At 34.9% G+C, this 72,089-nt stretch overlaps 3 protein-coding genes across 10 annotated transcripts in view; all 3 read left to right on the forward strand.

Moving 5' to 3' along the window:
• Positions 1-27,358: 27,358 nt before the first annotated feature.
• LOC101266328 (uncharacterized) lies at positions 27,359-39,660 on the forward strand. Of its 5 annotated transcripts, XR_011220721.1 has the most exons (8): positions 27,359-27,853; positions 27,984-28,034; positions 29,613-29,746; positions 37,512-37,612; positions 37,708-37,863; positions 38,030-38,151; positions 38,551-38,578; positions 38,667-38,777. XR_011220721.1 is itself a non-coding variant. In XM_004237445.4 (6 exons), the coding sequence occupies exons 1-6, from the start codon at positions 27,482-27,484 to the stop codon at positions 38,038-38,040; spliced, it is 825 nt and encodes a 274-aa protein (XP_004237493.1). In that variant the 5' UTR covers positions 27,359-27,481; the 3' UTR covers positions 38,041-38,352. The 5 variants fall into 5 exon arrangements, 2 of the variants coding, with proteins under 2 accessions (XP_004237493.1, XP_004237492.1); XR_011220722.1 differs by lacking the exons at positions 38,551-38,578; positions 38,667-38,777 and adding an exon at positions 39,079-39,660; XR_003246545.2 differs by having other exon boundaries at positions 38,551-38,777.
• A 15,704-nt stretch (positions 39,661-55,364) lies between these two features.
• On the forward strand, positions 55,365-70,792 carry LOC101266021 (sterol 3-beta-glucosyltransferase UGT80A2). Of its 3 annotated transcripts, none has more exons than XR_003246546.2 (14): positions 55,365-55,725; positions 56,448-56,626; positions 57,495-57,737; positions 57,989-58,100; positions 61,480-61,650; positions 62,715-62,778; positions 62,914-62,971; positions 63,111-63,288; positions 68,352-68,482; positions 69,024-69,126; positions 69,234-69,337; positions 70,068-70,115; positions 70,194-70,343; positions 70,450-70,792. XR_003246546.2 is itself a non-coding variant. In XM_004237443.5 (14 exons), the coding sequence occupies exons 1-14, from the start codon at positions 55,587-55,589 to the stop codon at positions 70,621-70,623; spliced, it is 1,827 nt and encodes a 608-aa protein (XP_004237491.1). In that variant the 5' UTR covers positions 55,365-55,586; the 3' UTR covers positions 70,624-70,792. The 3 variants fall into 3 exon arrangements, 2 of the variants coding, with proteins under 2 accessions (XP_004237491.1, XP_069153262.1); XM_004237443.5 differs by having other exon boundaries at positions 69,234-69,310; XM_069297161.1 differs by having other exon boundaries at positions 57,512-57,737; positions 69,234-69,310.
• A 1,016-nt stretch (positions 70,793-71,808) lies between these two features.
• The window catches only part of LOC104645322 (protein ALP1-like), a 4,287-nt gene continuing 4,006 nt past the window's right edge, over positions 71,809-72,089 (forward strand). For both annotated transcript variants that reach the window (XM_069297163.1, XM_069297164.1), the window contains exon 1: positions 71,809-72,089. This exon is cut by the window's right edge and continues 558 nt beyond it. The gene's annotated coding sequence lies outside the window, so the exon portion shown is untranslated.

The following is a 72,089-nucleotide window of genomic DNA, read 5'->3' on the forward strand; positions in this document are numbered from 1 at the left end:
AGTTCAGTTTATACCCCTAAGTAATTATCAAATATGAATTAAAATAATAGTTTAAGGAAAAGACTAAACTACCCTTCAGAAATATGGTTTTGACTTTTCTAACTAGACAGTCAAACTTCAAATAGACATATTTCACTTATACGGACATGGAATTGAGAAACCTCAGCGGTGTTGGAAAGATAATTCCACGATCTTTCTTACTGTGTCTAGAAACACCTACCTTGTAACACCCCGTATCCAAAACAAAACAGAAATCAACATTTTAGAAATTGCAGGTGCAATCTACATTCACCATCTATGGGCCGTAGTTTGATCTACGACCCGTACTGTAGGTCTATGGTTCACCATTGTAGCCCCTTCCAAAACTCAGCTTAGAAAATCCACTATGTCTCGACCCACGGACATACCTACGGTCATAAGTCAGACCACAATCCATGGATCGAGACTCCCGTTACCCAGTCTCTAACATGAACTACGAACGACCAACACAGACCGGCGTTAGATCTATGGTCCGTAGGTCTGACTGTAGGTGAAGTTTAGCTGTTAGTTAGGGGGAAATTACTGATTGGATCAACTTTAAATGGTACTAACTGTAACACACCCTAATTTTTTTAACTAAGACTCAAACCGTTCATCGTAGTGAGTGAGATTTTACCAAGGAATTAAAATTTTCTTAAGTATAAAGGTCATTTCACTATACTTAGCACCAAGAGTTCCAAAAAAAACTAAACTGGAATTAGCAAAAATCTAAAATTTGGAGAGTTAAGTTAAGTATGAGTTTTAGGTCAACTTCAAACGACCATAACTCCTAGCACATGATGAGTTATGTGTGATACAACATATCATAGGAAAGATATTTGAATTGTCTTTCCAAAGTTGAGTTTTCTAAGTTTGGAGTTCGGATGAGTGAGATATGACCTTTTGAAGTTTGGTTGTCCAGTTAAGGAAGTTAGCCGAAAATATGAGAGGTATTTTGGTCATTTCCTTATCCAATCAGATTTAATTCATTTTTAGTAATATTTTAGGGGTCTAATCCTTTTAAGTTCAGTTTTATAATCCTTATATACACCTAGTGTTTTAGTTGAGAGTTCAAGAAGAGGCAAGAAGAGAAAAGATGAAAGGATGAAGGCGTTCATCGACGTTCTAGAGTTTAGTTGCGGATTTTCGCTGTGGGTTTAATCCCTAAGAGTTATGTAAGCATCCATAGTGTTGGTTTAGTCGACCAACATTCCAATCATGTTATTTTTCTAAGAAATTTCATTCTTAAAGTTTAAAGATTAGAGTTCTTGATAGGTTTCCTTGAGGTTCATTCTAAATCTTGTTATGATGGATTTTTGATGAATTCATGATATTTAATTGAGTAATTTTAGTGTTCTTTTAAGTTTATTAGAGTGTAATTAAGTTAAATAATTGAATCAAAGTAATTGGGGAAGAAATAACTCAATTTTAGGCGAGTTAGGGTGAGAAAATGAGCAAGGATGTTTGATAGATTTTTTGGGTTGGGTCCTGGTGTGACGCGCCTTCCAGAGAGCCCCACACCCTTCTCTGTACTTCAGGTTTGGCGCCTTGTGCCACCCATATCCCCAAGGTCACCTTCCCACTCCAGTTTTCCCCATGTCGCTCTATTTGAGCTCATTTAAAGTGTGTCTTCACTCCTTTTGATTCTAAACACTTTAAAATACTTCTAAACACTTACAAATCATTCATAATATGAATCATAACCTTGAGAAAACAATTCAAATTCAAGGTAAATTCAAGATTAAGTTTTGAGAGTTCTTCCGAACCTTTTGAGAGAGTCCCTTCGAGTTATTTTGAGGAGTCTTATAGAACTTCTAGTGACTTGTTTCAAGACTCAAGTAAGTGAGCATAAAGTGAGGAGAATGTATTCATGAGTTTACAATATCACCTATATCCTTCATATCATGAACCATAACTCTTGAATTCATAATTCACATTCAAGAGAGAGTTCAGAGTAGAGTTCAAGAAAGCTTTCGAGCTCAGTTATCAATCTTTTGAGATCAACTAATTATTTGAGCTAATATTGGAGGAAGTATGTAAGAGAATGAGAAAAGTTGTACTCATTAGTTCAATGGGAGACATTCGAGTTGAGTAGTTCATGCTCATAATTCTGCATGAACCCTCCAAGTTGAAAATTATGAAATCATCCATAAATATGAGATCATAAACCTTAAATCTATACTTCAATTCAAGGAAAGTTAAGAGTCAATTCTAGAAGTTAAGAGCAAGTCAAAGTAAAGTTTATAAAGTTTTCCAAAGTCTTTCACAAACATTTTCACTTTGTTTAAAAGGCTTAAAGTTCAAGTCAAGTAAAGAATAAAGAGTTGAAAATCTTTATTCAAGTAATATAAGGGAACTAAGTATTCCCCAAGAGTTACGTTTCAAGTTAAGCAAAGATTACGAGTTGAGTTCATTTCTCAAAATTTATAAGGGAACTACATATTCCCTAAGAGTTTATAAATATTTTCACATTTAAGTGAAGGGGAAAGTAATATTTCCAAAAAGAGTTTTGAACAAAAAAAGGGAACATTGATTCCAAAAGAGCTTTTTAAAGCTAAAGTTTTGATCAAATTATCTCAACCCAAAGAAAAGATGTTTTTTCAAAAGCATGAGCTAAAGTATATTTTGGGAATATTATTGAGCACCGATGTTGGGATGGAAATTCATATTAACTCATGTCTTTATGTAACCATGTATCCATCATGGGTATTAATGGATCATACATTTTAGAAGATCACGTACATTAAGCTAGTGGATCCACTAAGTTAAGTAAGGTCCTATACCAATGGAAAGGTATAGGATGATCTTTGTTAGGGTGAGGTAAAACGTTGCATCATCACTTAGGCTCACAATGATGGTTTTCGATTAGTGAAACTCTCACAGAAGTTATTGTATTTTATATACATTAGTTAATTGTATTTTCATACACATTTAAGAGTCGTGTTGTATCCTTGATATATACACAAAGTTGACATAATGTTTTTAAACAACTTTTCTTTATATTGCATTTGTTTTAAAATACTTTATATCGAAATGAGTTCACTTAAGTATCAAGATTGAGTATTTCGAGTTAAATACTTTAGTTGAGTATCTTGAATTGATTTGTGTTTCATTGAGTCGAGTATCATATCTTTGAAGTTGAGTATCTAATCTTTGAGTTGAATACATAATCTTTGAGTTGAGTATCATATTGTTGATTTGAGTTGATTTGAAAAGATTTAGGTATGTATCCTTTTGATTAAGTACAAGCTTATGTTTTATGCTTTAGAATCCTCTTACATGCTCGTACATTCCACATACTGAGTGATTTGGCCTGCATCTTTTGATGATGCACACACAAGTATTCAGGATCATCAACAGGAGCTTCGTTGATACATTCGAGAGTTTAAGTTAGCTATGGTGTGCCTCCTATACTTCCGGAGGATTTCATTTACTTTTCAGTTTAGTCAGGAGGTCGTGGGTCTATTTCGACATCCATCTTTATCAGTTAGAGGCTTCATAGATAGTCACTTTAGTTAAGAAGTCTGTATTATTTATTTAATTTATTTAAATCATTTAAATATTAAGTTTCCTATTTTGTGGCGAGTTGAATAAATTATTTTCAGTCAAAGTTTTCATTTGAGATAAAAGCATTACAATTGAGTTTCATGATTTAAATCTCTTTTAAGCTTTTGTATGTTTAAGTTAGTCTTCCGCTTGTAGTCAGCCATGATGAGGGTTCACTTGGGCACCAAAATGGTCTTCGAGAGCCGCCACGTCCAGCGTGTAGGCTCGGTCATGACAATAACTCTTCGCACAAAATGAATTAAGTGTCATATGATCTATGATATGGTAGAAAATTGAATCCTCTTTGTAACACCGACGAGTTTGTTAAAATTCAAAATCCGAGTAAAAAGTTATGCCTATTTAGGAAGGCTTGTCGAGCAGAATCAAACGACGGACCATCGATTAAACGATGGACAGTCAGTCCAATCCATTGATTTCTCCACCAGAAATTATTTCAGGGGTCTTTTGGTCTTTTCCTAGTTCGTTTAACCCCAAAGATACGTCATTTAAACCCTAAATCATGAGATTTAGTCAGTTTTAGCATAGAAACATAACTAAAACTTACCTAAGTCAAAATCATTAATCAAAACATAGAAAATTAGAATTAAGAGAGGAGAAAAAGGTTAAGAACCCTATTCAAGAATGCAACAAGGTTCAATCAGTTCCACCCGTAATCTAAAGATTTCTCCATGGAATTCGTTACCAGGTATGTGGTATTTCACTAGTGCGTTCCTTTCACCCATTAGGTCCCTAGATTTCAATCAGTTTCTTGATTTCCATATCAGGACTAGAATTAGGATTTCTTGAATGTTAGAATTATTGGGTTTTTAGCTATCAGAATTATCCAAATCAGATTACCATGTAATTACTCAGTTTATTGCATGAATTTCAGAACCCTAGCTATGTATTTTTTTAGTTCTTGAATTACACATGTTAGTCTAGATATTTCAGTTACTTCATATATACATGCCTCAGTTACTAATGCATCATTATCATATTAATTATTGCATTCTCAGTTTGCATGTTCAGTTTGAGCTATTCAGTATTTACAGAAACTTAGTCATAGTTAGTTAATCACTTAATTCATTGGGATTAGCATAATACCGAGTTATACTAAGGTTTAGTGTACCCAAATAGTTCTAGAACTACTAGCCAATTATCCCCTCTGTGGGCATCAGTTTAGTGATCACGCCAACATGAATTTATACATTTGGCAGGTTATATAGGGTCCTCTCGATGGGGTGTATACATTTGACTCCACATTTAGCTTATGTGGTTTAATTATCATTTATTAGTAGCTCCCACAATTTAGTTAAACTCTATTGCATTCACCATACTTACAGTTCAGTTAGTATTCAGTCAGTATGTTATAAATTTGGTAATTACATCCAGTTAGCTGAGCATTCAGTATATCATCTTCATACTATTAAACTTACTTTTATGCTTATTCAGTTACGTATTATTTCAGTTTTACTCTATCCTACATGCTCAGTACCTTTCAAGTGCTGATGCATACGTGTGCAACATATACTCGTGATATAGGTTCGGGTTCTTAGGATCCAAATTACACTTAGACCAGTTCGCGGTCTCCAGTTCAGAAGAATTAGTGGTGAGTCCTCATTCGCCATGGACAATAATCATGAGTTTCTTTTCAGTGTTTTAGTAATTTAATTTCAGTTTTTCTAGACTTAGCTAGGTCCTATCCCGACAATTCTAGTCAGTTAGAGGTTATTTTCAAACATAGTTAGATTCATCTTGGTATTGAGTTAATATCACCTTTTGTATTAAATTCATCCGTTTTCATATATTTTTGTTATAGTATGTACGTATTCCCTATCTTTTCATTTTACTTATGATTTAGCTTCCGCATCAGTTTATTATCTTTAGTATGCTCATGATGATGCTAGTAGGTTAGCTTGGGATCACTGTGGTCCTAGGTCCCGTGTACGCGTCTCGTGGGTAGCATGGAATGTGACAAACTTGGTATTAGAGCATTAGGTTTAAGTGACCTAAGATGTCTAAAAGCCACAGTAAGTAGAGTACTTTTCATGGGTATGAAGTGCACCTTATCTGATGAGAGGGAAGCTATGAAGTGTTTTGAGAAAAACTTCACTTTCTTGTTACTCTTATCATGGGTAAGGTATGATCTAATTCCATTCTAACTCGACGTTCTATGTTTCATATCATGCCTCCTCGTAGAACTAATGCTAGGAATATGAATGCCAAGAATGCAAATACACCTCCACCAATCCTAGATCAGGAAGTCTCCAATGTTGAGTTCAGGAACGCCATTCAGTTGTTGGCTAAGAGTGTGGCCAACAAGAACAATCAGCAGGTTCAAGATCATGTGATTTCAAACGGTGGATCAACACCAACTAAGATTTGTGACTTTGTTAAGCTGAATTCGTCAGTTCTTAGAATCGCAGATTGGGATCTTCAAAATTTCTTAGATGGGATCAAGAAGATCTTTGAGGTGATGCAGGTCACAAAGAATGATCGAGTTGAGTTGGCATCATACCAGCTGAAATATGTTGCTCATATCTTATACGCATGGAAGGAAAATAGGGGTACATATGTAACTCCTATTACTTGGGATTGCTTTAGTGAGACATTTTTGGACAGGTTTTTCCCAATATATTTTAGAGAAGAAAAGGCCCAAGAACTCATGAAGTTAAGTCAAGTACATGACTATCCAATAGTATGGACTTAAGTTTGACCAGCTCTCCATGTATGTTTCTCACATGGTTGCTGACTCTAGGGCTCAGATAAATAAGTTCTTGTATAGACTGTCAGATTTAGCTAAAAAAATAGTGCAGAAATGCTATATTAGTGGGATACATGAACATCTCTAGGATTATCAATCATACTCAACAGGTTGAGGGTGATAACCTTAGGGATAATAAGAAGGCTAGGACTGGGAACTATGACTACTCTCAGCAGAAGTCGAGTGGTGGAAATCGCTGGCAATTTCAGTAAAAGTCATTAACCCCAGCCCCTCCGTCAGCTAGTGTTTCATCCTCTAAGAACAAGTATGATCAGAAGGTTAGGGCACCAGTCTCTAAGTCTCAGGGAAGTGCTTCAGGCACTAAGACTTACCCCACTTACCCTAAGTATTATAAGAACCATCCAGGTGAGTGCCTCGCAAGAAAGGAAGGATGTTTTGGATGCAGTCAGTCTGGTCATAGGTTGAGGGATTGTCCTTCTAGACAGGGTCAAGGAGGTAGTTATGGTAGAGCTCATTCTACAACTTCAGCAACACCATTAAGTTGCCTGACTCGGCAGGTTAAATCATTTTGTAAAGGTGGCGGTTAACGCCAAAATAGGTTGTATGCTCTTCATTCTCGCCACAATTAGGAAGTCTCTCCTGATATAGTCACTGGCACGTTACAAGTCTTTCACCTTGATGTTTATGCATTGTTAGATCCAGGGTCTACTCTCTCCTTTGTAACTTCTTACATAGTATTCTAGTTTAGTGTTAGCCCACAAACTCTACTCATACCCTTTCTGATTATCTATTCAAGTTGGTGACCCAGATATAAGTAGACGGGTATACAAAAAATTGCCCTGTCACAGTCTCTGAGAAAGTCACCTCAGCATATCTTATAGATTTAGAAATGGTAGACTTCGATGTCATTCTAGACATTAATTGGTTACATTCATATTATGCCTCAGTTGATTGTATAACTAGGATTGTTCATTTTTAGTTTCCAAATTAACCAATCTTTGAGTGGAAGGGTAGTAGTTTAGCGCTTATGGGATGATTCACTTCTTACCTTAACTCCAGATAGATAATCTCTAAGCATTATATTCATCATCTAGTTTGGGTTAAGGATTCTATCTCTGAAACCTCAACTCTTGAGTTAGTTCCAGTATTCACTGGGTTTCCAGAAGGTCATCCTAGAGTTCCTCCTGAAAGGGAAATTCACTTTGGAATTGATCTCCTTCTATATACCCAACCTATTTCTATTCCTCCTTACAGAATGACTCCAGAGAGCTTAAGAAATTTAAAGATCAGTTGAAGAACTTCTAGATAAGGGTTTCATCAAACCTAGTATTTCGTCATTGAGTGCACCAGTGTTGTTCGTAAAGAAAAAATATGGTTCTCTCAGAATTTGCATTGAATATAGATGGTTGAACAAGGTCATAATCAAGAATAAGTATCCTATCCCTAGGATTGATGACTTATTTGACCAACTTCAGGGTGCTAGTCATTTCTCAAAGATAGACCTCAAATTGATTTATCATCAAGTCAGAGTCAGAGATAGTGACATTCCAAAAACAGACTTCAACTTGGTATGGTCATTATGAATTTGTAGTTATGTCGTTTAGACTAACTAATGCTTTTTTGACTTTCATGGATTTGATGAATAGAGTGTCCAAACAATACTTGGACTTGTTCGTTATCGTCTTTATTGATGATATCCTTATTTCATATAGGAATAAGGAAGAGCGTGCGAGTCATTTGAGAGTTGTTTAGTTGACTCTCAAATATCAAAAGTAATTTTCTAAGTTTAGCAAATGTGAGTTTTGGTTGCAATCCGTTGCTTTTCTTGGTCACATTGTACCTAGTGAGGGGATCCTATATGGATTCGTAAAAGATAAAAGCATTGAAACAATGGCCCAGACCTACCTCTGCTACATATATCAGAAGTTTCTTGGGTCTAGTGGGTTATTACAAAAGGTTCATGGAAGGATTTTCATCCATAGTCTCACCATTGACTAGGTTGACTCAAAAGATGGTTAAGTTTCAATGGTCAGATAATTGTGAGAAAAGCTATGCAGAATTTAAAACTACATTGACTACAGCTCCTGTCTTGTCTTTACCAGAGGGTTCTGATGTTTATGTGATCTATTTTGCGATGCATCCATAGTTGGCCTAGGTTGTGTGTTCATGCAGCAAGATAAGGTTATATCTTATTCTCAACTTAAGGTGCATGAGAACAACTATCCAACTCATGACCTCGACCTTGCAGCAGTATTGTTTGCACTCTGATCTAGAGAAACTACATGTATGGTGTTATATAGATGTGTTCACTGACCATAAGAGCCTTCGGTGTGTGTTCACCCAGAAAGAGTTGAATTTTTGCCAGAGGAGATGGCTTGAGTTCCTTAAAGATTATAATATGAGTGTCCATTACCATCCTGGTAAGGCGAATATAGTAGCAGATGCTCTTAGCACATTATCTATGGGTAGTGTAGCCCATGTTGAGGAAGAAAGTTTGGAACTAGTGAAGGATGTTCATTGGCTTGCTCGCTTGGGAGTTCGCCTTATGAGCATATCAGACAGTGGTGTAACAGTTCCATTTTGGGCAGAATCTTCTTTGGTAGTGGAGGTTAAGGAAAAGCAAGACAGTGATCCAATATTACTTGAACTAAAAGGTGCAGTCCATAATCAGAGAGTGGAGGTTTTCTCCCAAGGGGGAGATGGTGTTCTTCGCTACCAAGGTAGATTGTGTGTTCTCGATGTGGGTGAGTTGACACAACATATTCTTGCAGAAGCCCACAATTCCAAATATTCTATACAGCCAGGTGCCACTAAGATGTACCGCAATCTATGGAAAGTATATTGGTGGAATGGTATGAAGAAGAATACAACCCATTTTTTAAGTAAGTGTCCCAACTGCCAGCAAGTCAAGGTAGAACATCAGAAACTAGGGGGTATGACTCAAGAAATAGACATTCCTACTTGGAAGTGAAGTGATCAATATGGATATCATCACAGGGTTGCCGCGTACTCGCAGACAACATGACTTTATTTCGGGGATAGTTGATATGATGACTAAGTCTTCTCGCTTTTAGGCAGTCGAGACTACAGATTTGGCGGAGGACTATTCCAAACTTTACATTAATGAAATTGTGAGATTGCATGGGGTTTCTTTTTCTATCATCTAAGATATAGGTCCTTAGTTTACCTCTTATTTCTCGAAGTCATTTCAAAAGGGTCTTGGTACTCAAGTCAACCTTAGCACAACATTTCATCTGCAGACGGATAGACAGGCACACCTTTCCATTCAGAACCTAGAGTATATATGTAGAGAGCTTGTGTGATTGATTTCAAGGGTAGTTGAGATGATCACCTTCCTCTGATTGAGTGCGCTAACAACTATAGCTACCATTCCAGCATTTAGATGGCCCCTTATAAGGCACTGTATGTGCGTAGATGTAGATTTCTTATTGGTTGATTTGAAGTTGGTGAAGCAGCTTTAATAGGACCAGATTCAATCCTTTTCTATGGAGAAAGTGCAACTCATTATAGATAGGCTTAAGACAGCCCAGAATCATCGGAAATATTATGCAGATGTAAGGAGAAGAGAACTAGAGTTCCAAGTTGATGATTGGGTTTACTTGAAAGTATCACCTATAGAAGGAGGTGATGAAATTTGGCAAGAAAAAGAAGCTCAGTCCTAGATATGTAGGCCCTTACAATATCTTGAAAGAGGTCGGAAAAGTGGAATATAAGTTAGAGTTGCCAGCAGAATTAGCAGCAATGCATCCAGTTTTTCACATATCATTGTTGAAGAAGTATGTGGGCAATCCAGCATCCTTAATGTCATTAGAAAGTGTAGTTGTGAAAGTTAGCCTTTTTTATAAGGTATGTACCATTTTAGAATATTGATCATCAAGTTAGAAGGTTGAGAAACTAAGAAGTCACTTCAGCCAAGGTTTTGTGGAGGAGTTAGTCCGTTAAAGAAGCTACTTAGGAAGCAGAAGCAACCATGAAATTCAGGTATCCTCATCTCTTTCCTTCCGATTTCAGTCCAGCTTGAGGTAATAGTTCCTCTACAGATTTTCAGTCATTCATGCGTGAATTCAGCCTTAAAATCATGTTCTCTTAGTTTATACTTGCATTTTCAGTGTAATTTCATGTTCTTGGAACTCAATTCAGTTAGAAACTCAGTTATCAACGTTTAGTGGTAAGGATTGCAGCTTTTTCCCTCTATTTAAAAAGTTTAGCCATCATTCAAGTACGAATGTTCCCAAGGGGAGATAATGTAAAACCCCGTATGAAAAAAGACCAAAAATCAACATTTTTGAAATTTCATGTGCAATCTACGATCACCATCTATGCATCATAGTCTAATCTACGGTCCGTACACTGGGTTTGTGGTTCACCACTGTAGCCCCTTCTAAAACTCATCTCAGAAAATTGACCAAGTCTCGACCCACGGACAGACCTATGATCTGTAAATCAGACCATCGTTTGTGGTTTGTGTCCGTGAATCGAGACACCTGTTACCCAGCCTTTTACATGAACTACGGATGACCAGCACGAACCATTGTTATATCTACAGTCTGTAGGTCTGATCGTAGGTGAATATAGTTATTAGTTAGGGGTAATTACAGATTGGGTAAACTTTGAATGGTCATAACTCTTAGCGCAAAATAATTAGGTGTAATATGACCTAAAATATGATAGATAGTTGAATACTCTTTCCAATGCTGCCGAGTTTGCTAAAATCCAACCTCTGAGTATGAAGTTATGCCCATTTTAGTGAAGGTCTATCGAGCAGACACAAATCACGAACCCAAACGACGGACCGTCGATTTAAAAACGGCCCATCAGTCCAAACCGTTGATTTCTCTTACAACAATTATTTTAGGGGTCTTTTGGTCTTTCCTAGTTCTATTAACCCTTAAGATACGTCGTTTAAACCCTGAATAATGAGATTTAGTCAGTTTAAGCTTAGAAACATAACTAAAACTTACATATGTCAAATTATTAATCAAAACTTAAAAATTAGAAGCAAGAGAGGAGAAAAAGGTCAAACCCTAGTTTAAGAATGCAATAAGGTTCCATCAGTTCCAGCTTTGTAATCAAAATATTTCTCCGTGGAATTCATTATCAACTATATGGGATTTCACTAGTTGGTTCCTTTCACCCATTAGGTTCCTTGTTTTCAGTCAGTTTCTTGATTCACATATCATAACTAGACTTAGGATTTCTTTTGAATGTTAGAATTATTGGGTTTTTATCTATTAGAATTATCCAAATTAGATTATCATGTTTTTACTCAGTTTATTGCATGAATTTAAGAATTATAGCTATGTATTTCTTTATTTCTTGAATTACACATTCTAGATCAGATATTTCAGTTATTTCATATATACATGCCTCAGTTATTAATTCATCATTATCAGATCAATTGTTGCATTCTCAATTTTCATGTTCAGTTTGAGCTATCCAGTATTTATAAAAACTTAGTCATAATTAGTTAATCACTTAATTCATTGAGAGTAGCGTAATACCAAGTTGTACTAGGGTTTAGTGTACCCAAATAGTTCTAGAACTAACATCCAAATAGGTTTTAAGTCCCCTCTGTGGAAATCATTTTAGTGATCACGTCAGCATGCCTTTATACCTTTGGCATGGTATATTGGGTCCTCTCGCTTAGGCGTATACATCGGACCCACAGTTAGCTCATATAGTTTTATTATTAGTTATTAGTAGCTCCCACAGTTCAGTCAGACTCTATTGCATTGACCAGATTTACAGTTCAATTGGTATTCAGTCTCAGGATGTTATAAATTTGGTCATTGCATCTAGTTAGTTGAGCATTCAGTATATCATGTTCATAATATTATACTTGCTTTTGTACTTGTTCAATTTTGTATTATTTCACTTACTCTATCAAACATGCTCAGTACCTTTCAAGTATCGACGCATACGTGCACTACAGCTTCTCATGATGTAGGTTCAGTTTCTCAGCATCCAGATTACGCTTAGATCGGTTCTCTATCTCTTGTTTAGCAGAATTAGTGGTGAGTCCTCATTCTATAAGGACAATAGTCATGAGTTTCTTTTAAGTGTTTTAAGTCCTTTAGTTTCATTTTACTAGACTTAGTTGGGGCCTATCCCAATAATTCTAGTCAGTTAGAGGCTATTTTCAAATATAGTTAGATTCAGCTTGGTATTGAGTTAACATCTCCTTTGTATTAAACTCATAAATTTTCATATATCTCAGTTACAATATATGGGTATTCCCCATCTTTTCATTTTTATTTGTGATTTAGCTTCTGCATTAGTTTATTATTTTAGTATGCTCATGATCATGTTAGTAGGTTTATTTTGGGATCACTTATGGTCCTAGATCCTGTGTATGCATCTCGGGGTAAGCTCGGGGCGTGACATAACTCATTTTGAGCTATGAGTTATGGTCATTTCAAGTTGACCCAAAACTCAAATTTTAAAAAAAATTAGCTAATTTTCTAGATTTTTCATTCTCTGCTAAAACGATTTCTTTCAAATTCTAACTCTTCCTAGTTCTTTCAAATAGACAGGTGTTACAATATCTCACCTTTGGGAATATTCTTCCTCAAATGAGATTACTCTTAATACGTTAAAGGTGTATTATCAATCATTTAGATCAATACCCAACAAGCAAATCTAACATATCAAGTATATAAATTATAGAGTACTAAAACGAGAAATAGTACCTTAATTTGGAACTTCTACGGATTCAAAGAGATGTGGATAACTCTTCTTCATATCTTCCTCAATTTCTCAAGTAGCTTCCTCAACAATTGGTTCCTCCAAAGAACTTTAATTGATGCTACCTCTTTTGTTCTACACTTGCAAACTTGGTGATCTACAATCTGAATAGGAATCTCCTCATAAGATAAGTTAACCTTAATCTCAATCAGTGTTTTGAATGGCGGGGACGTGAGGAAAGGCGTTTCATGCATTGTAGGGCGAGCCATAAGCCTCGAGACACTAGGTGTAAGTCCCACGGATCTACGGGGCATGTATATTCAATTTTATATATTTATTACTAATAAAATAAGTAAAAGTAAACCTTTCAATGAGTTATGATTTTAATTTGAGATAAATATTAATAATCAATAATGAAGAAAAAAGTATTATGATTATAATTTGAGAAATATAACTACACAATAATAAAAATATGATTCAAAGAAAAAAAATTAAAATGCCCAGGCGTACGTTTTTAGGCCCGGGACTTACGTTTTTATGTTCAGGACTTATGCCTCAAATTTTAGGACTTATGCCTTATGGATCAACGTTTTTAATTTACACCCAGAGTGTTTTTGGTACGCCCCGTCCCAAGAATCTCCTTCGGACTTTCCCTTAAAATGTTTTTGAAAATACTGATCTCAATATCTTCAGTTTGTATGATTAATTAAGGATGTCTCATGCACTTCTTTAACATTGAAATGTGAAATACCGGATGTATCGCCGCTAACTCTTGTTGGTAGCTCTAACTCATAACTACATTACCAATCCTTTTGGATATTCTATAACGACCAATATATCAGTGAATAAGCTCCCCCTTTTTACCAAATCTCATAACACCTCATGGTTGAAACTTTTAAGTATACCCAATCATCTACTTCGAATTCTAGGTCCCTTCTCCTAACATCAGCTTAAGAATTATGATGGCTTTGCACAGTTTTCAACCTTTCTTGAATAATTTTCACCTTCTCCAATATCTTTATGAACTAAATCTGGTACTAGAAACCCAGGTTCACCAATTTCAAACCATCCAATAGGAGAGCTACATCTATTTTCATAAAGAACCATTTGTCATTCACATTAATTTACAACCCAAACCAATTCTAGATGCATTACAGTATACAACAAATCTTTGTGTGCCTTCTGGTAAGGTCAATACTTGAGCAATAGCCAACCTCTTTTCAATTCCTTCTCACAAGAATCAAACCATTAAAACTTCACTCTTTTCTAAGTTAAATTGGTCAAAGGGGGCGAAATAGATGAGAACCCCTCTACGAATCTTCTATAATAGCCATCCAAAACCAAGAAACTCCTAATGTTAGTTGGAGATGTGGGTCTAGGTTAATTCTGCACTGTTTTTATTTTTTGAGTGTCAGATTTAGTTCCCTTTACAGACACAATGTGTCCTAACAATGCCACAGACTCAAGAGAAAACTCACACTTAGAGAACTTAGCATAGAACTTTTTATCCTTTAAATTTTGGAGAACTATTTTGAGATGGCTAGCATAATTTTCCTAAGTCCTCAAATAGGTTAGTATGTCATAAAAGACTATGATAACAAATATATCTAAATAAGGCATGGATACTCTATTCATAAGATCCAGGAATGCTGCAGGCGCACTCGTCAAACCAAAGAACATAACTATGAACTCATAATGACCATTACAGGTCCTAAATGTTGTCTTTGGAATGGCAAATTTCTTTACCCTCAACTGATGGTAGCCTAATTTGAGATCTATCTTAAAGAAAAACGTAGCACCCTGGAGGTGCTCAAAGAGATCAATTCTTGGAAGAGGATACTTATTCTTGATGGTAACCTTGTTCAACTGACGATAATTTATACATATCGTAAGAGAACCATCCTTCTTCCTCACAAATAAGACTAGAGTGCCCCAAGGTTAGACATTTGGTCGAATAAAACCCTTAACAAGGAGATGTTTGAAGTGCTTCTTCAACTCTTTTAACTCTATTGGTGCCATTATATATGGCGGAAGATATAAGACGAGTATCTGGAAAATTGTCTATATCGAAATTTATTTCTTTCTCAGTAGGGATTCAAGGAAGATCATCTGGAAAGACTTCTGGAAACTCTTTTACTACTGAAACTGACTGAATACGAGGTATCTCAACACTAGATTCATTAACCTGGACTAAGTGATAGGAACACCCCTTGAAAACTAACTTTCTTGCTTGGTACGAATTAAAACGACCCTTAGATAATGCTGAACTAATTTTCCACTCTAAGACTGCTCATTTGGAAGCTGAAGCTTGACAACTCTCATTCTATAATCAACTAAGACATAACAGACATAAAGTCAGTCCATACCAAGATAAACATCAAAATCTACCATGTCTAACTCAACTAAATTGACCACGAAACTCTTGTGATTGACGAAAATAGGACAATCACAATTAGGCTCTCTCTATTAATATAGAACTCACCAACAGGTGTAGAAACACTGAAGGGATCAGTAAGTTGCTTTGGAAGAACATTAAAATTCATCTCAACATATATAGACACAAAGGATAAAATCGTTCTTGGATCTAGCAAAGCATAAACATTAAAGTTAAAGACTTGGATCATACAGTGATAACATCTGGCGAATCCTCTTGCTCTTGGCGACTAGTGATAGCATATAGGTGATTTGATCCTCTGTCTTCCCCTGAAGTAACTCCTCTAGATGCAACTCTATCTAGTGGAGCAACTGAAGAAGACTAGGCTTTATTGTTCCCATTACCATTACACTACTTGTTCTTTGGACACTCTCATATGAAATAACCGTTCTGGACACACTTGAAGCAACCAGTGGAGACATCAGGACCCGTCCCTGAGTGATTTATACCACACTTAGCACATGCATAAGGCTTACTACCCTCTTGTGTCATACTACCCAAAAATAAAAAGGTTTGTCTCTAAAATTTCGACTATTGTACTCACTTTTGCTCTTTCGTCTAGGTGCACTAGCAGATGATCCAGCAGGTCTCTTCTATTTTTATTGGAAAAATGACCGGTTGGCACTCTTCTTCTGCCCAGACTCATTCCCTATCTTAGCTCTCTAATTATTAAACTCCATCTACTCCTCATGTCAGCAACCATCTCTGGAGCATAGCGGAACAGTTTGGTGAACCTCATACTATACTCATGAACGCTCAAAGAATCCTTCTTATGTGTGAGGAACTCTCATACCTTAGCTTTCTCGCTTCTAGGGAAAAAAGAAACTCCCCAAGAAGGCCTCATCAAAACAAGTCCAATTTGCAGGTGGTGCTCTCTCAACTCAATTGTTCTTCCATTGGTCGAACAATATCCTAGAGACACCCTTCATTTGGTATGCAAATAGTTCTACCCTCTCAGTATCAACAACATGCATAATTTTGAAAACTTTCTTAAGCTCTTCAACAAAATTCTTAGGATCCTCAATAAAACTAGAACTTGTGAAGTTTGGAAGATTCATCCCTTAAGAACTCGCGGATCCTCAAAGTATCATCCACTTCCTATCGATTTCCTCTCAATTCTCCAGTTTGGTTGGTCAAGACTAGGCTCAACATTTGGATAGCCTTTTGGAACTCAGCATTGGTGAACTCTACTTAGGGTTGCACTTCTGGTGCATTAGGTACCCCTTGTTTCTGTAGTTCAACATTACTTCTAGTCGGACGACCTCATACAGATCTTCATGGAGGCATGATCTAAAAGACACACGTAAGCACAAGTTAGAACAAATCTTTTAGAGGTAAAACTCTAACGCATGAAATGAGTACGAAAGAAGAGAATGATTTTCTTGAATGTTACAGCCTCCTAATTATATATATAAAGCGCTTCACACCGATAGCTAGGACTCTACGAACACAACTTCATAGACTCCCCAGGACTCTTGAACTATGTGCTCTGCTACCAAGTTTATCACGCCTCGAGTCAACACCCTTGGAAGGACTAGCACTCGAGAACCATTATTGGCCTTAAGCGAACCCTTGGTCTGGGGGTTACTTACTAAGTGGAAGACATAACTCATGAAGAAAAATACATTTAAAAGTAAACTGAAACTCAATAAATACTTAGAATGTATCAAGATAACATTTTTTGGCTTATAGTGGCAATTCAAGTCTCAACCATTAAAACATGAATTCGAAAACTAAAGAACTAACATCTGATTGTCTATGAAACTTCTAAAATAACTGAGATGGACATCGGGACAAGACTCATGACACCACAATGAACTAACTAATATTGAAACTGATAAAAGAAATCCTCCAGAAAGCAAGGATGCTCACCATAATACTCTGAATGCTCCACTAGATTAACGAAGCACTGGATGTTGATCTTGGTTAATTACTAGTATCTGCATCATTAAAATATGCAGGTCAAATGACATTAGTACATTGAATGTATGAGTATGCGAGGGGAATTCTAAAAAAAGACATAAGCTTGAAAGAATTGAAAGAAATTACCTGCTCAACTTAACTGAACTCATTTCAATATTAAGAAATAATGTAAATGCAATATGAAGAAAAGCTTTTTAAACAAGGATGTCAACTCTTTGCGAATGCAAAGGTAACACTATAAAATCTCAATTGTATATAAAATACAAATAAACTATGTATATAGGAATACAAATACTTCTATTGGAGTTTCTCCAACCGACAACAATCATGTAACAACTATTGTGATGATATAATATTTTGCCTCACATTTTCAGGGTCTTCATATACCTTGCCGAGAGTATAGAACCTGACTAGTAAGTGGATTCACTAGTCTATGCCAAAAATCACTAAGGAATCATCTAAAAAGTATGACCCTTCTCTACCCATAGTGGCTACATGATTTATAAGGGTTTGTGAGTTGTCTGAACTCTTTCCCATACGATACTCAATACTACTCCCAAAATATGATATTATCTCTTATGTTTAAGAACGTACTTCTTTATGTGATTTAAAATAATTGCTCAAAACTTAGCTCAAAGGCTATCTTAGAAATCAATGTTTTATCTCTTGTTTAATTGTGAAAGGACTTTCTCTTACTTGTTTAAATGTAAAAATATTTTAGACTCTTTGGGAATAGACAGGCCCCATATACTCTTGAAGAAATGAACTTCAATCTTTACTCAACTTGAAGTTTAAGTCATAAAACAAAGTTAAAACATTTGAACAAGAATTTTTTGGAAACTCTAAGAACTCCTCTTGACTTGACTCTTACTTCTCTTTACTTTGATCTTAACTTCCCTTGAATTGAATTATAGATTCAAAGCTCATGATCTCATGTTATGGATGATTTTATGTTGTTTAAACGTACTTTAGAGTGTATAATCAACTAGGAAATATAGGTTTGTTTCAAAGGAACTAGTACGGAAGGAAGGGGGGAAAAGTAGAAGACTTGGCATCCTTGGCGCTCTAAGTGGCACGGGGCGGCAGACCCAAAACTTATGAGCTGAAGTTGGTGTGCGTTGGTTGGCGAGGCGCTCAAGGTTAAAATATCAGAGCCAAAAGTGGGGGGCTGGATAGCGCGGCACCCCATGCCCCTTCCTAGAAACTCCAATTTTTCTTACTCTTTTTTCAGCTCTAAAATCTTTACTTTCGATTGGTTCTTTCCAAAAATACTTAAATTCAACTACATAACCAAATATGCAACAATCTACTCTTAACGACACCTAATTTCATGAATTAAAATCACTAACTCCTCAAAAACTTCAATAATTAAGAACCTAATAGAAAACTCAATTTCACTGCTTTCATGAACATAATAAATCATGATTGGAGTGTGGGTGAACTAATTCAACGCTATGTGATCTCACACACCTCGTAGGGATCACCCTCGACAAAATCCACGATCTTTGTTTCAAGAACATAACGATTTTCTTGCTTCTTTTTCTCTTTTCTCCTCTTTTTTTGCTTTTTCGAAAACCCTAACTCAATTTTCAAAAGCGTGAACTGATCAGGTTAATTTTAGACCCCTAAGTAATTACCAAAAAATGATTTAAAATAATAGGATAAGGAGAAGACCAAACTACCCTTCAAAATTCCAGTTTTAACTTTCCTTAGCTAGACAACTCAACTTCAAATGGACATATCTCACTCATACAAACTCAAAATGGAGCAAACTCTGCGGAGTTGGAAAGATAATTCCAAGATCATTCCTATAGTATCTGGAAGCACACCTATATTATCATGATCTAAGAGTTATAGTCGTTTGAAGTTGACCTAAAACTCAAACTTAACACAACTTAGCTAATTTTCTAGATTTTTCATTCTTTCCTAAAATTTTCTTTCCAATTCTAATTCTTCCTCATTCTTTCAAATAGCGAGGTGTTACAGATTTGGAATCAAAATTCACCTAACACGCCAGCGAGGAATAGGCGACCAATAGGAACGAAGAGGCATTTCTCTGGCTCAACACCGGCCAAAAGGGAAGAAACTCTCTGAAGCACATGCACTTTATTTATGCTTCAACATTCGTGTAAGTGAATGTTCAACTAAAAGTGTTGCCAAAAGCAGCGCTATATACTTCTGCATATGTGTTCTAATGGTGCAATACAAGGGAGATACACACGTACAGGGGTAACTTTGCACTTAATATTAAAAATATTTCCTTTAGAAGATTTCAAGAACATCTTGCTTGTTGAAGCAGAAAACTCAAACTTGTACTTCTCCAAACATGGGTCCGAAATTGGTTGTTAGTGATGAATGAAATAGAGAATTCCTTTATTGGTATATCCTCTATTTCTCTAATTGTTAGTACCTAAATATTTAGTTAGTGTGCATGATGTAGGTGTAGACTAGAGTAACAATTTCAGCCCATATAAGTGAAATAGAACCATTTTTTCCATATTAAATTATATGAATCACTCATATTTTCTTAAATGGATAAATATGGACCTCAAGTTATTTAAGTTCATACAAATATAGACAAAATGAGTAAACATGAAAATTCATATATACCCATATATCACTCTCTTATCATAAAAATCCCTAATAGCACTATTTATTTTTGAAAATAAATTATAAAAAATTGTGGTGGGGGCAAAAAAAAATTTGAAAATCTTTATATAACTTTTTTGGGTGTGGGTGGAAGGTGTCCTAGGGTGCGGGTGGGGGTTCACATAAAAAATTAAGATTTTTATTTTTTTTCCAAAAAAAGAAGGTTCTTAAAATATTTATTTGGTGGTAGGGTTGTTGAGGGTGGCGGAGTGGGAGGTAGGGGTTGGCAAATTTTTTTTTCATAAAAAAAAAGTCTTTTTAATTTTTTTTTTGGGGGGTGGGGGGATGAGTGCGTACAAGGGTAGGGGGTTAGGGTTGGCCAAAAATTTTTTAAAAATTTTTTTAAAAAAAGAAAAATCTTATTCCGATAAAAATGTTTTTAAAAAAAAAAATTGGGGTGGGGCATGTGGGGATGGAGGGGTCGTCAATTTTTTTTTTCAAAAAAAAAAAAGTCCTTTTAATTTTATTTTTTTTTTTTTGGGGGGGGGGGGGGGTACAAGGGTGGGTTGGTAGGGGGAGGGTGGGATGGTAGGGGTTGCGGTATTAATAATATAACTTCGATTTAATCTTTTCTGTTTTTAAGAGATTGATGTGGGTTACAACCATTTTATCCAAATCATATTTGACTAAATTCATATCTACCCATATTTTATATGAATGGATTTTAACTCAATCCATTTTCAGTTCATCGGCAGTCCTAAGCGTAGATCTCAATGTGTAGTAATTAAATAGTTCTAGATTTTTTAATGTAAAATTCGATCGTTGCAAACATCGGTTGACTTGTATAAAACTATTTTTCCTTGAGAAAGAAAAATAAAGTTCGGTAAGACTTCATTGGTGAGGACATAAGAAATTTTCTTTGGATTAGAGATAGTCTAATCTGATTAATTTCTCATTTAACGGTAGAGCAAGAGATAGTCTAACCCACTCGAGAAATGTTTGGTGTGTTTTTTTGATTGAATATTGAATATAGTATTAGTACATATAAAATGTTATTCATGTATTGACTGATTAATCAAGGCCTATTGGATTGCAACACCCATAGTCATTCCAACCTGGTGAAACTCATTTGTGTTGATCTTGTGATAGTGAAACTCATTAAATAAAATCTCATTTTCCCAAATCCTCGCCTTTATATATTCGGATTACATGTGCTAGTTAGCTTTGGCTTAAAAATCCAATAGAGCATAATCTTTTCTGACAATCCTTCTGGTTTGACCCCGAGTTGGAAATTATTTTTGCACATGACCAACTGTACCTTATTTGTGAGGTGTCGTTGAGTGGTGTCAATTCATTAGCATTGTCGCATTGTGCGCAAGATGTGTTAATTCTAAAAGATACAAAGAATCAAGTAAGATGCAGAACATAGTTTAAGAATACATAGAGTTAACCTTGGACGCAAGTACTTGGTGCATGTAGTTAAATCAAGCTTCACTTTTCGATACTATTTTTTGAATTTCTTATTATTGTCTAGTTGTTTTTTTCTGCTTCTCCAAATAATCAGTTCCGATGGGAAGTGTGACTATAATCACATTGTCATTATTAATGCTCCTCCTTTCTATAATTGCATACACTCGCTCACTTTTTAATCTCTTAATTAGGTCTCATTACTATTGACTCTCAAATGTTGAACAATAGTAGAGAAGAGCATCATTTATAGTCAAAGGAGGAAGCCTTTTACTTAAATTTTAGAAAATTTTGAGTATTTTCCATGACCTTAGAGCATGGGTATCTACTCTTATCCCTTGAAATTTTGCTCTATCTCATACCACATATAATGATGCATGTGAAGTAGGATTTGTAAGAATTTTTATCAATTAGTTATCCTTTCCATACATTGCATTTTTGAAAATCAAAACCGTTGATTGGAAAAAGCAAGACTACCAAGTAAAACATATAACAAACTTTTAGGATACTTTCGATCTGGTTGCACATATAAAAAAGTACCAATTCACATTCAACCCCTTCTATAGTAGAGATTATCTCCCGAAAAATGATTGTCATGCACCTGCTTCGCACTGCAACCTAAACAATTTTGACACCACCTTTGCTGGAATAAATGAAAGTGGCATTTCTGACCATTGTAATAAATAAATTATGTAGGTATAGGTTAAAAGATTTTACTAACATATGGTTATGTTTTAACAATTTCTAAGAGAGAATTATATTTAACTAGAAAGGTTTAAGACTATAAAAGTTGATTGTAAGGAATCCACCAAGTCTTCCAGCACAAGTTAAAGTACATAAGCCCCTCAGCTACAAGTTTCTAAATAATAGTAATAGTACAAAATGCAATGGATCTAAACTCTTTGGCATAAGTAGGATTGGCAACTTTGGGCACTTATGTCACTGTTTTACAATTAATCCCCGATAAAAAACTTCATTAAATTTCTATTATATATATAGATAGTGGACTTGTTAACATGTATCCAAGCTCACTACTGATTTGTACATTATGAAATTCGTAATGTATCTATAGTGAATCTGTTAACATGTCTCCAAGTTCACTACTAAATATCCCAGTTTCTAGAATACCTTTGGAAGACTCCAAAAATTATTACTGTATCTTTAGTGGATCTGTTAACATGTCTCTAAGCTCACTACTGATGTTGAATACCTTATTTTTTTGCTTGACTTGAAAGAATTTGGTATTAGATCTCCACAGGTAATCCAAGTGAGTTGAATCTTTGAGATTTTTTTCAATTTTCATATGGTTCGGAAATATGATATACCTAAGATGTTCTTTTTCTATTATATTTCATCTTTTAATACATTTATTTTATTATTACATGTCAAGCAACTTTTTATTAGAAAATTTTGCTAATTAAATATTTTTATATGACGAACAATTGTGGAAATTATTTCAAGACATTATTTTGTTGGATTTTTATACAATGGTATTAGTTATTTCGTTCAAATAATATAAGTTTATTTTTAAATTATGATACGATAGTTGTTTGGACTAATACTTCCTTTTGTTTGTTTAAATTTAATGAGATATATTATGCTTTATGCATTAATAACACATATTTTTTAGCATTAGACAAACTTGTTGCCTCAACAGACTCTCATTTAATAACAATTTTTTTAGATTTACTAGTTATAGACTTATCTCTAGAATTGCAAAGTAGAAAATTTTATCAATGGGTGTGGTTATTATTAATTAAGCAATTGATGGTAAAGGCTTGTGACTTTTAGCGTCAAATTAAGTGCATTTACTCGCCAAAAAAAAATAGACGCTAAATGGGAAAAATAAGATGTTTTAACAAGGATATTATGGCATTTATAATTTTCACAAAACTATTATCATTAGAGATAGAAATTTTTAGTGGTAATCTTTTTTGATTAGTAGTTTCAGATTTGATTTAACAACTATTTTAATTGCCGCTAAAATTAATACATTTTAGCAAAAAATTTAACTGAATTTACCGACTATAAAAATGTACGCTATGAACATAACTAAATGTTTTAGATTGGATTTAACAATCATCTTAATTGCGCAACCAACTTTTGCTAAAGTTAATTAATTTTAGCAGCAATATAGTTGGATTTACCATATACAAAAATGATGTTATATGAGCAAGACTAACCGCTTTGGACCAAATTTTAAAGTCATCTTAATTACTGTTAAATCAAATGAGATTTAGCAGTATAAAGCCTAACTTTACTAACACTTGTCCGGAAGCTCGTAAAAGTCTTTTCCAACCCTCGATTCAGTGACCAAAAGTCCATTGGTTGGTAGAGGATATAACAACCATTGTTATGACCGCTAATACTATTTTTAATTTCTGCTAAATTCCCTTTTTTTATAGTGTATGTTCCCATCAATGTCCCTATGTTCCAAGACCGAACTCACACCCTAGCAATCCCTTGACTCCCGCCCCCGTCCCAAATGAGGACATGAGCATAATCAACCATCATTCACCTAAGTCATTAAAACAAGTGTATTTTAGTCTAAGGTTTACTAAAACAAGCGAAGAGTCTAAGATTTATAGACAAACACCAAAACCACTGCAAGGTTTTACCCTTCACAATGTTATAAACACCACCAAAACAAAACAATGAAAAATCACAAGAAATACTCTAAAGCAAGAGTATATTCGGTGCACAAACACAAGAGAATAAGGTATATAACTAAAACAAAAAACAAAGGTAAAAAATCACAAGTTCATTAGTTCAAATATTTTTATTTGAAGATCAAGGCAAGAAAAACACGGCATGATGTGTAAAATATAAAGGTAAACAAAATAATAAATCTGCAGTCAAACCGTAATCGATTAAATTCAATGAAAATTTCAAAGGAATGAAACCAAAATGAAAGGAAGACAATAGAGAGACCTAAAGACAAGATGGAAAGAAAAAAAATGAATAGAGGGAAACAAGTGAGAACCACAAACAACAATGCAATTTTTTCAAGCCTTAAATATCTTGCGTGAGATGTAATAGTAAGAAAGAGAAAGAAAAGAGAAAATCTGGGAGTGCAGACTACTATTGTAGAAATTGAAGATACAACCCAAGTTTATTTATTTTTCGCATTGGCGTTGGAGTTGTATGGTTTCTATTGTCGCTGACACATGCAAAAGGTGCATTTAACAGAACTAATTAAAAGAACCATAGAGTCATTGACTCATGTAGCCTAGGAGAGAGAAAAGGCAAGTGAGAGGAGGGGAAAGATAAGAAGTCGAGAGGACATTGGTAAGATCAGCCGTTCAAGAAGAGTAGTAATGATACGATAAATAAATAAATAAATATATATATATATATATATATATATATATATATATATATAAGAGAATTCTAAGCTCGTTTTTGTGGTGCCACCATAAATTTTCATTCCCGTTTAAATTTATTCATTTTCAAAACTAGTCTTCCCTTGTCATGAAAAGTTGTGACTTTTATGAAAGGTTGTACCTTTTTGAAGGGTTGTAACTTTTCCAAAAAGTTGTGCCCTTTCTAATAAGGCACAATAAACACTTGTCCACACTACCCTATATTGTCTATAAATAGAGATTTTTTGTGCAACTATAATTTGTAAGTTTTTTCCCGCTATAGGGTAGTCAAATTCAAATACATTAATTAAGTTTTTATGACGTTTGTTTCATTCTTGAAAGTTTTCGTGGAGCTTAATCTTTACTATAAGTTATAATAATTCATGTAACTATGACAATTTCTTTTTCCTATTTTGATGACCTTTTTTTGTTAGGTTGTGGAGCCTGATTAATATTTGATGTACTGTTATATATTAATGTTCACGCGGTTTAGCCTCCGCGGTGAGGTTGCCAGGGGGTTATGGGGGGCGGGAGCCCCCCATCCGAAGGGGAGGGGGGGTTAGGTGCATCGCCTCGACCTAAGTTTTAGGCTGTACTATTTATTCTTTGTAACAAAAAATACTCTGATTTATTAATATATATACTCTACCGCCGTGGAAGTTTACTTACGTGGTGTTACCACGAAATATTAGTTTCTCTCTTTCTCTCTCTAGATCTCTCATCTCTTTCTCTTGAAAGTTCTTCATCAAGTGTGTGTGTGAATTCCATCCTAACATTTTTAACTTTGTTAAAGTTGCAACAAAATGATTGAAAATTTGATCTTCTCTTTTGTCCCTTTCTAAAGGTTTCTACATATAAACAAAGAAAATTGATTTCAATTGCAATGTGATACGTTGCTGAAATTGTTAATGGTTGAATTCATTACATGTGGTTCTTTATTAAGCAAAATTTATATTATCTTCTTTTTGAATTCAAATACATTAATGAAGCTTCTTGTAAAGAGTGTCTCATTTCTCAAAATTTTCTTCCTCTTTTTTCATGAAGTATAGTTTTTTACTGTAAATCATAGTGATTCATGTATCAATGACAATTATTTTTTTTTGTAATTTTGGTGACTTTTTCAAATTATGTTTAAAATTTTAGGGAGGATGATTGAAAATATATCTTCTCTTTTATTCCTTTCTACTTTTCTTAATATACTTTTTTGGAAAAATTGTTTGTGGGTTATGCTATATTTGATAGCACACAACAACAAATATTTGATAACTAATATCGAACCAATGATAAAGTTTGTTAAAAGAACCAAAATGATTGCTCTCTTGCTTGTCATAATTAGTATATTATATTGGTTGTGTTTTCTTGGTACAAACATTTTGTATGTCATTGCACTATTTCTAGAATATTTGTATAGAGACAATTAGTTCACATCTTTTATCGCAAGTTAATTAATTTTCATATACTTCTTCTTTTCTTTTTGGGCATATAAGAGATCAAGTTTTCGTGAAACTAACAAATGCCCAAAATACACTATAACAAAAATATTTTTTATCGACAATAAATATGCACATTCACTAAGAGTACTACAGTCTTTAACGGCATTGATAAATTGTCATTGGATTCAACGTTTCTATAGACTTTAGAGACATTTATACAGAGTATCAACTGCCGCTAAAATACACATTTAGTGATAATTAAGCTATTAATTATTGTTAAAGATCATTTTTGTAGAGAAAAATAATTTTCTTAAGAGACATTGTGTATTTAGTGGACTCAATTTCTTCTTTTCTATTTTTTTCACTCATTAATTTATACTTGTGATATTAATTGTTATTTTTGAATACATGTTTTAAGCTCAACTATTTATGTTTCTACAAAATTATTGTCTCCTGTTATATTGAACATATACACATAGTAAATATATTCGTTGTGTAGAAAATAATTATTATACTCACTTCCAAGAATTCATGTTTTGATATTGTATATGAAATTTTATAACTTAAAGGTACTAAAATATAAACTTATATATTGACTATTTTACATAAATATGAAGTTCCTCACTTATCATTGAAAAAAATCATTATGCAAGTTCAAAAGTTATAATTACTTTAACGATCAAGCATAATATTTTTTTTTTGAATCTGTTAACAAAGTTTTGAATTTTTTTCCGAGACATGTATCACAATTGTATAATTTATGCAACTTAAATGTGTTCTTTTTCTTACGAAATGTCTTAATATATATTATTATTATTATTATTTTCCTATTTATTTTCTTTAAAATGATGATTAAAGAAACAATGATTTATTATTTCCTAAATAGTTCATTCATTCGAGGTTATATAATAGGCTATTCAGTTATGTGATAATGACATATAATCAAAATTCATATTGTAATATTGTTAATATTTTTTTAAAAATCTATATTTCCCATTATTTTAGTGCATGAATATTAACAAATAATTATTTGCAAGTTCAATGCAATTTTTATTTATTTTGCATGGATAAATTACATAGTAATAATTATAAAACCATTGTATTTATTTGACAAAATTGCATATAAAATTCAAAAAAAATATTAATTTCACAGTGGAGAAAAGCTTAATCGTCACTTTGTTTCCTAATTGTGATGAATTATTTTAGAGTACTATTGTATATACAGAGTACTATTAAGAGTAGATTTCACCGTTAGTCCCAAAGCTTTGGAAAACAGGCCATGAAGCTCGGTCTCATTACTGCATATTCCCGTTCTTCTCCGACCACCGTGACACTGATCTCCGGCAATCCCCATGCTAAAACGGCGACGTTGGGCGTGAAATTTCCCTCTTCCTTCAGACTGAACTCCGGGTATAAAATCTCTAGCTTCTCCCTGACAATTTGTTCGTCCAAATCATCATCTTCAGTTGATTCTGCTGGTGCCGGAACGGAAACCTATAATCAAACTGTAGATGGAGAAATTTCGTCGCCTCAGGTTACGGAATCGCTCAATATTGAAGTCGGAAGCCCTAAAATTCTACCGAATTATTTCCCTCCCAAATTAAGCTTAAGTGACCAAGCTTTCTTTCTCTTGACCTTCATTGCTTGCACGGTACTTTTAATTAAATTCTCTATGTCTAGTTTCTTACCTTGAGTGCATTTTTTGGTTGAAAATTTGTCAGTCTTCGAGATTGCATTTTTAAAGGGTAAAGAAGTTTTATGAGATTTTCTTTGTTATGCAGACATCCGTGGCTTTCACAAGTCTGGTAGTTGCAACTGTGCCAACACTGTTTGTGAGTTCTCTTGATCACTTGGTTGGCAATTTCTTAGTACTTCGGTTTAAGCATTCTTAATTTTCTTCCCTTTTATTGAGATCATATATTTGGAAGAGTGTTTGCAACTGTTTTTGTGTATGGCGTTTGTATGTTTAAACTTTTGAGTGAAACTTCATGTGCCAGGTATCTATGTTAATAATTAGAAGCTAAGTGTGTGCTTTGCTGTAGAAAGCCAGGTTTTTGTGCAACTGGGTATATGATTGAGGGATTCTGTTTGAGTGTATGGTGAAAATGTCTTTCCATGATATATTGTATAAATGTTATAATTGGATGCAATCTAAAAAGTTATGTGCAACCTTCCCTATGTTTACTTCAGAAGGTCTTAGTTTTGTATCCTTTTGACTGGAGCAAACAAATAATTTTCTGAGATGACTCTCATTGAAGCTTGACAAGTTCGTTTAGTAGTTAGTTTATGCTGAGAGTCTTGGCTCCATTGAATAGAGATACAAAGCATGAGGTGAATTGTTATATTTTAAACTAAAAAGGGGTCAAAATGCTTCTAGTGTATTGAAAATGGTTTATACTTTTTGTCCTTCGACCTAGTGAACTATAATTCCCTTAACATTAAATTTCAGGTTAGAAATGACCCTCCTTCTACCTATTAGATCCCGTTGTCCCTTAATGTTAAATTTGGCGCTAATGCCCCTACTTTTATGGAGTTATGAGATGTCATATGCGGGGCTTTAATAAATTAGTATAACCTATTTAATTGAAGTCCTACATATGTCATCTCATAATTTCATTAGAGGGAATGGCGCTTTAAACCGTTAAGGGAAATTGGGATAGAGTGGAAGGGGGGGGGGGGAGGGGGGAGGGAGGGAGGTATTTTTAACTCGAAATTAACATTAACGGCAATTATGGTCCAATAGGGGGAAGGAGTACAAATATTTAAACCAATTTTAATGTGTAAGGAACATTTTTGATCTATGTTAGAAGCCTTTCCCATCCCCGTACACATTAAAACAAAGAAATAGTTGAGCTTTGATCTTCTTTCACTTGCATACGCGTTTAGGTTGAGATTAGTCTTTAGAAGGTTCAGAGACCTTGAGAGATAACAGTGTGCAATAGAAGCTCCAAAAGTGTCATCATAAGATCCTACAGTTATTTAATTTGTTGGATTATACTATTTACGGATGTGTACACATATGATGTGGTCTACATCAATTAATTATGAGTAGTCCTGTTCTTGCACCAAGGCAAAATAAGAAAGTTTCTTCATAACAATCTAAAGGACGTGACCTAGTGAGATGGAAGACATTCTTTTCGTGGTGCTTGTGGTGCATTTGTGCTTGCTACAAAAATAATTGTCTTAAAGATCTGCTCTTCTTATTCGAAGGATAAGTGGAGTACTCATAGAACTTGGTCTCATTTTCTACACATGCCTTTTACGGAAATGGATTCTTGAAATGTAACACAAATAATTGCCATAACGGCCTATAAGTTATATATTGTGAGAAAAATGCTGATTACTTTGTCCAATGTGGAGCCAATAGTTTCGAAACACCTCAGTTCAACTCATTTGATCTTTTTCTGTAGGCGATGCGTAGAGCAGCAATATCTTTGTCAAAGTTGGCAGATACTGCTCGAGAGGAGCTTCCTAGTACAATGGCTGCTATCAGGCTGTCTGGGATGGAAATCAGTGACCTTACACTGGAATTGAGTGATTTAAGGTAACATATTTTTCTCACTCGAAAGGGACTGACCAGTTTCTCTTAGGATAAGCTCACTGAAGTTCTTTGAGGATATGAAAATCTTGGAAGCAAGATAGTGTTGGTACTTTGAAGGGAATAATGATTCCTAGTCAAGGACTAAGTTACTTAAACTTAATCATATACTTACCATGGTTAATGATATAAAGCTTATCCTTCACGTATTTTTTGAGACCCTTAATGTTTGTGATGACTCAAGAAATGTAATTCGTTGAACAAATCTCAAAGACAGACTCTCAATGTGATGGTTATTAGCATGCAAAATCAAAAGAAATATTTGGTTAGTTTGTTGTTTAGATGTCATGTTGCTGGTTTTGCAATATAATCTGGTGTACCATATTTTTAAGAGCTTCAAGAATAATAACATGGTATTCTGCAATACATGTTGGAGTTATCCAGATTATTTAAGTTATTTAGTCATATAATAATGGTTGGAATATAAATTCCCGTGCTTATTGGAAGTATATCAATGGAATGGGGTAGAAATTGGAAAGGTATCAATTTTTAATCAGAACTTTCGAAATAAACAAATTTACTTCTACAAGAACTCACAAGTAGCTGGAACTCGTTGCTGGTGGAGGTGGTAGGTATCCCGTGTAATTAGTCGAGGTGTGTTTTGTGCGGAAGTTGGCGCGAACACCACGATTGTCAAAAAAAAAAACTCAAAAGCAGCACTGCATAGAAAAACCTCTTAGGTAATTTTTACCTACGAACAATTGTACCTTGGGCTATGTGAACGTCCTTCTAAATTTGCCTCCCTAGCCCTTTCACTACCCAAGACCGTTGTGAGTGACTCCCACACTAACCCTCCTGTTGGTGAACCAACTACCTACCCAAAAACTTAACTAGAAAGACCATTTCTAAAGCCATGTCACAATATAAACAAAAGGAAAACAATTTAAAATAACATAAGAACTGAGTTCACAGAAACTCAACCAGAAGTCATAATAATTACAGAAATAAATCCCTAGAACTGAAAGTCGTAGTAACAAAATTCTAAATAGTCAAGGATGGGAATGCAACACCAAAAACTTATAAAAAATACAACCAACAGGCTAATGTCTTTTCCCAAAAAGATTGACAAATATATAGAGGAACCCATGGCAGCTTGGAAGAGCAACTCATCCTTGGATTCGAAGTCAAGCGTCCCTTAATTGAGGTCTCGTATTAGTCGTTGGCTTGTACTCAACAAGAAAAGAACAGGTGTTGTGTCAGTATATTGATTGTGTACTTGTAGGATGATAAGACACGTATCTTCCATACTTATTCAAGAAGGAAAAAGCGAAAAAAGATAGGAGAATCTTCTCAAATTCCTAGAGGTTTCACCAATGGAGCATTGAGCAGTTTCTTACAATTATTAGGAGTTATTTGGCAGTTCCTTCATGGTTACTAGAAGTTATCCATCCTTATCATTAATAGTTATGAAGTAGTTATAGTTATCTATTATATAATAGGAGATCTAGTAATGAGTAGTAATAAGTACTGCAAGTGGTAATATATCTTTTATATGCATAAAAGGTTTTACGAGATAAGAGATACTTTGTGTCTCTCTTTGTATTTTTGTTGCTTTTATCCAGTATAAAACCTCAGTTTCTATCATTGGTATCAGAGCAGTAAGATATGTCATGGTTAACACACCAAACCAACACTTCCCACAATAAACCTATCATGTCGACTCTAGATCAGGTTGGCCAACAATTGACCACTACAACAACAAAGTTGAGAGCCATTGTTTGGCTGCTGATGTGGCTGCATTAGAAGCACAAAATAGCCAAAATCAACATGGAAAATCTGAAGTTTTATTGGTAGGGGGCGAGGTTGATAGCACATGGAGGCATCAAGAAACTTATCGACGTTAGCACACGAAGATGGGATTTCCCAAGTATGAGGGAGGAGATCCTCGAGGTTGGATTCTGAAAGCAGAGAAGTATTTTTGAAATTATCAAACACCTAATGATTGCAAGATTGATGCTGGCCTTAATGTATTTGGAAGGAGATGTATTGGATCTTTTTGCTTGGATCAATAGTGAAGAGCTATTATTACTGGTATGAGTTGGTGAAAGTTATGCAAGAAAATTATGGACCGCTAAGTTTCAAATCCAGATGAACATTTTAGTGAAGTATCCAACAGATTGGATCAGTGTTTGAGTATAGGCATGAACTTGCAAAACGGGCAGCGTGTATGCAAACATGGCGAGAACTTTGTTTGCTCGGGTTTCCCTTACCGAACTCAAAGAAGACCTTAGTGTGGACGTTAGGATTCAAAAACCTCGATTTGTGTATAAGGCAACAAGTTTAGCCTTAGAATATGAGGCAAACCAGGACAAATTTGTCCAGTAACTTACCTGCTTGGCCTTCTATATCAAGACCTTCATCAATTAAGACTTCCTTTCTAGCGGCTCGAGAATCCGTTAATTTTCAATCATCCCGCCAACCAGTTGCATGCCCTTTTCAAGAAGTCATCTCTTTCAAACTCTTGCCCACTGAATTAACTTTAACGTTATAAAAAAAAAAAACTTGCCCACTGAATTCTGAACAACAAATTCGGTGAGTAAGAGGCCCATGCTACCGTTGTGGAGACTAGTTTACCCCTGGTCATCGCTGAAAACCTGAGACTTTTGCACATTTGGAGTTAATATAAGAGGAAAACGATGTGCAAAGTGTTGACAGTAATTTGAATAAAGACATATCCTCTACTGATTTGGGGGAAATCTCTTTTCATGCAATTTTGGGCAAAGAATCTGCTTCAACTTTGAAACTTCAAGGCACACTTTGCAGGCACAAAACGTTGATGTTGGTAGATATTGGTTTGATGCATAATTTTGTAGTAGAAGAAATTGTCACGAAACTTGGGTTGGCAGTCCAACATATCCGTATTTCGGTGTCCAAATAGGAAATGGTGAAATTATCATATGCAACAAAGTTTGTTGTGGCCTATCAGTAGAGGTTTCTAACTTGGTCATGAAGCACAATTTTGTTCCCTTTTTCCTTTGGTGCCGCAAACATGGTGTTAGGTAAACAATGGCTAGCATCCCTAAACACAATACAAGCCAATTTGAACTAAATGTTCCTAATGTTCCAATTGAATGAGAACTTATAAACTGCAAGGTGTTCATCATCAGAAAACACTCCCAACAACATCTTTCCAATCATACCTTGAAGAACGTATGTTGACTAGAGATGCTATGTCGAACCTTATGAAGGCAGATTATAAGCGCATAAGCCTCCCTTCTAATGTTGGTGATGCTGCTATTTTACGTCTTCAACCATATGGACAGAAATCTCTGTTAGCTGCACAGTTTCTCGATTTTCGCTTGAGGACAAGTTGTCTTCCCCGGATAGGTGTACTGATAAGGCACGTATTCATACTTTTTCAAGGAGGAAGAAGCAAAGAAAGATGGGAGAAGAAAATGATTTGCATCTTCTCAAATTCCTAGAGGTTACAGAGGTTACCTAATCCTTATCCTAAACAGTTATGAAGTACTTATAGTTATCTATTATATAATAGGATATCTAGTAATAAATAATATAGGTGGTAATATATCTTTTATATGTAGTTGTTCTCTAAGTTGCTTGGACTCGGGTGCGGGTATCCAAGAGTCAGATTCGGCGAAATTTAATATTGAGATTCAAGGGTCCAAATTCGAGTGTGGATACGGGTGCGGGGATTCGGCTAACAGTATTCAATATTATAAAATATAGTTGTAATATTAATAATACTAAATATCTTGTAAAACTCTATACTTGAAAACATATCAATTATAAATGTGCAAATTTAAAAGCATAAATTAATTATGACTACTTACTAAAGTAATTAATTTTAAAACAATTATAATTTCTTCTATTTATTATTTAAAAAAAAAAGAAATAATCATTATAGCCTAACAATTATATGGTATAATTCATTAAAGTGCTGGTGTTGCCCTTTCTTCTCCCAAGAAAGCCCTCTCTTCCCCCAAGAAACCTTTAGCCTTCTCTGTTCCTTTTCAAGAAAAAAAAGTGTACTCTCTCTTCTTTTTCAAGAACAAGACTTTGTATTTATTCTTCTCTCCCATGAAGCCTTCACCTCCTCTCTATTTTTGTACAAGAATTCTTCTCTATGGAGCAATTAAACCTTGTGACAACTTCGTTGAAGAAAAGTCGTCTAACTTTTGCCGGTCTTCAAATTAATATTTTCTTAGAGGCAAAGAGATACTTGTCTCTCTTTGTATTTTCTATTGTTCTACGAGATACGAGATACTTGCATCTGTACCTTGGTTTCTATTATATGATCACACAACCAGTTCCAAATTATGAATGTAAACAAATAACCGCAACATAATAAACACGGCCAACACAAATAACAACAGTCACCATCACAACTCCAGTCATGAATCACCAATACTTTGAGTATGTCTCACGTGATCACAATAAATAAGAACTCGGTCGTCTCATGGAACCAGCACAAATACACTTACCCGGTGCTCTCAAGGAACTCACACACAAACTGTTATTAGTGTACCAATGTGTTACCCAAGCCAACCAGAGTTAGAATTCATAGTAGGTGTGGTAATCGAGCCAACCGTAAGTAATCTTATACGAGCGTGGTACTCGAAACAACCAGCATTCACAGACAATCATGCACAATCACAGTCATAATGAACGATAACACTTGAAACCATCAGTAAAGTAAACATGTTCATTGCAAGAATTTATCAACATGATGTCATTTCATATGCTTTCTTATGTTTTCCCCAACATGCATTGCACAAGTGGTATGATAAAGCGGTAGATATGCGTAAGTACATAAATTGGAAAAATACAACTATCACCTACCTCAAATAAAGCCTCTTGGAAACTCTAAAGAACTCTAGCGTTTTCCTTTTTCTGTGTATTGACTTGTTCGTGGTCTTAAACAATGATAATAATACAATAATAAAAAAATAGTGGCTAAACAATAGCCAGATTATACTCAAATTCTAGCTAGCCCCAGGACACAAACCAGGGGTCTTCCCACCATTAATTAAAGTCAAAACCTTCCCCCCAAGAGTAATACTCTAGATTCTTAGGATCAAGGATTGAATTACAAGTCAAGGGAGTGGGAAATCTTACCTTCATCGAGAAGAATGATTCAGTCGCCTCTGTAGTTACACTAAATGAAATAACCAAATAATGATTGGTTTTGGACTTTTCTGCCCAAAAGCTAGACTTTTCCCCTCTATAGCGGCCTAGCCTGCTATATTGCCTGCACACTCTCGCTATAGCATCATGAACTTCAAAGACTCGGATGCCCCTAAAAAAGTCCATTTGTCACAACATACCTTCTTTTCTTGATGTTCCAAACTATTTCCCTTGTCAAGTTCGATTCCGGGAGTTTTACTCACCCTGAATTTGATTCCGTAAAGCCCCATGGGTTCCTTAATATCTTGACTACTAGTAAATATAAATCAAGCCTAGACATTTCTCTCCACCCATTCCTGGATGACCCTAGACCTCACTTCGATCAGGTTCAGTTTGAGACTGGCCTAGCCTAGAATTGTTAAGTCATTACCAGATAAGTTTTCTAGCACCATTTTTCTTTCATCATTGGCCTAGTCATAACGAACGGGGCGGGTCGTTACAGGCCCATACTTGACAAGATGCTAAGGAGCAATTACCTTTTCTCTGGGTTTCTACTTACCACATGCCACATCTTTTTCATTATGGTAAATAGCTAACGCTGATAACCTTGTTCATTTTCGTCCTTGCACTACTTGTGTGTCACTGGTGATCCCACTCTCCATAGATTTCACTTCTTGCAAACAAGTTCTATTTCATACCTTTGTCATATTTCCTGATAACTTTTAATCCTCACTTTCTGCTTATAGTCTGTTCTCAGAATCATGTATGATGGAAAAATATCCTCTAATAAATGCAAATTAGTGCAGTTGTTTACGGCATGCTATAAATTTATGACCTTAGATAGGAAGTTATGGAGGGACATATATTAGGGTAGATGGTTAGTTATGTAGTTGAGAGTTGTCTTTTGCTTATTTCTATCAGTTATGGTACTACTTTGAGAGCTTCTTGTTATTCCATCGCTGTGTCTATCTGATGTTTCTTGCACTTCGATTATGGTATAATTGTTGTAGTGGTTATTCCTTTTTAGTATGCTTTGTCATGCTTTCTTTTGCAATTTGTCTCGACTTCTTCTCTCTCGTTGTTTCCTTTTCAAACTGCTTTGTAATGTTTTTACTTACAACCTCTCTACCTCACAAGGTTGGGGTAAGATCTGCATATACACTACCCTCCGCATACCCCACTTTTGGAATTTCATTGGGTATGTTGTGATGTTTGTTTATGACATGATAATGATTCAAATCCATCTCAGGGAAGAAGTTCAGCTATAGTAATGGCATTATCTTAAGTTACCAATTTCAAAAAAAAAGTAATGGCATTATCTTCTTGATATTTCCTTGAGGAGTTTGGAGAATAAGGTCTGGTATCTCCAAAGAATTTAACTTGAAGTAAACTGAATGAATTTTTCTTCTACTAGTAGAATTAAGAAGAGCGAGTACCTGATAATATTTTATTTCTCTAACAACCTGCTGCTTTGGTTGCTCTTGTGAGCTCAACGTACTTGGTCTTCAATATCAAAAGAATGTGAAGTGTCCTATGGATTCAGAGTCCGATGAATCCAACATCAGTGAGATATAGATAGAACAGATTGGATCAAGGTAATTCCAGCTTAATCTCCACCTAACTGGGTTGAGTGGCTAGCTAAGAGTTTCTTGCAACTCACTGATATCATCGCTGAATGGTTTTGCGATATTGCCTTCAGATTTGACCACCTCTCTTAATCCTCTGTGGTAGGCACAGTTGGACGTGATTTCCTGCTTTGGTTATGCTTTTAGGCACAAACTAATTTTTGCAACTATGGGAAGGAGAGAACAAATATAGTATCAGTTGTACTACCTGAGGAGTGAGGATGGGTATTCTATTGATTTAATGTGCGGAGTTTAGAGATTACAAAGTTTTCCAAAAGTTGGGGTTGAAAGTGAAAGATTTCAAAAGAGTTAATGTGAAACTAGAGAAGAAATTAATAGGAAAATAGAACACTTGTGGTAGTTTTTTGGACATTAGGTTTCTAACATGCTATTTGTTGAGAGAAATCCCTAGACTTTTCCTGTTAATAAGAAAAGAAAATAGGAAAAAGAACTTCAATATAAAGAAATGTTAAACATCAACCAAGAGCTTATGAGAAAATGGGAATTAAGATGACACATTGTCAAATTTAAAAACAATTCCAACTGAAACAATCTAAAATAGGATGTTGCAGGTGCCCGGTGGAATTTGCAGCGTGTGGGTATTGAAACATAATTTCAGAAGCCTTAGGCCATTCTTATTGTGGAAAAAACGTAATAAAATTGGACTCTCTAGTGAGGTAATAGAATGTGATTCACGTGAAGCTTTCTAATAAGGTGGCCAAAGTTTGAGGCAAATGTATGAGCTCATGTCCACGGTCAGCAGTTGCGTGGACTCTTCACTTTTGATGCCACACCCGTGTCGGATTCTCCAAAAATACACTACATTTGGCGAATCTGACACACCTCCATTGACATTTTGAAGAGTCCGAGCAACATAGACAGTCAGTTTCATAATTTTTCTTTAAGCCGCACCCTTTGCCCATTAATTGAGATATCTTTAAGCTACGACACAATATATGTTCCTGAGAGTAATGTTGTTTGTTATTGTATGTGATACTCAGTCAAGAGATAGCTGATGGTGTCAACAAATCTGCTCGAGCTGTGCAAGCAGCAGAAGCTGGAATCAGACAAATTGGGTCTCGTGCTCACCAGCAAACAATGTGTATGTTCTCTCTCATATGTTCCTTCCATAAAGGCAGATCATGTGACTTCTTCCTAATTTAAGACTGCTTACTTTCTGTTTGAATGTGTCATTAGCAATGATTCAGGAAAGAGCAGATCTTCCAGTCATATCTTTGCAGCCAGTTGTAACTGGAGCAGCAAAGAAGACTTCTCATGCTGTCACCCAAGCTACGAGAAGATTCATGAATATGATCTCTGGAGGTGAACTTGGCTCAGAAATGGAAGACAACGGTAAAATTGATCCAGAATCTTAAGAGAGCATATCTCCATTATTTTACTCTATCCTTGGCAGAGTAACAACATGTTTATATGTTCCAAACAAAATTCTGAACATGAACAACACATGTACTAAACAATGATTCAGAACGTTTTTCAGTAAATAATAGCCATCTTTCAGGAATGAGGTAGGCAGCCACATTTTCACGCCTGCTGTGTGGGAAGGAGAGTTTCGTCTGCTCGATTTCGCACTCAAGATTTTCAGAACTGCACAGCAAATCATGGTTATCCAGTTATTCACTAGTGAGCTACTTAATTTGTTCAATTTTATTTACAATTTGGATATTTTATCTTTGCACATGGTGAACCACATGTGTTTCTTGAGAATACGCTAGAATGATTTTCAATGTTAAATGCTCTTACATAGATTTAATTTACTAGTTAAGGAAATGCCCTGCTCAGGCCCAACAGTTTGTTGTTCTTTTCATGGAATTTTTACCTCTATATACTCTGATAGACTTGTTATTTTCCTTTTTGGGGTAATTTTTTTCCCAATGTATAACATAGGTGTACATTTAATAGCTAAAATTATAGAATACGGGACTATGTTTAAACTTAAAAATGTTTACTACATCATCAGAATTTTGTTGTGGGTCAAGTGTGGTTTTCCACTTTCTTAATGATTCCCGGATTTCTTTTCAGATCAATGAAGAAAAGAAACACGGAGAAGGTAAAGTTATTGAGAAAAAAAAGAATAGGTTTCGAATAAGAAATTGATTCAAGGAATTTCATTTCAATCATTTTTGAATTTTTGCTAGATTTGAAGGTTTGAGAAGGTTTGAAGATTTGAATTTGTGATGAGTTTGGATTGGTTGTTCTTGCAAACAATGTAAAATATACTTTCGAGTTCATATATCATTTTTGATGGAGATAGGCTAACCTTCGAGTTGATTTTTGGAAAAATATTATACTAAAACATGAAGAAGATAAAGTTTCTAAATTGTATCATGATTGGTGTTAGAGTTGTATCATCGTTCTTTCATTAATTGTATTAAAAACTGTATATGACATGTATCTGATATTTCCATAACTAAAACAATACATGAAACAGTACTAGTACAAGTATGATACAATATAGCAATAGGGTCATTATATTTGCATCTAAAACATTCTAAGATTTTGTCAATCACTTTACATGCTATTGTATTAAAAATATATTATTTGTATCAGGGAAAAATGTAAATTCTCTTGCAAGCTTATCATGAAAAGTCAAGTGTAGTCATCGATTCTCTCGTGAGGTCACAATTGCCGCGAGTAAAGATATTAATGACGAGGAAGGCTTTTTTGTTGTGCTACTAATACTTGCTCTGTTATTCTGCCCAAGCCTGGCTGAGGAAGAGTTACGGGGCGTAAAACAAAAAATTACGGCGATCGAGCATACTATGTGTTATGATTCCTCCATTCACGATAAATAAAAAGATAAAAAGCCATTTCATTTCGACAAAAGACCCACATCCAAGTCCCATAGCTTTTGGTTCGCCATCCTATTCATGATTTTCCTACCTCCAGAGTGAAAGGTACTTCCCTTTTGGGCCGGTTGTGGGCGAGGAGGGACTCGAACCCCCGACACTGTGGTTCGTAGACACGTGCTCTAATCCTCTGAGCTACAGGCCCCACCCCGTCTCCACTGGATCTGTTCCCTTGATTTCCATATTCGAAGTTGCGGTCGGATCTATTCATTAAAAAGAATCAATTCAATAAATGTCTTATGTACCCATATTGGATTTGAATCAGATTTCGGATTAATTTTTATTGAGTGACTGCCTCCATTATGTTGTTTCTAGCAAAATACCACTATTTTTGGTTTTGATCTTCCAAATCATTCCCGCAGGAGATCCTGACCCATTTTTTTCTGATTCTTCGAGAAAAAAGATGTGGAAAGACCTTTCTACCCAACCTTACCTAAGGTCGAGCAGTATGCAACTCCGATCCCTAAGCCAGTTAGCCTTTGACAGGCTTTCTCATGCAAAAGAATTCGCCCGAGCTTCTGACCACGATTCTGAAAGAAAAGATTGGTTGTACAGTCGTTAGCGAAAGAGTTAGCCGCATTTATGGAATTAAGGAGAAGGTAAATAGAATAGAACAAAGTTAGGGGGCGAAGCGGTTCCTGGCGTGAAAACTCTCAAACTATTGTAATGATATATTACACACTTAAATTATTTAAAAGTAATTTTTTTTAAAAAATGAGAATTTATTTTCACCTTGATGCACATATTACTAGTTACATGACGAGAAGTATTTCACACTCGCGCCACATCATCACTATGTCACAGTCACATCAACAATTATGTCAGATTTTTTAAAAAAATCATGTCAATCCAATTGCTTCTTCTTTCCCTGACACTATCAGACCTACCATTAAACCATCATATTGTTGTCATTATTACTAAACTCACTACATCTCCACCATTATATATTTATCACCGACAATCAAATTTACCACCAGAATTTTTTTACAACCTTTTTCACCATAAAAAATGCAAAGTATCATAATTAATATAACTAGATTCACAATCGAAATCATATTACCATCATTACCATTTTTAAAATTCATCACGATCATGATTACAAATTTCACATCCACTATCAAAATCGTACAAATTTCATTGTTAGTTGTGAAAATTAAAAGTCACACCAACACTAATTTTATCACTCATTATCATATTCATCACAAAAGATTTTACAAATTTCGTTCTAGTTCAAAAAGAAAAAAGGTGAAAAATAAAAAGTCAATTCATAAGAGAAAATAAAAATAAAGTTGTCTTCTTCTCCTCCTCCTCCTCCTCCTTCTATTCTACTTCTACTTCTTCTACATCTCCTTCTCATCCTCCTACTTCACCTTCTACTTCTTCCCATCTTTCTCCTCCTTCTCCTTCTTCTTATTCTTCTCCATCTACATCTCCCTCCCCTCCCACTCCCCCTCCCCCTCCCCTCCTCCTCCTCCTCCTCCTTATTTATGCATTCTTCTTTAGGCGTTTTAGATCACTATGATAGTTCATGTGTGTAGCTGAATTTTTCATACAAGTTCAAGGAAAAATTTATGCATTTTTCATAGTTATATACTCAATACGTGCATTCTTATATGCCTATGATATGTATAATATACTAATCTCAAGATATTTATTTCTTTTATGAAACATGTCAAAAAGTATTAACCAAGACTTCAACCATTCATGTACTAGTTAAATTAGTTTAAGTGTTAATATATTAACATTGTGATAAAATGTATTTATATAACAAAATTTCTAGTTTAAAGAGTAATAAATATATGACTTAATGTATAAATATATTAACATCAATGTCCTTCTACTTTGAGTGTGTATAAGTGAACACTTAAACTTGTATAGAGTTAAACTAGTAGACACACACTCTTATGTGAAGGAAGCCACATAGAGTCCCCCATAAGAGGCGAATTGCCATATAAGATGTCAAGTAGGACATATGCGTCTATTTGCTCAACACTATAAATATTTTAGTGCCTTATGAGCCCAAGTTAACGGCCACGTCTATGTGTTGTGCTAATATATGAATATGCTATTTAATTTGGCTTGAGTTGACATTCATGTGCTCCAACTTTGGGTGTGCACAAGTAGACCTTTAAACTTGTACAAAATTAAACAAGTAGAAACATGTTTCTTACGTGACATAATATACTTAGAATGTCACGTAAGACACAAATTGCGACATAATATACCATGTATGACAAATGTGTCTATTTGTTCAATTTTATACAAATTTAAGTGTTATATATATATATATATATATATAACAAGGATAATTATGTAATTTTGCCATTAAATTGAGGAGATTTCTAGAGGATGAACAAGGGCACATGGGTAATTTCGCTATACTTTTTGGATCTGTACATTTGTTGTGTATCCACTTTAGTTCTTTCCTTGTTTACCTCGATTTCTCCTCCACGTTTGCTCTCCCATTGTTCTATATTGATTTCTCTCCTACAGCTCCTCTCCATTAATCTCCATTTCTCCTCAAATTTGCTGTCCAGGTAATACAAATTAGAGAGTTTATTTCAAAGTAAAACGATTTGGGCAAAATTCTAGAAAATTCGACATAGTGGTCAGAAATTAGAGAGAAGAAGAGGTGTAGAATACAACTCAGGTAACAACCTTTTTGAGCTTAAATTTGAACAAATTATTGTTTTGTTCTTGAATGCAGCATCAGATTTGATTATTGTAGCCATGAGACAATTTTGGTGTGTTTTGTTTCTGGTCTTCAAATTTGAATGCTTGGCATAAGTCTAAGCCCAGGAAAACTTTATAGGAAACCCTATTTAGAAGAGGGAGTTGAAGAACTAAAAAAACTTTAAAAAGTTGTTCAGCTCTTTCATTCATACTACTGGCAACTCCCTGATTCACCATAGAAAAAATTGTTAACGATGGAATTAATCAATGTGCACAGTATTTTGTGACAAATCAGAATGTGCATGTCTAGGATGAATCCAAAAGGGGGATTTCTAGGAAGCACAAGATAAAAATACAAATATTTAGGAAATCATGAAAGAAAGCTCAAATTGAAATGCTTACCGGTGAACTTATGAAAAATAATAGAGCTTCATAGTAAATGAACAAAGGTTGTTGATCTTCTCAACTTCCTTGTCTTCAAATAATTCTTTTAGATCATTTAGTCAATTTTGACTGGATAAATCAATGCTATTTCAATTTTAATATTGGTGTTAAGTGTTCTCCTTTTTACTTTTTGACAGAGCACTCTTCTTACACCAAAATTTGGAAATGCTCAGTAAATATTTCTAATCTTCCTTCCATCTCTTTTATTTTTTTTGTCTAATCGCGTTTGGTGTTTTCTCTAATCCATTCATTAGAGCATATTTATTGGAATCTAATAATATTTTTGGGTGTTCCGATTTTTCTACATTATGGTTTGCTATTTTCTTTCAAGGGTGAAGTTCTGTCTTTCTTTGCACATAACATGTTTGATGAAAGTTATGTTCAAATTGTAGATTAATGATCCATTGATTCATAGTATATATGTAGTCCACTTCTATAACATCACAAAATAATGGATTACAATTATGAACTCTTGACTACGATTGAACATTAAAGCAAAGTAACACTAACAATACTGATACTTCAAGCAGCTACACCTATGTTGATATGGACACATGCCTTTCTTAAAAGATAAATATAGTTGTTGCTTTTTGGGTGAATTTGTGACTTCATGTTGTTGCCAATAGTTTCCTTGATGAACAATTTCAGCACTTTGAACATTCTTCAGCTACAATTTGTTGAGGCCAACCGTGAAACAACTTTGGTAGAACAACTTCTGTTTGGCATGTTTGTTGTTACCCCTGTCTTTGATAAGAATTAATTGTTGCCTTTGATGAGGTTGGCTGCTATGGTTTGATACCTCATTTTGAGGTTGAATCATTGTTGCGTTTGGTCTTTTTCTGCTCCATTTTTTTATGTATTTTAAACCACAGGTTGCTGATTTTGTATCGTATTGCTGCTGAATTTTAGACTAAGCTATTTATTACACTTCTGATCAAATTTCAGTCTATTGTTGCTATATGTTCGAGCTAAATTTTGCTACACTTTTGGCTATATTTGAGCCAATGGTTTGGCTATGTATTTTGCTAAACTTTGCTGCACTTTTAAGTTAACCAACTGCTGCATTTTTGTCAAAAATATTGCTGCTACAAATGTTGCACTTTGGGCAGAAGTTGAGGCTTAAAGATTGCTGCATTTTTGCTAAACTATTGCTGCATTTTTTAGCTGATAGGGGTTCATTATTGCTCTGCTTTTTATACTGGTATTATCGCGTTGGTTTCTAGAGATGCACTTGCGGTTATAGTAAGTGAAAAACTTGATAGAACAACTTACTTTTTTTCTTGAACAACTTGCTGAACATTTTGACCTCTTTTTTCATTTCTCCAGCAAATTTATGTCAACACTTTCTATTTTATAAGAATTGGATCTCGACAGGACTATTGAAAGGTTATTGCAGGGACAGTAACTTCATAGTCACGTACAACAGCTAAAACCCGAAGTTTTTAGACTATCTTCTTGACAAACTGGTGGATGGTTAAAAAGTTGACTTGTTGCTTCATAATGCTAATCTTGCAGCTATTTCAAATGTCTAGGATAAGTAAGTTACCTGTTGCTTCATAATGCTGAGCTTACTGCTAGCATAACGCAGTGACAGAACACAAATCACATTTGAATGCTTGAAGAACTTTTTGGTCTCCTCATCGTGAGTTCCCATTAATCCTTCCTGCAACAAATGCCATCTCAAATTATTGTAAAGTGTTCTATATACAACCAGAACTGCAAGTGAAGGCATGCATCCACTCACAGATTTTCTGGAATCTGGACATGAGGCCCAATCTGAATCACAGTAGCCCTTCAGAGAAAAATCTGCATCTTTGGACAAAAATAAACCCAATGTAGGATCACACTTCAAGTATCTTAGAAGGTGAAAAGCAGCCTGCAAACATGGCTCTATAGGGTCCTGCGTTAACTGGCTTAAGTGCTGAACACTAAAAGCAATATCCAACCTTGTGTTTGTAAGGAAGTTAAGTTTTCCAACTAACTTTCAGTAGTAAGTACTATCACTTAGAATTAGACCTTCCTTAGCTCTCAGCTTTGTATTGGGATCAAGAGGGGAAGATAGGGAGGTCGGATGTAAACAATCATACTCCTTTAGTAAATCAAGTACAAATTTTCTCTGTGAGACAATAATTCCCTGATCTGTGTGAAGCACCTCCATCCCCAAGAAATAGTGAAGTAATCCCAAATCCTTAATCTTGCACTTGTTGTTTAGATAAACTTTCAGGTCTGCTATCGCATCAACATCTGTTCTTGTAAGGACTATATCATCAACATACACAACCACATAAACTGCTGAAGTTGATGTCTTCTTGTAGAATAGAGAATAATCATTCATAGAGTGAGCATATCCCTTAGAACATAAAGCTTCAGTGAGCTTAGCATACCATTGCCTGCTGGCCTGCTTGAGTCAATAAAGGGACTTGCTTAACTTTCATACGAAATCAGGAGACTGGACTGCAAGTCCAGGTGGTACTTCCATGTAAACTTCCTCATGTAGATCACCATGAAGGAAGGCATTATTTATGTCCAAATGATACATAGTCCACCCTTGTTTAACTGTTGTGATCAATAAGGCCCTTACTGTGGTCATTTTCACTACAGGGGAGAAAGTTTCAGTATAATCAATGCCTGCTTGCTGTGTATAACCTTTGACAAAAAGTCTGGCCTTGAGTCTTTCTATTTTACCATCTGCTTTTTGTTTTACCTTGTAGACCCACCTGCAGCCTATAGCTTTCTTCCCAAAGGGAAGTGGAACTAAATCCCAAGTGTGATTTGAGTGCAACGCATCAAACTCTTGTGTCATGGCAACCTGCCATGTTGGATCAATGACAGCTTCTTCATATGAAGTTGGTTCCCTGTCAATGCAAACATTTCTAACAATATCTTGACTAGCAGGAATCAAAGCACTATGAGCCAAGTGGTGGTGATTAGAGAAAAGAGCTTGAAGGGAAGGGGTGGTGTTTAAGGTTTGAGAAATAGGTGGTTTAAGTGGAGGTATAGAGTGAACATAATCATTTATATGTTTCGAAGGTTTGTGACATCTTGTGGATCTCCTAGGCTGGTTAACAATTAATGGTGCAGGAGATATAGATGGGGAAGGCATGGATACAGTGGGGTTAGGTGACAAGTCACAAGCAGCATTAGGACCCTTTGAACTATTTAGAGTGTCTTGTGTGCCATTCTTATCAAAATCATCCAAAATATCAATGAAATGAGGTGACTGCAACAATGAAATAGGTGAACCAGTTGTATTTAAAAGGGAGTCATTAAAAGGGAAAATGTTTTCACGAAAAACAACATCTCTGGATACATGTATTTTACCTGTTGACATATTCAGAACTTTGTACCCTTTTGTCTCATAAGGATATCCAATGTAAATATGAGGAGTAGTTCTTGCTTCAAACATAGCACTATGAGGTATGGGTACAGTAGGACAACAAAGGCATCCAAAACTTCTCATGTGTGAATAGAGGGGTTTTCTGAAATATAGAATTTCATATGGACATTTTTTGTTCAACACAGTGGATGGGAGCCTATTTATTATATAAGTTGCACAAAAGAATGCATTCTCCCCAATATTTAACAGGTAGTTTAGATTAAAATAACAATGCTCTAGCAGTTTCAAGAAGGTGTTTGTGCTTTCTTTCTACCACACCATTTTGTTGTGGTGTGTAAGGACAAGTTTTCTGGTGAACTATACCTTTTGTTTTGAAAAAAATGGTAGCCTCTGTATTGATAAATTCCAAACCATTGTATGTTCTGACTTTCTTGACAGTGGTTTCAAATTGGTTTTCTATCATAGTAATAAAGGTTTTGAGAGTTTGTAAAGCATTGCTCTTAGTACTTAACAATTGAGTCCAAGTAGACCTACTAAAATCATCCACAATGGTCATGAAATATTTAAAATGGTTATGTGTTGGTGTATGGTAAGGCCCGCACAAGTCAACATGAAGCAATTAAAAAATGTATGATGTTAGTGTGGTTCTTGGTTTAAAAGGTAGTCTTTCTTGTCTTGCTATAGGGCAAATGAAACACAGAAAAGGCTGTTTGGCTGAGAATTTGACAGGGATGGAGGAAATATCTCTCATTTTGACAAAAGGTACATGCCCCAATCGGGTATGCCACACAATATTTATATGATTTTTAGCACATGGTTGAGAATTAGAAACACAAGATTTTGGACAGGAGATAGAGTTAGATGCATGAGAGTCAAATGTCAAACATGAATTTTTCTTATTGAGAATAGGAGTACATTGCTTGTTATCTAAAGACTGAATAGACTGTCTATTACTATAGTTATTGCAGGAATTACATGGAGTTACACTACATTCTGAAACATTGGAAGAGTTCTTCAAACAACTTGGACACAGAAAGTAGAGACCCTCTTCAGCACTACCAATCACCAGAGGCCTCTTCATTTAAGGGGCCTACATGAAACAAGAATTTTTTGTGAAACTAACAGTGTATTTTGAGTGTGCAGTCAAAGTATGAATAGAGATCAAGTTATATTTAAAAGATGGCACATACAAAACTTTATCTAAATTGATCATGGGTCCTAATGTCACACTTCCAACTTGGGTCACCTTAACTTTGTATCCATTAGGCAAGGCAACTAAAAAAAGATATGGTAAAAATGTGATGTCATGTAGTAGAGATATATTGAAAGTCATGTGGTTTGAGGCTCCTGAGTCCAATATCCATGAGTCAGATTTGTTTTTGAAACAATTACATTACAGTTTTCCAAAATCAATAGAGGAAATGCAAACTATGATACCTGCAAAATCAGTTGTTGGTCCATTAGCAAGGTTTGGATTGGCATTAGATCCTTCATTCTCATTTTCCTTGTGGAATTGCTGAAGCATGCCTAGAACATGACCATATTGGTCTTTGGTAAGGCTCACATTATACATTTCCTCATCTGATCTTCTCCCAGTGGTAAAGTCTGGTGTGCAATTAGCATTTGCTACAATATTATTGCCAGATTCCTTGTTGTTCCTTTGATTTCCCTTGCGAAAATTATTAGGCCTTGGAATCGAATTGTTTCTCTAATTTGGATTTGAACCAGTTGGATATCCATGGAGTTGATAACACTTCTCAGCAAGATGACCAGTCCTGTTGCAGTAAGTGCAAAATCTGTCCTTGTATGTATTGAAGCTGAGAATGACCATGTGAGTTATTGGGAGCATAGTTTGTTTTGTAGGACAAAAAAAGCTTGGCATTTGATGAAGAAGGCCTGATGTTTCCAGCATGTAAAGCAGTAGATTCTACATTAAAATGGTTAGAAGGTTTGATTTCCCTTTGGTGTTCATCTTGGACTAACAGAGAAAAAGCCTGAGCCATGGTAGGCAGCGGATTCATCATAAGTATGCTCCCACGAATAACTGTGTACATCTCGTTCAGTCCCATGAGAAATTGGATTAACCTTCTATCTTGTTCTGCTTTGTGGGTAAGTGCCTTTGAACCTCAAGTGCAGCTACAAGTGCACTGAGCTTTGGCATTCAAAGTACTGATCTCTTCCCATAACTTCTTCAATTTGGTGTAATAACCTGTGATATCAAGAGGGCCCTGCGACAAGTCATTAATTTATCTTTGGATCTGGTACAATTTCGCACCATTTGTTTGCTCATATCGATCTTCCAGTTCTTTCCATAATTCTGCAGAATCCTAAACATACTCAATACTATCAGTAATTTCTTTAGATAGTGAATTCAAGATCCAAGAGGTAACAATATTATCGCATGTCTCCCATTGTCTGTACGATAAATTGTTGGATTGAGGGCGTGGGCAATCTCCATTAATGAATCCCAACTTGTTCTTCACTGATAGTGATCTCAGAACACTACGCCTCCATGAACGAAAACCAATTCCAGTAAATTAAACTAGTACAAGCATTGCTCTCTGGTTATCAGATGGATGTATATAGAAAGGATGATTGGAATCAATTGTGTTGCTGGTAGAACCACTAGATTGACCAGAACTTGTAGTATCCCCCATATATGAACAGAAACAATTCCAGTAACAGAGAAGAAGAAGAAAATTGCAATAAACACTTTACGCAATTGCAGATCAGATCGTAACTACGCAGTCACAGATCAAACAGAGTATCTCAGATCGATATTGCTCTGATACCATATCAAAGATTCATACGCTGTTCAAGCTTTGAAACAATGGAAGCTTTGATTACAACTAGTAAAGAATTAGAATTAGAGTAGGGAAGACAACTTGTAGAATGCAAAGCTTGAATCATTCTATTTCATCAGTAAAGTATATATACAGATTAATTGGAAGCTTCTAGATTATTACACTTTGAGCTTAACTAACTATACACATTGAATACATGTGATAACTATCTCTCTAACTAATTCTATAACTAACTATGTGAGTTGAGCTGTACAATGCAATATAATACTTAATAAAAGACAAAAGCAATTGTTGTTTGACGATACAGATTTACACTCACCTCAGTTTGGCCAAATAATAGACGTTACCAGCACATATCTAATTGCATAGAAAGATTTCCATTCATAATCATGGGTATAACTATGTCCATATATTAGCTGAAAATGTTCTAAAAGGAATTGACCATGCAGGTCTTGAGGCTAGGAAGGATTAGTTGCCTTTAAAATGCCTACGAGTGGTATGCAGAACATTAGCCATACAGGAAATAATGAAGGGCAACATAGGCATTGGAGTTTAAGCAAAAAAAATGAAGAATTTCACACTAAATAACATAGAACAACAAGAGTTAAGTACGAGTGTACGATTAATGTTGTCGTTGGAGTTAGGGAAAAACAAAAAAATATTACTTTATCCGTTTCAATTAGTTCGTCTTACTTTTTGTTTAGACTATTTTTCTTTTCTTGACAACTCTTAAATTTCAACTTCTCATATAATATGTTTAAATCCACAAATCAAATGACAATTTGATACATTCAACGTATTTTAGTTTAAGACCATCATATTCAAAAATCTTCTTTTACTTTCTCATACTTCGTGCAAAGACAAAACCAAACCAGAAAATCGAAATGGAGTGACAGTGTATATAAAATAACAACAACTTGCTAAAGTTAAATGTTGCTAGCTTATAGATTCTACTAGCCATGAAACATATTAAAAATTAAAGATAGTCACGTGCTACTATATAATCTAAACACCTTTAATAAACAAGAATAAAGTATGTATTGAAGCCACAATATAATACTATACTTTATCAGAATGTATATTTCAACAGTTCATACCGTGGTAATGAAGAACTTATCATGCGAAGTTTTATCATCCCAAAGTAACAAAAGAACTCTTACACCTTCTTGTGATTTGTATTTAAGTAATTCATCAAGTGTCAAATCACCTCCTCTTGGCAATGGCCTTGTGGGTTCTCTAATTAACTTAATCTTATGAAAAACAGACCACCCAACAATGTAAATCAAGTGATGAGCTTCTGTAATAGCATAACATATATCTTCCCAACATTTATTGTGTTCAAAATTTGTATCATTTTCCAGTTTAATTTTTGGAAACATTACATTATTACTTACATGAGCATCTTGGTATAGTTTCACTAAACTCCCTTTCCTCACTGGAAAATACGAATTTCTCACCCCTAAATACTGAGGATCTGAAGCAATCCCGTGTTTGTACAATGAGTTTTTCTCAAATTCTGCCAATTATCTCATGTGTTATTGCCTATTTACATACAGGACAATGACAACATCCAGCTGATATGAATTTGAATATTGTATTTTCACTTTTTAACATACCTTAATTTGTCTAATTACAGGAACTTCCTCACTTGATTTTGTGACTTTTGCTTAATGAAGTTTTTGGATTCCCAGTCGATTCAAGTTTGCTAAATAGGGAGAATGAAATGAATCAGTTAACTTTTTGTCAAGGAAATGAATCAGTTAACTTTTTGTGAAGCCTTCGTTATTTAGCTTCGCTGGTAATTTACTTACACTAACAATTTTCTCAGTAACCCCTAACAACTCCCTATGCTATGGTTTTGGGAATGATGAAGAAGATTAGCAACTAAAAATGAACAGCAGCATCCTCTACATATGATATGATAAACAATCACATGTTGATCTCATATGTCAAAAAAATATTTTGATTTTATTACCTTAGTTAATATGGATCATCTTGATGTCCAATATCAGTTGTACATATATTTTGAATATCTCTAATAGTATATAACATATCATATTCTCCATCTTCTGCAACAACTATCATCAATGATTCATTAATACTGATATTTTGACTATTGGGCTCATGCTTGCCACGTGCCTCCCCTATCTAGTATATATATATATACATATGAATGCAAGTTACTTTCTACAAGTTCTTGGGTCGGACATTTAGTTGGGCTTAGTATGGTTTTCACCCGTTGATTAGTCGTCCCATGGAGTAGCTTGTTCACTTTTGAGAGGTTACATATTTCCCACGGAGGTTGTGTTTCAGGATCCATTGGTACTCGACTTGGGCTTTTCCTTGGGCTGGGTTTCTTATATAGTCCCATGCCACTCTTCGATGTTCAAGATGGCATGTTATTCTTTGAAACTTCTAAAGTTTCAACGGTTAATTTCATATGGATGAAAATGAAATTTTGATGGTTTTTTCTGCTTCAAAACGTTGAATTTAGTCTAGAAGGACCCTTGGTTTGGGCCCAGAGATCTCTGGAGTCATTTTGAGCAACCTTGTGGCTTATAGTTAAAACTTAAAATAAAGCTCGTGTGTGGGATCACTCTTCCTAGAATTGACCTCCGTTAGAAGTTTCGGCATCACCATTGCTTCTTGAATATCTAATTTGGTGGGGCAGCATAGTTTATTTATATGCACAAAGTTCTGAACGAATCCCGAGTGCTCCGTTGGAGTATTTTTAACTCTTAAAATTAAGCTTATATAGCCTTTGTTGGTGCATCTCGATTGGTGCTTTGCGTTAATAAACAAGGTCATGCATTCGTAGAGGCTGGTAAAGATTGACCCTTCATGTTCACAAATCAGTTCTCACATTCGCAGAGATAGAGCATATTGTTCTTAACGTTCGCGGACCAGGTTCCACATCCGTGGACTAAGTTTCATCTTTGTGGAGAAGGACCCCTAACAATATATATCTCTTTTCAGCGTTTCTCAAACATGAAATTCTTCCATTAAAAGACCTTGGGTGCTTATATTTTAGTGGAGACCGGTGTGAATTTGTGGGTTTTGTTCGTGGACTGCTTGCAAACGCGTTGGGGGTCATTAATTTTCTCTTGATATTTTCGTAAGTTTTCCTCTAACCCTCCATTAGTTAGCCAAGCAGTGGTAGAGGGCTTATGTGGACTGTCACTCATCGGTTATGCCTCCGTTTACTTAGACACAATTTCATGTTTTGTTTCTAGAGAAGCATGTGCTCTGCACTCTGAGAGATAGAAAGAAGGATGACTTTCTAGATCTTAAGCATGGTAATATGTCGAACCAATAAAGCCAAATTTCATGCTTCGTCCTGGTATGCTACTCATCTTATGAACACCGAAGAAGAAATGACTCACCTCTATGTGAAGGGACTCAACACTGACTTCAAGTTTTATCTGTGCACATAACTTCAATTAGGAGGACCTTCAATGAGGTAACAAACTATTTTATGAAAATTGACAGAGTTCGACAAATATATTATAATTAGTGAATTTAACCGCGCTACGCGCGGTTTTGATAATTTTTATTCAAATATATCCAATAAAATTTACGTACAAATCAAACTTCCAATTCAATTATTTTTTTAAAAGACCTTTAATTTATATATTCTTCTATGATTTATTATCACTTAAAAGTTTTAAATCTTCTATAGATTCTCATGTAGTGTACTTATAAGTGAAGAAAAAATAATTATTTTTCTTAATAGGAAATAGAGAAAGAAAAGAATTTCAAGAAATTTTGTATATATTTTAAGCATATAAATAAAATCATTTTTAAACCTTTTTTTTAATAAAAAAGAACCATAAATACATATAAAAATATATTTATCAAAAAAGAATAAAAAAATAAGAACCACAAAATGCATTGTCTATATCGATTTTCTGAACATTGAGACTAAGTGAATCATAATAAATTTGGAGAAAATCATCATTATACTATTTTTTTTAATAAACCAACAAATAATATAAATTATCTTACAAATTTTTTTTTAAAATATTTAATTGGACATTCTCTATATGTATTTGGAGCTTGTGTTCTTTAGGGTGTGAGTCTCTTCATCCTCTCTCTCTTAATTGATTTATCATATGCTCATATATTCTTTTTAATGTAGTATAAATTGTTACTTATGTTTGATTGATCATTGTTCGGTCCACTAAAAAAATTGTAAAATATGTATGAATTTCAACTTCACTGCATTGATATATTTGTAATAAAAAAGTTAAGTTTTGCCTCTAATTTTTAAATCAATGAAACATAAAAATAGCTTTCAAAATTATATTGTCAATTAAGAAGAAAAATGTTTATGAATTTGTAGAGTATATGCATTCTCCATTTAATTTTATTTCTTATATTTTGTTCAAGAGTTAAATTATATGAAGTTTCACCCATATTATATTTAATATGATTTTTTTTAATCATATTAATATGAGAAACATTGAATCTTATAGTATTTTTCGTATAGATTTCAAAATATTTAAATTTTAATTCTAAAACAGTGAATTAATCTGATTCAATTGAGCATTAAGAATAGTTAAATTAACCATAAAAATATAAAATATGATAAGTAAAATGAACGGAAACAATAATTACTTTAGAATTCAACATTGAGGTAGATGTTATAGATCGAATATATGAGACTCCTTGATATAGATTATAACACACAATATAAAAATTCATCAAATATTGAGTAAAAAATATTTTACTAAAGAGATTCTAAAGTAGTTCTCAACCAAAAGAATAAATCAATTATTTAGTAATTGAAATAAAATATGAGACTTTTTGATTTATCAAAATATCAAGATTTATGCCACAAAATATCAAGATTTAAATGTTGAGTAAGATTAATAAAGAGATTCTGAAGTAGTTCTCAACCAAAACAATACATAACTTAATTTGGTCATAAGAATGAATTCGTTTTAATATCCTAAAAAAATTTAACACATACAAATAAATTTTATCAAAATAGAATATCTAATATCACATGAATTTCTCAAGATAAAGTATGAAGATGCAAATTAAAAATAAAATACTGTAAAACTGCAAAGTAAAATTGATATTATTCCTTTGAGTGCTCTATTTGATAACATGTAATCCTACCCCAATTTAGTATAAAATAATATTAAAAAAATTATAAAAAATATATTTGAACAAACTTACCATACATATCACACATTTATTTTTGACTTTTTTGTTTGTATAAATTAAACATTCTAGTCTTTTAGGCAGAAACCCAACGACTTGCAAAAGTGAAGCTTCACAATTACAAATAATAAATAAGGAAAATAAAAGAACATAAAGAAATATAGACATAAGACATTGAATATCTTAATTGCTCAATTTAATTGGATTAAAATTATTCTTCAATATTCACCCATGAAAAAATGAGCAAAATCAATGTAAAAGGTAAAATTTGTTCTTGGCTTTAGAAGTATGCCACATCATCTCTCATACGATAACACTATAAGAAGAAAGCTGAAAACAGAAATTCAAATAACATATTTGTAGTTTACTTTTTGGTACATATAGTACAATAGAATTTTTTTTAATTTAAAATTCATGGTGAACTTTAAATAACAAATTACTTAAAAAACAAAAATAAAATAGCAAAAAATCTTAAGCACTTCAACTAATATATATAAAATTAGGAAAACAACATAAATTTGTTACTCATCATATGGAGGATAAAAAAAATGTGAAAGACACCATTTTTGTGCTATACATATTGTGAAAATGCACAAGTACCCCCCGAATTTATGCCCAAAATCCCAGAGACACACTTATAAATACTAAGGTTTCATTATCCCTCTAAACTTAGTTTATAGGTAATTTTGTACCTCTTTTCGGCCTACGTGGCACTAGCTTGAAAAGTCAAACAACATTGGATCCACAAGATAGTGGCACGTAGGCGAAGAAGGGGTAGAAAATTATTAATAAAATAAGTTCAGGGGTAATATGACATTTGTATAGTATAAATGTGTCTCTAAAATTTCAGACATGGATAAAGGGGTACTTGTGCATTATCCCATACATATTCACTATAAGTATGTAACTATGGCAATGATGGATATAAATATTTAAAATAAATAATAATAATAAGTAATCAAAGATTTTAAAAATACTAAAATTTGAAAGAACCCATTTATATGTTATTTAAGAGCAATAATTAGCTTGAATGGGATGGATGAAATAGCCTAAGAAAATATGAATTAAATTAGGGACTTTTGAGTAAAAAGAAAATTAATTTTCTACATAGCATACGTAACATAAGTTAAGAAAATTATAAGGAGTGTCTTTTTTTTATAAACATTACACATTATTAATTATACAATTTTTTTTCTATTTATTTATTTTTAATAATTCTTTTAAAATGACTATATATAAAAAAAAATGTATAACTAATAATGTGTAATGTTTATAAATATATATATATATATATATATATATATATATATATATATATATATATATATATATATATATATATATATATATATATAATTTTCTATATAGCAGACGTAACGTAAGTTAAGAAAATTAAAGGAGTGTTTTTGAGTTCTTTACAGGATTACTCATAGTTTTTTGAGTTTTTTAAATTGGATTTTTTTTTAATGAAAAATAAAGAAGAGTTAACGAGGGAGGTGCAATTAAAATAAGTAGTCTTTTTTTTTACAAATACAAATAGAGTACGTGGCCTCACATTTTGAACAACGTGTCTTCCCCTAACCGTCCTCTCTCTCTGCGTGTGTGTATTGTTTTGTTCATGTATTTTACCCGCCCCTTTTTCCTCTTCCAATTCTTCCTTTCTTGCGTCTTCCTCCACCTACTATTCTATATATTCCCCTAACCAAACTTGTTCTAGTTATCTTCCTTTTTTTTAGATTCTGAGAAAGATAAGGATACCCACTAGTGTTTTCCTTGTCAATTATGGACGATTCGTTGGAAAAGAATAATGGGTTAAAGGATTCAGGTGAGGTTCCGGTTGATTTTGAACTGGTAATACAGGGTGATAATGGGAATCAAACGAATAAGGAGAGTACTGTTGATAATTCTATCAACGTACAAGGTATCGTATACCATATATTTTCTTAGATTTCTCCTGTTTTGCTGAGAAAAGGTTTCTTCTTAAGTTGCGGCTTAGCATTTTTTGTTTTTATTTGAAAATATAATTCTTTTGTTCGTTAGGGATCTTAATTTCATATTTAATTGTGAACACATTTGACTTGGTACTCTGGGATGGCAGCTGGAACAACATATCTAAGAGGGTGTAACTTTTTCTGTTTTTTTTCGTACTCTTTTAAGTTCTGTTTGTTTCTCTTTTGGTCATTACAAACCTTAGAGATTTGCCACGAAGAAGCTGAATCTTAGGTAGATACTTGAGGTTCTGTAGTGGGTGTGATTGCTTTCTAGTGTTAAAATAGACATCACACTTATATGCATAATTCGAACTTCCTTCCTTGCATCATCACCTTCTATCCTTGCTAGAAACTTTGAATCAACATTCCGTTACTATACTATCTAGTATTGGTTATTGGATTTTTACAATGGCTGACAAGTTTGGGAGACAGAATTCTTAAATACTTTTGAATAGCTTATATCTCCTTCGGGCAATTCATTTGTTGTCTAATGTACTGTTTATAGTTCTAAGTTAGTCTATGGGGGCAAGTCCGCTTCTAGTTAGTTACTTTTTTATGGACTTAATTTATCACTTCCAAATTCAATTCGTTTATGATTACTCTTAAGATAATTGTTACTCATTTTGTGTCAATATTAATATTTTACTATCAGGATCTGTAAGCGGGGATGAGACTGGGCATAGTGCTACAAATGTGGAAAAGCCTGTGAAGAAATCGGAACCTGGTACCAGTCAGCCAGACAAAGCTGGAAGACACATACAAAACAAGAACAAAGGTCTAGGTGTGCTAGCAGCAAAGCTTTTTGATGATAGAGTTCCTTTAAGAAAAAAGGCAAGTGTAAAATGACAATTATTTACATGTTCTCTGTTGTATCTCTTTTTGATTTGTCTAGAGATTTGGTGGAGAAGCCTCACATTGTTGAGATCTTCTCAATATTTATTCGGTACATCTTGTTGTTGGATGCTGCTTGTTTTCCTTTCATCTATTACTACAGCCTTCTTCATTCTTTCCGTCCGAGGAAACAGAAACCTGTGAAACCACAAGTCTGAGACGATGTGAAGCATTTTAAAAAGGGCATATTTAGTATCTTGTGTAAGAATATGACATTAAATTGCTAGAGGCTTATACCTTTCTGGAGAAACTGAAGAACTTGCTGCTAAACACTAATTATTGGCATTTTGGGTTCATAGAAGATGTACAAATCGGATCATTGCACTGAAACTGCAAGATCCATATCTGTATTAGCTTTTTTGTATGTATGTTTGTTTAAGTGTATGTAGTGTTATCTTTCTCATTTTAGGTATCCACTGTTTAAGCTCCAAAATTTTGCTCCTGGTTTAGGGATGGCAATTTCCAGTTTTTCAGACTTCCCCATGCAACAGACCATGTGTAATCCTTCCTTATAGTAACCTAAATTTGATTTGGACATAAGGTATCTTTCTACCTGATCTTCTCATCTGTTCATATGCCTTCACTGTTGTCTTTCATTTAAAAAGGCAAAAGGATTATAAATGAATTTACTTGGTTTCTGTTCATTTACCGTCACTTATGTGTGGTTGAGTTGGCTTTACCATGTAACGGTAGTAATGCGCTAACAATGAATGATCATTGTTACCAGACAACCATCTTCTTTCAGAAATTGTTTTTTATGAAACTTGTACCTGTTGTTGTAATTTGTGACAAAACCTAAAATTTGCAGCTCAAATTGTTCAATAGGCTTGCAACTATTCAAGATGATGGTACTGTGCAATTTGAAGTTCCGGGGGATATTAAACCTGGAAAACTTGATTTTGGGACCGGAGTTGTTTACAATGGAGCTTCAGATGAAGCAGCAAATGACGTAGCTGATATTCCAGTACTACCTCCATTGCAAATTGTTATGCTCATTGTTGGGACGAGGGGAGATGTGCAACCTTTTGTTGCCATTGGGAAAAAGCTTCAGGTTTACTTGCCCTTCCTACTCAACAAGCACAATTATCTATTACTTAGTGATTTACAACATTTCTTATTTTACTTATGCGCTTGCTTTTCCTATGAGTTAGTGATAAGTTATATACATCTTTATGATCCTTGAAATCAAAGTTTGTTTAGTAAAATAGCATCTGTAGCATTTGCTGGACGAGTCTTTTGATAATTGTTCCAGTAAATATTGAAGTAAAGTAATAGGCATATAATTGGAAATTTCTTTTGCAGGAAAATGGTCATAGGGTGAGACTAGCAACTCATGCCAATTTTAAAGAGTTTGTTTTGGGTGCTGGGTTGGAATTTTATCCTCTAGGCGGAGATCCAAAGGTTCTTGCTGCATGTGAGTAATCAATCACTGAAAAATGTATCCACGGCCTTTTTTATCATGTCATATTTCACATATTCAGGTTTTAGTCAAGCATACTGCATACATATAACCACGAAAAATAGTTTGCAGCTTCTATTTCTAGTTCCCTAAAAGAGTTTATAGTTGAGTTGAGGGTCCCGTGATATATACGCCATAGATTTTTCTTGCACCTGTCTTTTGGGATCTTCATCCTCAGAGCTATTTGATATTTGTCTGATTGGTAACATCTTTTCATGCTTTTAAGAATATAATAAAAGTTAAGTATTCTTTCAGAAAGCTAATTCAGAGTCCCAGAACTCTCACATTAGTCAAGTTACTTGTTCAATTTAAAGCTTCCATGCACCAAGTTAGTGATGCAATTGGCTTCAGCTTTTAGATTTGAAGAGTTAAGTGAAATACTTACTTCAAGGTTGAAAACATTTTAATTTTTCCTTGCGTTTACCCTGAAAATGTGAGTCCGTGCACCACAAAGTAGAAATCATATTGGAAGATATTAAATTGTGGAAGCGTGTAAAAACTGTAGACTTTTAGCAATAAAAGAAAGATTGGACTCAGCAAAGGCTGTTTAATCGTACTAATGATTTGACCCTTCAAACAGTCTTGCTACAGGGGCATCTGCAGGTCGACTTCCAATTTCTTTATAGACTTGATTTCAGGACTTTGAACTCAGCTGTGGAATAGATACAATCTGAAGAACCATATGAAAAAATAAAAATATTCAGAAGAAATAATATTACTTCATTTTAATAAGTTAAGGGGCTTAAAGTAATCTAAAAGGGATGTCTAAACCAGTTTTCCTTTTGTGGCTACTGCTTCACTGCATATCTTGAAAGAATTGAGTATCAATACCATGATCTATTTTCGGTGTTCCCTAAGTCATCTTCTTTTTTTTTTTTTTTTTTTTTGATAACCAGAAAATCCTAAGGACCTTATGAACCTGCCCTCTACCCTTCTCTACTTAAAATCCAGGATTTTGGCTATGACAAGGTTTGAACCTGTGAAGTGCGGCTAATTTACACATCGTTGTCGCTAGACCAAAGCCCTAGATCATTATAGCTTAACATGCATAAATCTTTATTTTGAATGTAACATGCATAACCTTTTATATCCTTTAAAGTTGGTGAACCTTTTTCATTGGTATTTGGTTTTGGGCGGGGGTGGGGGGTGGGGGTTTGGGGGGGGGGGGAGGGGGGCTGAACAAAAATACAGTTTAATTATTATAAAAATTAATAACCTTTATATGTTCTTCAATAATAATAATAATAATATTGTCATTAATTTTTTCTGTTATTATTATTAGGCATAATACATAGATGTTCCCTTTGACTTGATTTGCTAACATTTATGCATTCCAACTTTGGGTATGCACAAGTAGACACTTAAATTTGTATAAAGTTGGACAAGTAGACATGTGTGTCCTATATGGTATCATACATGTGTCTACTTGTTCTACTTTATGAAAATTTAAGCGTCGTGCACACCCCGAGTTGGAGGACATAGATGCTAGTTGAAACCAAGTAAAATGACATGTTTATGTATTATGCCTTATAACTATTATTATTGCTATTGCTTCATCACCATCATCAACATCATAACCGTTAAGATTATCATTAGTTTGACCCTCAATCCATGAATATACGTAACGAGAAATGAGGTTTAAGATGTTTGACCTATAAAAGTTGTTTAAAATAATACTCGCTCCATCTCACCTTTTTGTGGCGGTGTTTGACTGAGCACAGAACCAAAGGAAGAAAAAGATTTTTTTGGAAACTTGTGGTCTAAAACAAGCCACACACATTTTTGTGACTATGAATCATCTCATGAAGGGTAAAATGAAAAGTTTAAAGATAAAATTGTTTCTAAGCTAGGAAGTTCGGCAATTTAAACTAAAAAGAAGTATGACACATAAATGGGGACTCGGGAAGTACTTTTTTTTTTTTGGATGAAATGACAGAGGGAGTATTATATTAGTATATGACACATAAATGGGGACAGATGGAGTATTATTTTATTTTATTTTTTTATGAAAAGACAGAGGGAGTATTATTAGCGAAACGGTGTCAAAGATTCAGAATCTCTCAAAACGGGATGAGTCTTGTCTTACTATGATGACTATTTCATAGTAAACTGTGGGTGAAGTCAAAATTCTAAGAAAGAGGACACTGTTTTGTTGGTGAGGGTAAGATGTGTGGATCATTCACTGTTATAATGCTGGGCGGACAAGCTGAATCAATTTGGAAACAATTGGGTGATCTCAATTAGTAAATGATGTGATGTCATGTGTTGTTCAATTGGACCTCCACCATGTAGAGCACGTGGCGTTAGCTTGTTTGGATTTCATGTGTGTACTTTCGAGAGAGGGGAATAGAAGAGCCCCTTTGTCATGGGGATCACATGATTTCGTAAATATAGAATTTATTTCTAGCTAAATTTTGGTGCACCCAGGAGGTTCCTACTAGCATAATTGCATAAGTAACATGAACGGATGTATTTGTGGAAAACTATATATTTGTGTGAACTCTCTACTACTTTCAATACCACTTGCATCTCTAGGCTTTTATCCCACAACAAATAATTAGCACTTCATCAAAAAAGGAGCGAGTGGCTGCCAAGTAGGCAAGTACTATGCTTACAAATGTGGAATTGGGTTTTCAGTGTGAAGTAAAGCGTACTAGAGAGTTCCCTTGGAAGTTGTTTGCAACTCGAGAATAACAAGTTTTTCTATATCTTGTAGTGTTAACAGCTAGTTGGTTAGTGGAAGAGTAAAGCTTATGCAGAGCACTTCTCTTATTGCTTTTTATGTGTGTTATCGAGAAACCAAGGAGCACACTTGTTAATAGCGCCTTTCAGATGGCTTTTTTGATCTTTGGAATGTGGTTTCCTGTTCATGTGAGGTACATTTTGGTAAGATATATTAGTGATTATACATGCATAAGCTTTGAAATTGGATCCTAATTACTTGGGGAAATTGATGCAGAAAACAAGAAACCATTTGATATGCCAAGTTTCTGTCCCAGTAGTTGCAGATATATGCCTTTCATCTGTGCTCAGTCTTAACTCACCTTTCTGCCTATATATTGTATTGAAATAGAGAAATTCCTTTTCTTAGCATTACTCAATTTCACTTAATATGCTTGGTACTGAAAACAGAGGTATTATGGTTGGACTGTATTGTACTTCACAATATTGCTATATATTGATGGTCGAAATTGTTGATGCTTTTCTCTCTCTCTCCCCCTCCCTTCCTCCCTCCTTCCCTCTCCCTCTCTTGTTCCTTTTTGTTAAGAATTGATCCTAATCAAATTTAGTAAATCAATCAGCAAACTTGATCACTGCATATATGTTCTTGCAGACATGGTAAAAAATAAAGGGTTTTTGCCATCTGGACCTTCTGAAATACTTATTCAACGTAATCAAATAAAAGATATTGTATTCTCCTTACTACCTGCATGCGTAGATCCTGATCCAGAGTCAAATGTTCCATTCAGAGTAAATGCCATTATTGCCAATCCTCCTGCATATGGTAATACTATCAGCTTGATGAATTACAGTATGGACTATTCATGCTGTGATAAGATTGCTTGGGTTGTAAATTTTACCTTCACATTGTTGCTAAGAAGAAGTGTACACTGTCATTCCCTATCTCTGTGTACGTCAAAAGGATTGGTTCTTTAAATTTTGAACAACTCATGTTGTCAAAAAGTATACTCCATCCATTTATACAGTGGGTTTTGGTAAAAGTAAGCACAAACAAAGAAAACAGTAGATGACATTGAAAGTTTCAGATAAACTGATTCCACTTCTTCAGGTAATGGATCCAGCAATTATTTGATTTTATCTGCATTTTACTTCTCTATATAGCTAAGACTTTGAAACAAGGAAAACAGTTCTGATGGCAATGCTATTAGAGAGTTTTCACATCTTCTATTCTCAAGTTGAACTCCTGCAGTCAAGGTAGTGCCACACTAATTTTTCTGCATATTCTGCTGAAGATTGGATTTTGGCACTGTATCGTGATCTTGGTAGTATTGATTGAGACTGAAGACACTTCCACTCTTAGTTGTAATCTTATTCCATGCCAGTGGTTGGTTCGTGACAAATACAATCCTAACCTTATTACTAATTGATGTGTCTTTGCATATTCTTGGAATGTCAATTTGCACTAGTCATATAGGAAGTGATGGATTTTTTTTGTTGAATTTTCTGTTTGGATAGTATTGCTCATACTTAAAGCTAGTTTACTGCATGGAAAAATCAGCAACTTTATATTTATACCTTCTGACCTTGCTGATGTTATATTTTAGTAAGAGATTAGTTTTCACAAAGTAAAGACATTTGACATTTGATCTGTATAACTTGGTTGTTACGCCGTTGACTCTTGTCACAGGTGCTTCCTGTCAGTATTGCTGGCATCTGGAAGAAATTCTGCTTATTTAAATCATCTTGTTTTATTCAGTTGGAAAAGATTTTCATTCAAGAGTACAATAATATCCGCTGAATTTTATCATGATTGATGATATGTTGGATCAAGTAAAATTTCCCTAATATTTGTATGATTTAACTTATCCGTTGCTTTGAATTGTTTAGGACATATGCATGTAGCAGAGGCCCTCCAAGTACCATTGCATTTATTTTTCACAATGCCATGGACGTAAGTGGTCTCTTTATGAAATAGAATTTTTCCTCAGGTGTCTTTCACAATTCTCATTCTGTCTATCTGGATAGGATTATGGAGTTTCTTGTAAAATGCAACCTTTCTGAAATTCCCTATGTCATTCCTTGGCAGGGCTACTAGTGAGTTTCCACATCCTCTCTCTCGTGTCAAGCAGTCAGTTGCTAATAGAGTGAGTGTTTGATGACATTTATTTTCTTTAGCATTTCAAAGTTGCCAGTTTCGGGAAAAAGAAAGAAATTCTTTAGCATTTCGACATCATTTGATTCTTTTTGTATCATTTGTATTTAATATCTGAATGCCTTGTGCAGCTATCATATCAAGTCGTTGATGGACTGATCTGGCTTGGGATTCGGGATGTGGTAAATGACTTCAGGAAGAAAAAGTTGAAGTTAAGGCGATTAACTTATTTGAGTAACTCCAACAGTTTCCATTCAGATGTGCCTTTTGGGTATATATGGAGTCCACACCTAGTTCCTAAACCGAAAGGTCTCTTTCCAAATATCTTGTTAGAGACTCTTACCTTGTGAGTTGCATGGTCGATGCATAGTGAATTTTTGATGGCTCATTTACGTAGTTTAATAGTCCTTGATAATTGTAGATGTCTTTGCCAACCTGTTTGCCTTTTTAAGCACTTCACATTTATTTGGTCATGAGGAGAACACCCATTGCTTCATAAGTTGTTTAATTGAATGGAAGATCTGTCCTTGTTCTCTTTAATGTCCCTAGATGGTTAGTTTGGACCTACCTAACAATTTTTAGGTTGGCTTGCATTCAGAAATAGCTTTTGTATTCACTTGGAAGCTGTTTCTTGGGATGACCATGTAATAAATTGTTCCAGATTTGAACAAGCTTCTGTATCTCTTTTCTTCCCAGGACATTGAAGTAGTGGAGGTTTGTCTAGACACAACATTAAATAACCAAAATAATAAAATAGTTTCGAAGTTGGAAGGAGATGTAACCTTCCAAAAGTAGAAACAAGGGACTCTTTAATGGGTAATAGAAGGCTCACATAATTCCACATACCCCAGTTTTGTCCTAATTAAGTTATATTCAACTTTACGTTCTGTGTAATTTGTTGGGACATTTAATCTAGCCCCTTATACATTCATTGGTTAGGTTTATTTGGATGTATTCCACATACCCCAGTTTTGTCCTAATTAAGTTATATTCAACTTTACGTTCTGTGTAATTTGTTGGGACATTTAATCTAGCCCCTTATACATTCATTGGTTAGGTTTATTTGGATGTTTGTAGGATTCCTCTCCTTTTCTCATAAGAGGAATGTAATTCTTCTCTTTTCTGTAGATAACCAGTAGGTCTTCCTCTGTGGATAAATGTTTATCATCTTGGTAAGGTATTCTCACATACAGTATACTTGTGAGGAAGTACAGGTGAGATAGGAGTTAAAATTGTGTGGGAGTTTACTGCTGACTATTCGTAGTGTTCTTCTATCTGAGAAGCATGCTTGAGCATTGAGGAAGTTTTCGGGGCTTCATCAAGTATAAGTTTACAAGGGAGTACAGGCAGAACAATGCACACTATGCTTTTTAGCAAGAACCTGCCAAGATACCCTTGCCTCTTTTTTGAAGTAGTATATCATGCTCAAAAAGGACCTGTGAAGAAACCCTTGATAGTATTGTTCTCTTCTGTACTAGTAAGAGTCCAAGAGAGCACTCTCTGCTTGTGTTGGGACTACCTTACTTCTCCTTTTCCCTTTCTAGCTCCACCTGCATCTATTCCCCCCACCCCTCTGAAGTAACTTGGTTCGAATGGGTGGAAAGGTCTAAGCTTTACATGAGAAGGATGACTTTAAGTAAGGGAGTTCTGTTATGGCTCGACAGAAGGCTACGTGAGGAATCAGAATAAGGGGGAAAGTTTTAAACTTGGAAATGCAGAGGTACTTCCACCTTTTTATACTTTTCTCCGAAGTTCAATAAATATGGTAATTCATCTCAATAATTGCAGTAAATGGAGTGACCAGATCTTTCATCATTTTTCCTGTAACAGCTTTAATGAGGGGTCGAGGGGCTCAACACAAAAACTGAAGGCTTTATTTACAAGAAAGAAGTTACACAGATTACATTAAATGCTGAAGCGATCACTGCAGTTGAATACACTGAATGGGAAGGAAGCTATAAAGAAGCTTACACAGGAACGGATGATCACGAAAGGAACATGAGACAGTGGGGGAACTTCCTCCAACTCTTACGGGTGGAAATGAGTTGCTGAGCAGGTGTCTGGTGGGCAGTTCCCTGATTGCAACGAGATCCTTACTCGTAACGATATAAGGAGATGGGATCAACAAGAATGGAAAGGGGTACACAATCTTAGGTGTTGGATTTGAATGGAATTCAATTTCTTTTTGAATTTCAGTTACGATAGATTGGTGAACACATCATGATAGGAGAGTGGAAGAGACGGGGCATAGGATTGAAGCTTGACTGGTGGTCACCAACTTCACGACAGGGTGTTCTCTTTTACCCATCTGGGTAGAAGCGTTGGCAAGATACAGAAAGGTTGAGGATGATGAGCCATGGGGTCTAAGGTGTAAGTGACAAGAGGGAAAGAAGATGACAACCTAGGTTGTAATATGAAAGGAAAGGCAACAAAGCACATAAGAGGAAATAAAGCTGCAGGAAATATCCTTTGGATATTGAGGGTTCCAATGAGGAAGACATGTGGGATATAAGGAGGAATAGGACACGTGGCAGCTGGACCACAGGATTGGGGTCAAAGGGGACACCTGGCAACAATGGGCTAAAAATTCTTCTATTCAAGGACCCATACTATCCTTCAAAAATAAACGGACAATGCATTTGGTTTGTTATAAAGCCTACCTATCCCAAAGCTCAAAGAAATTAAGAACAACTAAGCCCTTTACAAATTTTACTTGGCCACCAAGATTTCCTTGTTGAATTGTAAGCCATCAGGTTCACGTGGGAGAAACACAAGGAAAGGAGAATAAAATTTTGCATGGAGGACCGATTGCTACAAGGAGAGAAAACTGTGGTAGGAAGCTGTACTATGGAAGCCTTAGACTAGGAAGGAGAGGGGGTACAAGGTGATGATCCATATCAGATAACGAATTTCAGCGACAATCAGTGAGGAGGAAGCAAAGGATAAAAACACACGCTATGGATACACCCCCACGTCATCAAATTAGGCAAGAAATTTGGGGCAGCTTTTGAGGGGTGTGACGAGATATTGTGTGGATTATTGTTCAGGATTGATAAGAGGATAGAGCAGGAACAAAATCGAAGAAAGGGAGGGGAAACAGGAGAATCTCAAATCAGTAATCCCAAAGGAGGTAAGGAACCCGTATCTTTCATGAAATTCAAGGAAGGGGAGCCAAGAGCAAGAGGGAGAATCATATCAGCGGGTATATCAAGAAAATATATCATGGAATGTAAGGGGTTCAAATGGGGAGAGGAAAAGAGCTTTAGTCAGAAATTTGATGCTTCAGTGGCGAAATTTATGTGTCGGTGGAAACAAAACTAGCAAGGAATGAGATTTATTACAATTAACAACTCTTGGAGATTTTTTTTAAATTTTTTTTGACAAATGGAACAAGTTTGTGTATAAATCTTGAGCACTAAGGCTGGGATCCAAGAATTTACATCATAGAGGTAGCAAGTAGCTACATACAAATTGAGCAGTTGCTGTCCAAGAATTTACATCATAGAGGTAGCAAGTAGCTACATACAAATTGAGCAGTCTCAGCAACCCAAAAAAGAAAACCCATCTTTTGGTCCTATTTCATGTTACTAGTATCCTAAGATGTCTACAATTGTTACAGTATCATCTATATACTCAAAACTACACCAGTAGCAAAAATTGATAATGCAGCTCATTTTAATCCTATGTGAATGACTACTGATACTTCCAAAACATCTTGAATTTCTCTCCTTCCAAATGGTCCACCATATCACTGGTGGGACGATCTCCATCTTTTCTGGTCTGTGCTACCACTACCCTCATTGTTCTAGCTTACTAGACCTGCCCTTTCAGGCATAGTCCACCTTATGCCTCTAAAACTAGTGAACAGGTTCCATAGTTTAGCTAACCCCACTTAAACAGTGTAAAAATAAATGGTTGAAAATCTCTCCTGTTGCTCACAAAAATAGCATCCTGGACACATTTGGATACCCCTCTTTGTGAGGTTTTCTTGACCATATTCTCTAAAATTCTCTACTATTTGAAAAAATTACAAAAATCGCTACTCTCTCCTATTCTTGGATACATCACTTTGTGCGATGTATAAGTCGGATACTTCACTTTACGGGATGTATCGATTGGATACATAGCTTAACATGATGTATCAGGACGTACGCGAGGTATCTGGATGTTGAGCAAAGACCTATTTCACTACAAGCCAAGTGAAAGCTGCCACTTTCTCTAGGAGAAATTCATGTGGCTGCTTTTGGAAGGAGTGGAGGGGGTTGTGGTTTGTTTTCCTCCAATCTGGAGGGGGAAATGGTGGATAGTTGTGATCAAATGGTCACTTGTAGTTAATCAAGAACTAACATGGCTATTGGCTAGTAGCTATGAGAGCATGCTTAACACAGGAGGCACTGAAGAAGACGCGGCTTCAATTAGTGTCCAGATATTTTCTCTGCAGTGAGACGGATGAAACCAATTGACATCTATTCTTGCACTGCTGAGTTACAAACCAGTTTTGGGCTAGTTCCTGAGGCTCACAAACACCATCGCAACAATGCCAGTGCACACTGCTGACGGATTAGGAGAGGGGAGGAGCATGAGCCAAAATAAATGGTGGAGAATGAACCCAGCATGCATAGGTGGTCAATATGGAAGAAAGGGAATGGAAGCTGCTTTGAGAACAAATCAAACTCCATACAGATAGTGGAAGAGAAATGTATTGTATCTTTGTATTTATGGTGTAAAAAGGAATTTATAGAGGAAGTAGAACAATTAGTTGATCTGTTAGGCTCTCAGTAATTAGCCTTGCTCTTTTTCTTTCTCTTCGGAATTTATGAGGGTCTCCAACATATCCTTAATGCTTAATGCTGAGGAATACAACATTACCATTTTTTTTAAAAGAACATGTCTAGGTAGATGTTGCCATTTCCCACGTCAACTTCCTTTGTAGCTTCTAAGTTGCTAAATTTGTTTCTTCAAAAATCTCTGGATGCGGTTGTACTTGGTATAAATATATGCAAAGTACTTGATTTCCCATCCTATTTTATCACCAAAGTAACAGCGTTTTAGATTTTTAAAAGTGTTATTTGTTCCTTTTTCACAAAATTAATCTGGGAGAAAGCAAGTTAGTGCATCTCTGAGTGTATCATTCTGTCATCTCTTCGGATAAAGATGGCATGCTGCATCACCAGGGTTACGGTATATTCTGCAAGTAAATTTCTTTAGAAGATAAAGTTTCTTGCTTTTTTCATTATCTTCTGGACATGATAGTTGAACTGTCACTAAAGAGTTGTCCTTATATTATTTGTTGCCTTCCTTATTACCGAGGAAATGGTTAGCAGAACATGCCTGTTTGAGTAATACTTACATTTCTATTGATTGATTTGCAGATTGGGGCCAAAAAATTGACGTGGTAGGGTTTTGCTTCCTAGACCTTGCTTCCAATTATGAACCCCCAGAATCACTTGTTAAATGGCTTGAAGATGGTGAAAATCCTGTATATATTGGCTTTGGAAGTCTTGTAAGTTGACCACCAATAATTTCTTTGCTGCTATGAGTCTAAGCTACTCCCTCTCCCTCTGTCCATCTTTACTTGTCCACTATACTATTTTGAGACGTCCAACAATACTTGTCCAGTTTATTAAATCAATGAGTCATTTAGCATGTTGTGTCGTTTTTACCTTGCTATTAAATACTATTTATTTTTCGATGTTTATGTGACTTACTTTTAATAAGGGTGATTTGGTAAAATTACCCCTATCATTTACTGCTTCTTAATCCCTGTACCAAGTCAATAGTGGACAACTATTGTCCGGCAAAGGGAGAGGGAGTAAATGGGATCAAGATCAACTGAAATGTTATACTTTATGTTGGTTTTTAAGTATCAAGCTTACTTTTTTAAGTCTTGTATTGCAATAACCGCCAGTGATTTCTTTCTTACTATTCATGAGTCTACCCACCTCGGATTCAGAGTCAGCTGAAATGTTATGCTAGTTTATGTGGACTTTTGAAGTATTATGCTTAACTTTTAGTGTCAAATTTCTCAAGATGCTTTTTCACAGCCTGTTCAAGAACCTGAAAAAATGACCGAGATAATTGTTCAAGCTCTAGAAATTACTGGACAAAGAGGTATTATTAACAAAGGCTGGGGTGGCCTTGGGAGCTGTAAGTACTCAGATTTTTATTTGTTACATCATGCGTACAACTAACTGCGGTTCACAAGGTTTATGATTGATTGTATTAGCTGATAAGACTAAATCATCTTCTCCCAGTGAAGGAACCCAAGGATTTTGTGTACCTGTTGGATAATTGCCCCCATGATTGGCTATTCCTGCATTGTGCTGCTGTGGTACAACCTCTTTACCTCATTTAATTGGTCTGTCTTCATCTAAATTTGCATATGTTCTTCCATTCCCCCATCTTTTCATCTTAGACTGTTTAAGGACTATATATTGGATTGATGATAAGTGATGTGGTTATGAAATAAATTTGCAAGTTGATGAATTGTGATTCTGCCCATTCTTTATGTCTTTGTATCACATCTACCACAAATACACTTAAATTAAGAAACTCCTTGGTTAACCACTAGTTTATTGATCCAGTTCAATTCTTGGATTAGTTCCTAATCTCTGTCTACCCGATTATTTAAAGCTTATCCTTCTTTTCCCATGGCAACAGAAGGTCATTTTGCTTAGTATTTGGGTTATGGAATCTTAATCTACACTTGACGGGAAAATTTAATGCGAATTTGGATGTTATTGAACAACATGATGGATACTTTTTTTTTATGAAAACATTTCTTCTGAGTTGAGGGTCTATCAGAGCATCTCTATTCTATCCCACAAAGATAGGGGCAAGGTCTGTGTACATCCTACCCTCCCTAGACCACACTTGTGGAATTGCATTGGGTAGGTTGGTGTTGTATATAGTGCATGATCTGTATTGGGACAAATTCTGTATATCATGTGCAAGCCATATGTGCATAAAGTTTAACCTCACCTCAACTTGATAAAGTAGTAGGTCAATGACATATTGTATAAAGCTGTTACCCTTTTGATTATAAAACAGCCGATGATATGTGGAGAAATTGTTGTTCATTCTTCCAGGTGCATCATGGAGGTGCTGGAACAACTGCTGCTGGACTAAAAGCCGCAGTAATATTTGATTTTGAACATCATGATATTCCTGTATATTGTCTTATTCAGAATGATAACATTTTGGATGTTTTTCAGTGCCCAACAACTGTGGTACCTTTCTTTGGGGATCAACAATTTTGGGGTGAACGTGTGCATGCTAGGGGAGTAGGTCCTGCTCCCATCCCTGTGGACGAGTTCTCCCTTGAAAAGTTGGTCGCTGCCATCCGGTTCATGCTAGATCCAGAGGTACCTAGTTTCTTCTAATGCTTTATTTCTTGTTAGTCTGGAGGAACGTCCATTATTATGATATATGCTGTTGTTTGATAAGTGATATACTTTTGTGGCGGTACAGGTAAAAGAACGTGCTGTAGAACTAGCAAAAGCCATGGAACATGAGGATGGAGTGACTGGAGCTGTGAAAGCATTCTATAAACATTTCCCTCTAGAATCACTTGAGCCAAAGCCTGAGGTCTCGCCTCGTCCTCCCCGTTTCTTTTCCCTAAGACGCTGTATCGGACACTCCTAATTTTTTTAAATTCAAGTTCTGCTTCTGTATGATTCATGTTGTAGAAATAGAAAAAGTCGCTGGATGTGTAACCTAGGTACAAAAAATGAATCCATAAAATTAGAATTCGGGATCATGTCCCTGAGTTTGATTGTATTTTCAATTGTGAGGTTTTGTTTTTGTTTTGGAATGGAGTGAGTTAATGGGTGGTGTTGTTGCATTAAAGGGAGTTATACATGGAAATGTTTGTTTCATGCTTGATGAAGTAGTGTACAACTTGTGCTATTCACGAGTTCTCGTGGTTATATTCCCTGTGAATCTGAATTGGAGAAAATCATGCAAATAGCATCTTGAATTAGTAGCAAATTGTTGTTATATATTAATCAAAGTGTAGTTTCTATAAATTTAGAAGGTAAAAGAGCATGTACTTTCTGAACTTTACTTATATGGTAAGGGTTCTCATTCGCCCTTCTCTCTTCTATGTAGGTTTTGCCTTGATTTTCTTTTTTTTTTTCTCAAGGAAAATCAAATTATTACCTTTAACTTTTTGAAAGAAAATGTAATTTTTTTATATTTGGTTTATTATTTTCTTAAAGGAGAATTTTGTAGATTTATAAATTGAGATCTTTATTTCTCATCAAAAAACACAATAGAATTCATAAATGTAATCGTTGAGTTTTGTTTATGACTTATGAGATTTTCTTTCTACAATTCTAAGGTTTTTTTTTTGTTAGTTTAATAATATGTAGGCTAATTGACCAAATCTTCATACGATAATATTTTAATCTTTAGTATGAGCTTTTGTCATCTAATTTATTGGTATCATGATTTGTAAATTATAAACTTCTGCATGACGTCGTAATCACTTTCAAATTTACAAGAGGTATCAAAGTACATGGTCCAACAATCTCATGGTTCGATGGTCCTATGGTTCAATGAAGTTGAAAATAGGCTCAAGATGGTTTTCAAATTAATTTCTAATTAAGTTTATGATAATGAAGATTTTTCTCTAGCAACATTTGGAGAAGTTTTAAACCATGTCCTCAACATTCTTGTTGCTGGATTTTAAAAATAAAAATAAAATATTTTAAAATCATTTTAACTCATATTTTCAAACTTTATTTTTAATCATAGCAAGCAACATTGATCAGGGGCGGATCTAGGAAGGCATAAGGGATGTCATGGCACACGGATTCGTAAAAAAAAATTGATATATATATATATTAGAATTTTTTTTGATGAAATTAAACACAATTATTACAACTTTACGAAAATAGATTGGAAGCATTTCTGGGGTCTTTGTAGAAAAAACAGAAAAAGAAACGGACGTTGCTGGAGAAACCATCGTCGTTGTTGCCATTTTTCTTTCCTCCTCCAACCTCCACAAAAACAACCCAAGTCACCGCACCACTAGATCAGGATGAAAAAATTCTACTCCGCCGCGTCGCTTGTCTCTCTCACAGCACTGCGATTGAGTGGTCTCGGCG

The sequence above is a fragment of the Solanum lycopersicum genome, chromosome 4 (genome assembly GCF_036512215.1).
Source record: "Solanum lycopersicum chromosome 4, SLM_r2.1".
Classification (NCBI taxonomy): Eukaryota; Viridiplantae; Streptophyta; class Magnoliopsida; order Solanales; family Solanaceae; genus Solanum; species Solanum lycopersicum.

Excerpts from the sequence above, each read along its gene's own strand:
- LOC101266328 (XM_004237444.4), top strand. The coding sequence starts at position 27,482 with ATGAAGCTCGGTCTCATTACTGCATATTCCCGTTCTTCTCCGACCACC. Across the intron at positions 27,854-27,983 it reads TGACCTTCATTGCTTGCACG|ACATCCGTGGCTTTCACAAG; the intron begins GTACTTTTAATT and ends TTTGTTATGCAG. Across the intron at positions 37,613-37,707 it reads TGCTCACCAGCAAACAATGT|CAATGATTCAGGAAAGAGCA; the intron begins GTATGTTCTCTC and ends ATGTGTCATTAG.
- LOC101266021 (XM_004237443.5), top strand. The coding sequence starts at position 55,587 with ATGGACGATTCGTTGGAAAAGAATAATGGGTTAAAGGATTCAGGTGAG. Across the intron at positions 58,101-61,479 it reads TCCAAAGGTTCTTGCTGCAT|ACATGGTAAAAAATAAAGGG; the intron begins GTGAGTAATCAA and ends ATGTTCTTGCAG. Across the intron at positions 63,289-68,351 it reads CCTAGTTCCTAAACCGAAAG|ATTGGGGCCAAAAAATTGAC; the intron begins GTCTCTTTCCAA and ends ATTGATTTGCAG.